Genomic DNA, 72,089 nt, shown 5'->3' with positions numbered 1-72,089 from the left:
TTAGTCTTGGATTGAAGCAGAATTTGTCCCTCTTCTCTGTGTGGTGCTGCTCTCTAAGATTAATTTTAACCACTCAGGTTGGCTTTTTTTTGTTTTTTTTCTTCCCTAAAACCAGTAGCCATAATAATCCTTCAGTTTCTGATCTGTAGGAACTTCATACTGCATGAAATGTGAGTGTGACATTATGTCTGCAGAAATAGAAATGCTTTACACAAAGGTCGCCCTTTTTTGATTAACAATTGTAAAGGGTGAGGTGCAAAAGTCTGACATGCTTCAAAATGATGTAATTTTCACACTGGGATCTCTTCTACAAAACAAGACATGAGTTTCCATGACACAAATTAAGTTACTAGTAGATAAACTAATGCATTAAGTGGAAACAGCTAATTGTGTGAGAGGACTGAAGGAAAGGTTGCAGCCAAGGGTTGTGTGATTTGTCTTGTAGCTCCTCATGTATTTAGTCAGCTACAAACACTTTAGCTGCCTGTTTGAAGCTGTTTGAGGACAAGCTTTGAGGAGAATCTCCACAGATGAGGTATGAACAAGGGGAGATGACTCAGTCAGACAGACTGCTCCTTCCCTTGAGAGCTGGTGGCAGGGGAGAAAACTGCCTTGGAAGCTCCATCTCTGCATAATGATAGAGCCCAAAGGAGCAGGTGGAACAGGCCAGCATTAGGAAAAAAGGATCATGGTCTGCTAAGGGAGAGTTCAGTGAAGCTGAACACGATGAAGAGCATGAGGTCAGAGGTGTCACCAAGGCAGGTCATCACAGACAGTTGTTAATGTGGCATCAGGGGCACCAGGGCAGATGGTACACTCAGAGCAGTTACCACAGAATTTGAAAAAATACCCAGGCTCTGGCTGCAAACAGGGATGCCAGTGCACCTTGGGAGGGACTGTGACAATGAATGCAGAATGGGGTGAAATCAATGAGCTGTTCTTTAAAAGCAGAGAGATTAACTCCCACTTTACTTTGAGGAGAGAGAAGAGAGTGAAAATGACAAAGAAAAATAAATCATATTTTTTTCAATTTTAAAGAAACACTACAGAAATACATTAAAATCTCCCCCTGAGCTGCTATTTCGTCTTCATGGTCCAGCTTCCTGCCTTGGGCTGATTTAAGCCTGCAAAGCCAAAGCAGCTCCTGGTTATGCTTGGCTTTCTCAGGGTGACTCACTGGAAACCCGGCTGCAGCTACTTCTGTTGTGTTTTTCCTTTACAGTGTGAGAGCTCCTTGCAAATTAAAAGGCTTTCTGGTGAAGATATAACCTCATTGCATCTCAGTTTCCACTGAATTAATTTTTTTTTTCTATATTATTAATATCATATAAATGATATTTCTTTCCCAAGGCTGATGATGGCTGATCTAGGAAGGTGTTTGTCAGGCCATCCATATTTTTTATTTTAGATCAGATTCTTGCTTATTAAGGAAAAGATAATGTCTCTTATTATCCATTAAAGTACTCAGATGATTTTATTTAGTCGCATCAATCAATGATTATTTCAAGTTGTCAAGACTTTTCTCCAGATGTCTCGAAATAGTTTAAAGCAGATACACTATTATTGGGTTTTCATTAGGATAGCAAGCCTGTAAAAACCAGAATTTTTAAAGGATAATTGGTGGAGGTTTAAGAAAGCATGCCAAGTGGATTTTATGATCAGGTGCTTCTTTATAGCCTTTATACTCACTGAGGGTAACAGATTCAATCTGAAGGGGGATGTGAAGGTCAAGGCAATGCTGAAGCACTCTGGAATGAAGGATTGACATAAATGTTCAGCTGTAAAATGGCACCTCCAACTCACTTTAATTCCTTTAGGCAGCATGGTTTACTAAGACCTGTGAACAGAGTATATCCATGGCCTGACATGGCTAAAAGCTGGATCCTAGGGAGGGGTTATGAAAGGTAGCTATGATTTTTATTTTGATATTTTCTACTCCTACTTTACAAACCTTTGAGGTAATCATAATTACCTGACCTAATGGAAGCTAAATAGTGTGCAGTCTCTGAGATCTGAAGTTTGCTTTGCACACCACATAGTTCATTAAAGATTGCCTGACAGGTCTCCTTGGAACTGTCTCCTCAGCTGGTGGAAAAATCGGGGTAGCTCCACAGGCTTCAAAGGATCTGTCTGTCCTTTCTCCTCTTATGTGTAAACAGCCTCTTAAACTAATGAACCGAGATCTCAGGTTCATGACACAGTTAGCAAGGGAAAGCAGATAAGATGAACTCATGCAACATTCCCATCTTGAGTCTCTGTTGTTTTATTATTTAGTAATCAGAAACAGAACTTCAGCACTTAGTATGGTCTAAGGGTAGCTATGGATGGGACAGGCAGTTGATTTCACACACAAAGAGGAACATCATATCTAGCAATCTGTATTATGTACCCTGCAGCTAAATCTGTGCATCTGAAGAGGAATCTACATTATCAGGGGGTCAGAGAGTAAAATGGGAGATGCCTGAATAAATCTAGGGGGTGCTTCAAAATTTCTGAGGTATGGAATGAGCCAGAGCCCAAAGCATTCTTACAACAGGTTCCACACTCCACAGGGCAGCTTCTCTGCTGTGAAACCCTCACTCCTTAACCATCTTCTTGTGCTATTTCTGTTTTGTTCGGGTCTCAGTGCAGCACCCATCACTTCTACCTGAGCCAACAGGCTATGACCTGACCCTTGTCCCTGCCTGGTAAAAGAGCTTCCGCCTGGGGACAGTCTGCCCCAACCCCCAGGGTCCCTGCAGGGACGGTGGCAGTGTCTGGAGTGCTGTAACACATCCACAAGGGCTTTGAAGGGCAGCACTAGAATGGTCCTGGTGTACTCAGACCATGTCTATGAAGAAAAGCTGGACAGGGATGGCTTATAAATGGTTTTGCATTTACTAAATTTGATATCCATGAAGTTTAACTGGTTAGCAAATGTACTCACATGCCAATTTACTGATAGTCTAAAACCAGAAACAAATAATTCTGCTTGTTCCATACAGCAATTAATAACCTTTTAATAGTCTTCAGTGATGGTTTTCAGGAAATAAAGTTGTACTATTAACATTCCTGTAAAACCATTAGTCCTAAATGCATGTAATTGATGGGAGTACTAACGTTTGTAAAATGAACTGAGACTGATTTATAAGTCTGATAATAAAATAGTTCAGTAAAGGGCTTTGATCTAATAGCTGTGAAAGCAGTACACACACCTTAACGATTATCCTTGCAGATATCCATCCTCCTTTCAACTTTTACTAGCTTCAGTCATGACAATTTGGAAAGGAAAAATCTCAACTAAATGCAGCTTGATAGAGACAACCATTGATCATTTACACTCTGTTCTCCTTCCAGATACGAGCATCCAGTAGACTCCTTGGGCTATTATTAGTCTTACTTTATTTGTTGCTATTGACTGAGATTAAAGAAGATAAACACCTTGCCTTCTTCCTGAACTGACCAAAGATTTCCCCTATCCTACATATACTGAAGTCTAATAAACTGGCTTCTCCAGCACAATCTTTCTTCTGATAAACAAATACTTATGCATATAATATTAGCCATGGTAAATCCCAAATTGCTTTGGTCCATTGGATTCACTCACTCTGAAAGTTTTTCTTCCCTTTTCCTCCTTCCTGATGTAAATTATAGTTGAAAAATAAAATCAAATAAATCACTATTCACTCAGTTTTTCCATAGTATTAAAACCCCTTAATTTTGCTCACTAAATGAATACTTTCAATTAACTTCTATGCACTTCTTCCCTTCCCTTCCCTTCCCTTCCCTTCCCTTCCCTTCCCTTCCCTTCCCTTCCCTTCCCTTCCCTTCCCTTCCCTTCCCTTCCCTTCCCTTCCCTTCCCTTCCCTTCCCTTCCCTTCCCTTCCCTTCCCTTCCCTTCCCTTCCCTTCCCTTCCCTTCCCTTCCCTTCCCTTCCCTTCCCTTCCCTTCCCTTCCCTTCCCTTCCCTTCCCTTCCCTTCCCACCTCTCCTTCTTCACTTGCCTTGCTTTTCTTCCCCTATATACATGTATATAATTTTAACTTTAAAAAATATGTAAATCCAAGAAAGCTCTAATTTCTGCAGAAAATTACCAATTATGAACCAAACCCCATGACTCATTTTTCTTATATGTGGACAATTTCATTTAAATTAGTAACTTTGCAGACAAGCTAAAGGTTTTGCCTGTCTGGAACATATTCAAAAACTGGAATGGAATTACTTCATCTTCATAACATAATTTTAAAGGTATGTAGTGTGGTCTCAACCCTGAGAATTCATGTAGGTAACAGGCATATATCACATTGCAGGTTGTATTGACTTCTGATTACTTTCTGCTGCTCTGAATGAAAGTATTTCTAACAAGAATCCAAATGTATTTCCCCGCTCAGTGAAATTGCCATTCATTATTCAAAACACGCGAAAACTGCCATTCATAATGCAAAAATACGCGACAATTGTCCTCAAAAACCCCTTTGGATTTGTCATCACTCTTTGAGCGATGGTACCGGGAAGAATACTCCACGGTCGAGGTGCCTGCAGCCGGGATGAGGCCGAGTGAGCTCCGTGGGCCGCTCGCACGCTGGGTGTTGGCAGCGCACCCGGCTCCGCGGTGATTCCCGGGGGGATTCCCGGGGTGATTCCCGCGGTGATTCCTGCGGTGATTCCCGGGGTGATTCCCGGGGTGATTCCCGCGGTGATTCCCGAGGTGTCCGTGCGGGGCTGCCTCCCCGGCCGCGCTCGGAGCGGCCTGTGCCGGGCCGGGCGCTGCTGCTCGCCCAGGCCGCGCCCGCCGCGGCCGCCCCGAGCGGGGCGCCCCGTCTGACCCGGCTCAGCCCCTCAGGCACGCCGGAACGCTGACAGCAGCAGGAGCCTGCGCTGGCTGAGCTCGGGGCGCCCCGTCTGACCCGGCTCAGCCCCTCAGGAACGCCGGAACGCTGACAGCAGCAGGAGCCTGCGCTGGCTGAGCTCGGGGCGCCCCGTCTGGCCCGGCTCAGCCCCTCAGGAACGCCGGAACGCTGACAGCAGCAGGAGCCTGCGCTGGCTGAGCTCGGACCGACCGCCCCCGCGGTTTGGGGCGCGGCGGAGGTGCGGGGCTGCGCTGCCCCGGGCACACGCACCCGGCTGGGCTCACACCGTGCCCACAGTGAGGTCTGTCAGCCTCTGCCAGCTTCTACAGCTCCCTTCTCTCCCGGGAGGGCCGCTGCATCAACCTAAGTGGTATAAAGATACATTCATTAAATTTGGAAGAGCTTTGAGTCTTGAATTGCATAGAATGCAATCGTGCAAAAATAGGCAAAAATGTAAATGTATGGTTACAAAGTTGAAACTAAATAAAGAGCAAACAGATACCCACCTGAAGAAAAATCAAATACATTTTCACTTAGTATCAGTGACCTTGCCATCTCCTATGTATTCTTAGTGACAGGGAAAAGCGCACCATGTAATGCCTCCCCATGAAGCATTTTAATTTTCTCTTCCTTAGTTTCATCAGTGGGGAAGGGCCACTGCTCACAAGATTTGCTTTTACATAAATCTGAGTGGTAAAATTCAATGTTTTCTGCTGGAACCATTCTATATACAACCTGTCCATTAGTCACCTAATACATTTTTTATCACTTCATAGTTCATTTTCTTCCTTTGACCTTTGAGGATTCCCAAGGAATTCTAAAACCCATTAGTATCTATGAACACTCACAGTAAATCCATAAATGATTGCTTAATGGTCATTGCTAATCAGAATTAAGCAATCTTGGCATAGCTAAAGCTTTTATATATTTGGAGGGGTTTTTTCCCCTATGTAGTACACAGATTTTTTTTTCTTTATTTATTTGCAATACTTATTTTAAGTATCAGATGATTAAATAAATATGCCTTTCTGAGAAAAAGCTGATAAAATATTGTATGCATCAAGTGCTGAAGTCATAAATGCATTTAATGAGAGGCTACATTTTTACAAATGATAGAAGGACTGTTTATGAGCATCACAGGGAGCTTACATAACTTTGATAGGGATGGATGCAGCATCTCAAAGCAAGAGATAATGGCAGTTAGAGAAAGGGATAGATGAACTTCAAAAGATTGGACTTCATATAGATAAACATCACAGTGTTCTGATGTTTATCTGCAGTTTATCTAATCTGGGTGGCCTAGGGCTGTTGGAAGCTCACAAAGTCCCTGGTACCTCTGCTTTCAGGTAGGCTAGAAATGAAGTGAGACTATGCACACTTGCAGTATTTTGGCACTTTTGCTTTTATTGCCTGCTGCAGCGCTTGAAGAGGTGAGAGCAAATTGAAAGTAGTGGACCAAACACAGCCCCACCAGATCTCCTCTGTGCTGGATGCTGTACAAACATAAAGGCACTGGCAGCTTTGTCTGCCTCAGTGAATTTACTTTCTACAAAGGTAACAAGGGAATGCAGAACTGCACAGAGTGGAGAAGGGCTGATTTTCAAAAGTTCTGTGAATTCTGCTGTACTTTGGTTTTGCAGTAAAGTGCAACATTTCTTTATTGGAATTTTATTAATTTTAAATATTAAATTCAAGCAGAAGTTATGGATGATGCAAAGCCCTGAGACACAGTGGAAGATTCCTGGTGTTTTCAACAGACACTTCATTACCCCCTCTCTGGATGACAGCAAGGTTATGTGTGTGCAATGCATATGCTGAAACACCAAACACTGAGCTGTTTCTGTGCAACCTGTTTCCAGTATGAGACTCCATGCTTGGTACTTGCTTAACCATGTGGAGTAGTGAAAAGACAATCTAATCTTGGAAATTTGTTGCTGGACTCAGAATTGCTGGTTGTCCCTTTAAAAGCCCTCGTCCCTGGTGCCAAGTGAAAAAGGGAGACTCTCAGCTGCATTTTAAAGATGTAAATTTCCAGTTCTAATGACCAAAGAAGTATGAATGCCAAAATAGGAGAAATTAATTTAAAAAACCCCAGTTTTCATTATTTTTAAAGACTGAGTTCTTATAGCCAAATGCTTGTTTCAAGGCTTGAATAATGATTTTGAATGCCACAACACTGAAAACATTGGCCTAGTTATTTGTGATTCACAGGGCAGTTACAAAGCTGTAAATAGATTTTGCTTAGTTTTGATTTTTAGATAGTTGCATTTTCATTGAGCGCCAAATAATCTCTGCCTCTGCTTAAGATAAATGTATTGGAACTCATAAATTGAGGTTATCTCTTGTTGGGTGTCTTGGAGGAAAGGCAACTGAATTCAACATAAGAATCTCTTGAGCCAGAAGCAGATGTCACACTCTAAACATCTGAGGCTCATGATTTTTTGGCCGCCACATTCTGTGCCTTTGTCACGCATTGTGTTCCAGTCTTGCTTTGAGGGGAGCAGCGAGGGAGCACCAGGGCTGCCTCATGTCGCTGTGTATTGTCATGTTCCACCATCATTTATGGTCAGGATCCTCATCCAAAGCCCTATGAGGTCCAGCAAGAGCCTTTCCCTGATCTCCATGGTGTCAGAGCAGCCCCTGCTTGCCCAGTGTGTCCCTTCTGCCAGAGGGTAGGTTCTGCTCTGCTTAGCTTTTCATGAAAAACAATTGCTTTCCTTTCCTTTCCTTTCCTTTCCTTTCCTTTCCTTTCCTTTCCTTTCCTTTCCTCTAAGGAATATAACTTTAAAACCAGAATTTCCAAATATTTTAATGTATATTTAATTTAATATTTCAAAATACACGTACTCCCAGAGGAATACCTACATTTGCTTAAACTAATCCATTGTCTATTATATATTTAAGCTGGATTGCTTTCACCTCTTACTATATCTGTTCTGGTTTTGGTTGTTGGGGTTTTTTTATGCAATGAAAAAAGGCTCTTTCTTTCAATTTTATTTCTCTAAATTTTATTTATTTTTTGGTTTCTTTTCCTAGTAGTCATGCACTGCTCTGCCATTGTGTATGGTCTGGGGACATGAGTTGGCTGTGAGCAGAAGTCAGTGATGTCCCTTGCAAAGCAGAAGTGGAGCTCGCAGGGAAAAGACCTCAGTTAAGGTCATGGTAGTCAAGGTACAAAAAGGAGAGAAGTACAGCACCTTGAAGGCTTAGGCTCTTTGCAAGAACAGCAGGGGAAAATATTTTATTAGTACTTTAGCTGACTGATTTTGTTTCAGGAGACCATAGCAGAAAAAAAACAGAATAATTGAGGAAATTACAATAATAAACCCTTTTCTGAAATGGTATTTAACTACTGACAGCTGATGAAATGAGTCCAGAAGCATGCATAAAACAAGAAAGGAAGAAAAAGAAAAACATGTTCTTGTTCATGGACATTGAGCAACTTGACCCAAACCAGTCTCCATTTGGCTTTTTTTCAGCAGGAAATTTTTTGGCAAATCATAAATTCTTTCCCAAAATATACAATGCACTAGTTTAAAAACAATCAATCATTCAATCGAAATTGAGGACGAGTTTGTAGAGGCGGCTGTCTCATTTTCAAGTAGCTCGTCAGGGACACCAGAGGGATTGCAGAGCCGCCGGGAGCCGCAGGCTGGGCTCCAGCGCTGGGGCTGGGCTCAGGCACTGTGGGCAGGAGAGCCATGGGCTGCAGCAGCGCATTTGCTGGTCAGTGCTGCCAGGCCAGTGCTGGGGGGAGCCCCTGGCCTTGCCTTGGGGCATGTGGCCTGGCTGCAGACACTCTTTTCCAGTGCAGGTACTGACATTTCCATGAGTCCATGGCTGGGCCCATGAGGTTGGGCCCAGCCTTGCAGGAACACTTTGCAGAGCACCCAGGGACACACGCATGGAATGTGTCAGTGAGGTCAGGGCCATGGCTTCCAGACACACAGGGATGGCTGGTGTGGCTGAGGGGGGCTGGAGGGGGGTCTGGGAACTGCTCATGACATCTTCAGAGGTTCTGGAAGAGTATGTGCTTATGTAACTGGTGTTCCCTAGTGCAAAGGCAGCTGCCAGTCTGTGTCGCTGCAAGCTGCCAAATTGGTCTCCATCTTTCCCACACACCCTGCTTTTTAAGAAACCTTTATATTTGTTTTTTTCTACATTGTTTTTCACATCTGATAATTGTGATAGATTAATGCTGATTGCTTTGATCTTCATATACAATGAAGTTTGTTATAAATCCATTGAGAAGGGTGTAACCAGAAAATAGAAAACTCCAAGTTATTTGGAATAGTGAGACAGCAAAAGTGAAGAAGTAATAAAGATGGTCCTTTAAAAAGTAGAAAAAAATAAAACCCTTCCTATTTAATAAAATTAAACAGTGTTTGAAGCATATCCCACAAAGATCAAAGATCAAACAGAATTCTTATGTCAATATTATTGAAAAAGGAGATCTCCCTTTTTTTTTTTTTTTCCCCTGATTTTAAGGTTTTGAACCCCAGGCTAGAAAGTTTTGGAATTACTTTGGATTTTCACCAGTCTAACAAGATCAGAATCTTGTCTTGTTTAAATAAATTATTTGAAACCATATTCCCTAACGGCCCAGCCTTCAGTAGATACTGCTGTTGAAAGGCTGGTCCCTTTGTTTGTTTGCCAGAAATATGACTATATGCATGTGCTTTGTTTTTGAAGTCTTTCTATTAGTGGACATGAGTCTGCTTGTCCTGTCAGGTCCTCAGCCAATACTGAACTTGAACTTTGTTCTTCTGTTTCAGATCTGGTGAAGCCTCTCCATTTTGTCCAGATGTATCTTGTGGCCCAGAAGGAGTATTTTCTCTGCCCACAGATGTTATCTTCCCCCAGCTCTATCAAAAGGTTTTTATAATTTTTCAAATAATCATGGGAGGAGATTCCTGGTATTTTTCCTTTGCTTGCTGTAACCATAACATTGTCTTTTGGATCTCTTCTTTCACCTTTTTGCCTCAAGTGTCCAGAGCTGTCTTCTCAAAAGTGCCCCTCATCCCCGGTGGGAAACTATGCTACAATATCTGCAGCTGTGACACTTGTGTTTCCAGACACAACAGTCCCATATGAGGCTGCCCACAAAGTTTTCACAGATAACTTCAGTTGAATGTGTTTTTCCTGGTGTTCCAGAGATCCCAGGAAAACTGTCTGGACCTTTTAATTGCACCTAATGGATATACCTGCATATAATTTGAAACACTGGCCTTTTTCAGAATAACTTTATTCATTCCCTGGTGACAGTTTCTTACTTCTATGTGCTAAGAATGTACCTCTTGTAAGGAATTTTACAATCTTGGTTCCAGGAAAAATTATGCTCACATTGCACTAACATGGAATTGCAGAGCAATAGATCAATACATTTACAGACAAGAATTATTAATAACAGAATCAGTATCTTATGGACTGATTTTTCTCTGAGCTACAATTATATCTAACTATAATCTCTGCTGCAATGATGCAAAGTCCATGGGAATGTTCCCCTACAGGCAAATAAACTGACATGGGTGAAGAATCTTTAGCAAATGTCTTGGAGATGTGAGTTTTCTGGTAGCACTGGGTGAATGGTGGCAATGCAAATGACTTCAGTAATCCTATTTTCTTCAAGACTGACTCTGCTCTCATGGTAGTCCTATTTAGGTACCATATTTTTTCCATTAAATGACTCCTTCTGTAGCAAAAGCACTAAGAAATGGTTGAAAGTTTTAGTTTTCAATTTACTGCAGTTAAGCCATGCGGTTTTCTGAGTACAATTTCATAGGACTACAGAAGACTGTAAATCCTCAGAACATTTTGCACAATTCTTTAATGTCAAAGACAGCATGTATTCTGAACTGCTGAATTTGCAGCCTAAAAGGAGGTAGGTTTTCTTCCAGACTTCCTACTAGGAATTCAGGCAGATTTTTTTCTTCTTGTCATCAAAAGCCTTCTTTTAATTTCTGTTCAGAGTGCATTCATGACAAGTTTTTGAGTTTTAATGTGAGTCTTGCCTGGTATCTAAATACTTTTCCCTGCCTGTCCTTTCATTTCAAATTACTTCTAAACAACAACCATATCTTCAGAAGTATGGCACATTATTTTTTCATTTATTCTGGTACAGCAAATTTGCATTGTTTTCTTGGAAAGTTGATACACCTTTTTCCTCACTAACCTTTATGTTCTAGATAGACTCATTATGTGCTATAGGTTGGATTGATCTTGCATGAGTAAATACATCCTGCAGACACACCCGTTCTTTTCTGGGTTGCAAATTGTTAATGCTCTTAGGGATCCATTGTCAATTATCACTACAAAAAGTTCTATTTTCATTTCTGGGTTGTTTTTTTTTCCAAATTTCTAAAAAATCTACTCAAATGCTCAAAATTTAAAATACTAGATTTTGTTACTGAAACCCTTTCAATTAATTGGATGGGAAGTCAAATACAGTAAGTTTTAAGGACTTTTCAACCCTTTTTTCAGTTAGTTCTAATAATTTTATTTTTTTTAAACCGCAGGCAAACAACACTACTTGAAGCAGTTAAATGTTGACAGATATGAGGAGTGTGGATAATATTTTTCTACAGCATTTTCTGTAAGGGAGCTCAGCAATATCTGAATGCTTCAATTGGTGCAGGACATTTAAAAACCTGCACCAAAGTAACACTTGTCTGGGTTCAGTCTCTAAGATTCCACAGAATATGGATGTTTATTAGTCAAAGTAAGTTGTAAAATACAATTTTTTATATACTTGTTGGCTGAGGAAGAGGAAAAATATTGCATGGACCTGTGAATTATATGTCAGATAAAATATATTCAGAAGTATTCCAGCCTGTTAATTTGACTTTGCAGAATTCCCATGGCATGCACGTCAGATGTAAAATGCCCACAAACATATTTTAAAATTATCCAGAGATCACAGAGACATCAACCTGTTGTGTGAATTGCAGCAAGGGAACATTTGGATTCTATATAGGCAACTCCTGTATTGTCTCTGATGCCTAGCAGACACCACATATGATTTACTACCATTTTTATTAAAATAAAAAGCACAGTTCAATAAATATCATATCAGACTAGGTATTATCCCAGACATATTTTATTTCTTGGTCTTTGCTGCCTCTTCAAATTCTGGCATAAAACAGGAGGATATAACAGACTATAAGAAAAAGTTACAGAGGGTATTCAAGTTTGTGATGAGTGAAAAGGCATCCTCAGTTATTAGTGCTACCTAGACATGCAATAATTGATAGGAATAATCTCATATCCCAGAAAGGTTTGTCACAGTGTTTCTGGTAAAAGTTTATGAGTAAATTTTTCTTCTACTCCCTTAAACTTGATTTATCCAACAGATTGTTCCTATTGAAACTGTATGGTGTTTTTTGAACTTTGAAATAATTTCTTACAGTGAAAAGGTTCCAATGCACAATGTTATTGAGCAGCCCTGAACTTCATACCAAGTGCCTAGGAGACCCTGGGAGAAGAGAGACTGAGATCAAGCAGAAGTGAGTGATGCAGAAGCCTCTTTTGCATCCTATTTTGTTCACTTTTGAGGGGTCCTCATGCCATCTCCCTCCTGCTTGCCTGTAGAGCTGCTCAGCTTTCTCTACAGGCTGTGTAGGACATGCAGGCTGCTACTTACCTAAAGGGAGGGCTTGGCCATGGCTGGATGCCATGAGGTCACCCCTCTAGAGCCACTGCATCACTCCTCCTCTGCAGCTGGGCAGGGGAGAGAGAACATGATGTAAGTCTCGTGGGTTGAGATAAGGACAACAACAGAGATAACTCTACCATTACTGCCACAGGCAAAACAGACTTGACTTGGAGAAATTAATTTATTTTATTACCAATCAAATCAGAGTAGAATGATGAGATATAAAAACTAACTCTGAGAACACCTTCTCCCATCCCCTTCCTTCTTCCTGGGCTTAACTTCACTCCTGAATTCTCTGCCTCCTCCCACCACCACTTATCACACATGGTCTCTGTTGTTGCTTCTTCCTCAGGGGGAGGACTCCTTGCGCTATTCCCACGTTCCAGCATGGGATCTCTCCCACTGGAGAGAGTCCTCTATGGACTACTCCCACATGACACCTTCCCACAGGCTGCAGTTCATCACGAGCTGATTCAGCATGGTCCCTTTCCATGGGGTGCAGTCCTTCAGGAACAGTGTGGGTCCCTCCTGGTGTCACAAGTCCTGCCAGCAAACCTGCTCCAGGGGGGGCCCCTCCTTCTGTGGAGCCATAGGCCCTGACAGAAGCCTTGTGAGCCTCCAGCATAGGCTTCCCGTGGGGTCACAGACTCCTTTGAGTGCATCCCCCTACTCATTACGCAAGTCAGTTTTATATTGGCCATAAATGAAATTAATTTCCCCAAGTTCTGACAGTTTTGCCCATGATGGTAACTGGTGAGTGATCTCTCTTTGTCCTCACCTTGACACATGAGCCTATATTTTCTCTCACTTGCTCAACTGAGGAGGGGAGTGATAGAAAAACTTTGGTGGACACTGGGCATCCAGTCAGGGTCAGGATTTAAACAGAAACACAACAATTTCTATAGTAGATCATGTCTTTAAATGTTAATCTATTTAATTTAGTATTTAGCTTTAACAACAGAGTGACCAGAAGCAGATATGCTGGAGAGCAGACCATCTATGAGATAATAGGTGAGGAATTTCTTAGCTCATATGAATAAGTAGCTTGTACTTTGCTATTGTTTTTTGATTGTAATTTAATATAACTACTAGTCTGCTGTCTCTTTGATATAGCTTTTGAGAAGAGGCTGAGTTATGTTCCTGCACCAAGTCTGGGACCTTTTCTAGTATGATGTATTAACCAAAGTACATGATCTTAAACTGATAATTTGGTACTGCTCTCTGGTAAAGTAACTTGGTCCAGTTTATCATATAAATATGTATTTGATTGCTGGTTTTGTCTTAATTTCAGCTTTGATAAAGTAAATTTTTCTGGGATTATTTAAGAACATAAAATCTCAGAAAAATGTGTCGTTAAATCGCTATTTTCTCTTTGGCTTGATGATACCTGTTGGCAATGAACTCCATTCTGTAGGAAGAAAACATATCTCTTAATATCTTCAATCTTGCTCTTTGCTTTTGCTGAAAGTCCAACATAAGTTGCTAAAGGACATGGAATATTTTTGTAACTTTGTGTTTATTACTTTGACTCTCATCTCTCCTAAAATGACTTTTCCTTTTAACAACTCTTGTCACTAATTTTTACATTTCTTTGAATATATCTGTATTTCTGTTGTTCAACACAAGAATGGGTTTTATCCTCCCCTATAGCTACCTAAAAGATAGTGCCTAGCCAGAGATAGTTATTCAGAATCTTTCAAAAGGAAGACTGAAATCCAGGGAGAATCTCACTGTATTGAAAGATGAGTGTTTGAAATAACTCAGACAATTCCCATCCTTAAGATTAATCTTTTAATTACAAAGGAAAGTGTAGCCTCCATTATGAGACTGCACACTGACATTTTGGACAGCTAAAGCTAGGTGAGATCAATCCTCCACACATAATCATACCTGCATCACTGCTATAGATTGTGTATCACCCAATATTTTCGATATCATATACCATACCCTTTTCTAAAAACCCATACAATTCACTTTCTTTTTTTTTTTTCCTTTTTTTTCCCCCTATAACCATTCCATAGAGTCATAGAATGATTTAGATTAGTTGAGATGTCTGGAGATCATCTAGCACAACCTTCTACTCAAAGCAGACTCAACTTAGGTTAAATTGCTCAGAGCCTGTCTCAGTTGAATGTTGACTATCTCCAAGGATGGATAACCTTTAGCCCCTCTAGACAGCCCTTTCCAGTGTCATTATGAAGATTTTTTCCTTATAACTATTTTATATTTCCCTTGCTGTTATTTACGTCCCCTGTGTCTCATTTATCCACTGTGCACCACTGAGAAGAGTCTGGCTCAGTTTCTCTATATCCTTTCATTAAGTAGTTGTAAACAGCAATAATATTTTCTCTTAGCCTTCCTAAGACTCAAAAATCCTGCTTCCCTCAGCCTCTTCTTGAACGTCCCTCCTTGCTCTTGCTCCTTAATCGCCTCCATAGCCCTCTGCTGGACTTCCTCCAGTTTGTTGGTGTTGCTTGCACAGAGGAGTCCAGAGTGGGACACAGCACTTGAGATGAGCTTCCACTCTTAGACCAAAGGGAATAAACACTTCCCTCAACCTGCTGGCTATGCTTTTTCTAATGCAGCCCGATATGAGCTTGGCTTTCCAGACTGCAAGAGGTTGCTGTGCATTCCTAGAGCTGAGTGATCTGAAGCCTGGGTGGGTCCTTTTCAGGGTGGGTGCAGTTACTGCAGAACTCATTGGATGTAATTCCAGTTGTGTCCTCCAGTGTGAATCACTTGACACCATCAGCATGAGATGCTAAGTGCCTCAGTCACTGGGAGTGGGATAATGTCATCCAAAAAATGTTAGGTGTTGTGCCTGAGCTCAACATCTGTGCTTGCTCTATGGAAAACGAGGACAGAGAAAAATCTGCAGAGACTGATTCTTCTCACCTATTTTAGACCCTTGTTTTATGAGGAAATTATTCTTATTGGGAGGGTCTGGCTCCTTTCCTTGGTTACAGAATATGCCTGAAGAATTGGCAAACTAAACTCCTAAATATTTCATAGATTTTCTTAGGTCAAGCAAATCCTACCCTTACTGCAGGGTTTTGCTCTCTTCCCTTGCACAGGCTAGGCAAAATGCGTTTATAAGTAATCTGATGCCCATATGTGCAATTTTTCTGCTGTAACCATTCTAAATGTTTTCTGCAAGTTTGACCTCCGGAGTAATCAGGTGTGGTGAGATAGATGAGCTTACTTAAAATTTTATTTTACCAAGCAAAACAGATAAAACTCATCTAATTGCTCTAATAGCCTCATTCATCACATGACCTTGGTGATCTGATGTTTTCCACTCTATTTCACTCTTGTAATTCTTGTAGAGGAATGGAAAACCAATGCCAAGTCTGTGCAAGAAAAGATCCACTTCTGGGAAAGATGGAACTTTCCCAGAAGGAAAGTTCTTTTCCCCAGCTGGAAAGATTTTGATTTATTCTTCTGCTTCTTCAAAAAACAATGGCCATTTGGTTGACCAGTGAAGATAGCTGCATCAATAGGAGAGCTGCTCAGGGATGCCTGATATCCAACAAGGAAATGGAAGTTGAAGTAGTGTGACTCTGGCTTTACATTCAAATATTTAAATTTAATAATCTATTTTAAAGGATTTTTCTACTTTTTTTGTATCTTTACCAAAGGTATTTATAATGCTTCAATATTTGAAAGAAGTGTTGAATATTTGTTGGCGCAAGCAAGTATAAATTTTCAATTTATGTGAGTGTCTTTCAAATTCAGAGCACTGGCTAAGTCATTTATGGCTAAAGAAGGTGAGATGTTCTATATAAGATGGGCCTGTGCTGTACTGCATCCTTCAGAAGCTTCATACCACTGTCTGAAAATGAAAATACCTCATCTCACTAATGAAACTGAACTTAGAAATGTCATAGTCTGAATACTCAAATTCCCCTTTCAGAGGGAACCAAGAAGAATGGATGGTTAAGCACCTCCTCACCTGTCATCACCCATTTTTAAACCAAAGTTTGAGTTCTCTGTGGGTGGGACAGAACCTTTCTCAGCAAAGGACCAGATGGTAGTACGGTAAAATTCATCACTAGCTTTAAAGGCTTGCTGCCATGCATCAGCACTTTGTTTCCTCAGTCCCTTCTCATGCTCAGTGGTGAGAAACACAGGGAGGCAATCAGGCTGTGTTGTCTCTAACCTACAGATGATATCCAGGTTTGAACTCTAGTGGGGCTCACCTGGGCATCATTCAAGATCCACAGCTGTTGTCAGATGTTTTCATTTGGTTAGTGACACGTCAGAGGGCATTGTACTGAGGCTCTTTGATCCATAGAATTTGCGTTTGTTCTTGATCTGAGTGATAAGTATGGTTTTGAAGCAAAAGGGCCCTTCAGAGTACAAATGTACAAGAATACATTTGGACAAGAATACAAATGTACAAGAATATAAATGGATATGCTTACTTTGCTATAATTTAATCCTGCCTTGAAATGGTTTGAATAATTTATTCAAAGACTGAATAGATTCATACAGTCTATAGGCAGAGTATCAGCCAAACCCTACTGAACAAAAAAGTTCCTCCCAACTAAAATCTTATGGATCTACAACACAATTTACCTTGTGAAGCACAAAATAATGAGACTAATTAGGTATGTAAACTGCTTGTTATTTCCACATCTTTATGTCTCCAATGTATTATTTCAAGTGTTGGCTTTAAATGTTGTATTTTGAAAAGATCGTTGACCAACTATTGCTATTGTGAACTTATGAAATGAGAAAACAAAAATGTTTGAGCCACACAGTGAAAATCACACATTCTTTGTTTGGAGTGGCAATCTCTTGGCTACTTGAGGTCAAAATGAGAGTAAATACAGGACAATTAAGGTCAGAGACTGGGGACAAGGGGGGGTCAGAGGACAAAGTCAAGCAGTCAATAGGAAATGAAGTTATTTTCTTACTGTTATTTTAATGCCAGTTAGTCAAAATACATAAAATTATTAAAAATGCATCATCATTTAGTGTTGCTGTAAAAATAGCAAGGCTCTAACTAAGGACAAGAGTTCCATAGCCTGAGTGCTGTCAAAACCAAATGAAAAGTAAGGAAATGAAGAATAAAAGAACCCAAAATTTTTGTACTGTTTAAGTGCACAATACATCTACAGAGGAGTTCATGTAGTTCAGATGTCCCATCTCAAGAGGATGTGATATTAAAAATAAAGACTCACAGGAAGCAACAATCATGATCAAATGTGTGGAAAAGCTTTAACATGAAGAACAAATAGTCCAGGACTCATCAGCTTGGAAAAGAGAACAATGAGCATAGATAGGATGTATGTCTGTGAAGCAATGACTTAAAGTAAGCAGGAGATGGCTGCTCACTGCCTCTCCACATTAAAGTAGAAACCACCAAGTAAAATAACTGAATGATAGTTTCAATTAAGAAGATGAGATTTTTTTTTTATCCTTTGCTTGGAAATCTGTGGAACACACAGTTCTGTGTAGTGCTGGATGCCAAAAGGTTTACGTAGCCTCTAACTTGAGTAGACAAACTTGTGGGAAAAGGGAAGAAATCCCACAAGGGCTGTTTAACACATAGATCCCTCTTCTGGAAAGGAGGTTGCTGAGCTGCAGACTGCTGTATGCTGGAAGGGGAGGCTGGGGAATCATCACTATGTACTTGACCTGCCATTGGACTCTTCTCTTGGCCTCTGTTACTGGCTGTTGACAGAGTTTGGCCACCAGATCTTTTGTTTGACTTCTGCCAGCTGTTCTTAAACCACCACACAGAGACTGGCAGTGCTGTTATACCTATCACTGTGGCCTCTGTAAAAGTCTTCAGCAGGAACACTCTAATTATGAGTGTGAACCTGCAGTGTTCTCAAAGTAAGCACAGTATTGTGCACAGCAGATCATTACACTGAGAGTGATATCCATGAAATTATTGAAACAGATTTATGGGCAAATCCAAGACTATCAGTTGTTTACTAAGGACTTTGAGGATCTAAAATTCTTAGTTAATATTGTTCATAATAGGTTTCTAGCCACTATAACTCCCTCCAGTTTGTAGCTGAGTTAGACCTGAGTGTCATTTGTTACACCTAAGTCACCAGAGTGTTTAGGTGATTTCTAAGTCATCAGGCCAAAGCATTTTCTTTGGTAGTCCTTAGTTGATTTCAAATTGAACAATACCATTTGTCAGTCAAGAAATACAGTACTTCTTCTTTCCTCACATCCTGCACCTCCAGTAATTCTCCTAGTGATCCTGTCAATAAAAATGTTTGGCAGAGGCAGCTGCTTTTCAAGGTGTGAATTACACCTTTGGCTTTTACATTATTTCTGCCATCTATAAAGCAAAGATGCAAGAGAAAAAAGCTCCCAGTGTTCCAGTACTGTTCCCTAACTGTGTGCATATTTCTACTTCATTTCCCAGCAACTTAAAGTCTTAATATTTGCCTTGCAGACCATAGCAGACTTCAAATTGTGGGTGAAGGAGATCTGGGAGGACTGAAAATCCAATCAACTTTAGGATTATGTCTTGGCAAACTGAGCTGGAATCAACTGCTGGGATGTAGAAAAGGCTAATATGAAGCAGTTTTAAAAGAATAAATAATTAAATAGGCAAAAATAGGTGAAGAGAGAGAAATTGGTTCAGCAGTAGTTTCACAGAGTGGGAGTAGGGGGTAGTTGCTGAAGATAAATTAAACAGGGGTCAATGAAGACAGAGACACTGTCATAATAAATTGTTCCTACTGGAGGAGTAATTGAAATGGCTCTGTTAACTTCAGTGGGGATTGGATGAGGGTCTGTAAACTGCTGGAGGAATATTTAAGTTAGCTTTTCACATTAAGTCTTCATGGAGATAAAAATGCTTTAAAAGGAAGATCCTGGAACTTCTTCCATTGTGGACAATAATGCTTTATTTGAGTTAGTTTCAGGCTAATTGAATTAACACTGCTAAAATGTAGAAATATCTGAGTTCCCCTGAACTTTTTATATTAAATATGTGAATTTCTCTATTTTTTCCTCAAGTATCAAAGCCAAAAACAAAACAGTGCATTTTATTATATGAAAAAGATGCTTCACTTACAAATGGTGAAGCGTTAATTCTAAAATTGTCACAGCAAATGAGTATTCCGTAGGTCTCAATCCTGGTGGAAAAAGGCTGCCAATATTAGTGCAGCCACTTAGGTGCACAGCCTTGTTCTTATTAGCCTTATTAGTATCTGCTGGCAAGGTCATCCCCAATAGTTTTGACCAATTTCTATAAATGTGAAAGTGTTGCCAAGTGCCTTCTCTGAGCAGGTGCTCTAGGGGCAGATGGGACAGAAAGGAAAGCACTGGCACAGAGCTGATAAGCATGACAACAGAAGCGTTAAGTTAGATGAACAGTTTCAGCAGGAGGGATGTCTTAATCATTTGTAGACATTGGGCATCAACTGATTTTTTTTTTCTCAGGCTTTAATAAGATTGTAAAGCCAGGGCCAGAGAAAGGCAGCAGGGTTACATTTTGTCCAGCTACCATGTTTGAAGCGAGTTCCATTTGCCAAATGAGTTTTGATTTTATCATTTGGATGCCTAGTTCAACTACTGGAACATCTGTTATTTCAACACCACTCCACCCAGCTGTGCATTCTAAATAAGCCTTGTCAACTTGGTGTACACAATCTGAGAAGAAAACAGGCACACTTCTGTTAAAAGGAAAAAAAAGCTGTGCTAGCAGACATTAAAAGTGCTCTATTAGCTGAGGACCAATGACCCTTAAAATCAAAGGCAAAATTCTTGTCCCTTTAAGTGAAAGCTAATAACTTACAGTAATTTCTTTTTGTTTTGATGAAACGTTTTCTACAAATGTTCTTTGTTAATGAAACAACACTGGATCATGAAAAGGATGTATACACAGAATAATGAGAAAATTTTAGTAGTGTCATTGCTAACTGGAATATAATCAATACAAATGAAAGGTCGTCTCATGAACCTCAGAGGTTGTCTGAACCTCTGTGCCCCACAAAAGTACTCTGCTGATTGTCCACTACCTCCATTCAGCTTCAGAGAAGGAGCCTGTGTATTTACACAGTCTGCCTCTAAAGGACTGCAAAATAGGTTAGATGCATGTTAAATCAAACAAAGGAAATGGCATTGTGGCAAAGCCCGGACATTTATTCTGTGAGGCATCCTTGTCTTCCCAGAAGTGTGGAACTGTGTCAGCTTAGATTCATCTGATGTGAAGGTGAAAATAGAGGGCATTTACTGTAGGCACTCTCCCAAAAAAAGGAGTGGATTGCACACTTTTACATGTCTGCAAAAGGAGGGCAGAGCAGAAAAACACACAGAACTTCTCAACTAATAAAGATGAGACATAAAAATATAGTGAACACTTCAAGAATAAGTGTTCATTTATTAATAAAATTTTAAAAATCAAAACGAATTTTTTTTTGTTGAGGTTATTTTGGAGATGGGGGGGGGACTTGGGAGTCAGAGTTCTTTTTAAATTAATTTCTTTGGGTATCCTATTCCTCTATGGATGTCCTCTTCTAATTGTCCCCCCCTATGATTTCAAACACAGGTATTGTTGCACAAATGAATGAAAGAAATAAAAAGGAGAAAAAGCTATGAATTACAGTCACCAACAACTGTCAATTTGCTGAAGAAACAAGGACTCAAGAAAACAGATTTTTTTTAACCCATGGGGCTTTCAAAACTGTATCCAAACTCCTGAGGCAGCAAACAACCTGGTATCATTTGGCATTCCAGCTGATTCTAGGAGGTGGAAATAGCGAGGTATATGAATGTGAAAAGCACACTGATTTTTTTTATCCTCAAAACACTTCCTTAGTGTTGAATTATGGTTCAGGCCAGTTTGTAAGTTATATGAGCCAGTTTGCTGATCCCTAGATATGAGACTCCAGGGAGACAAAGCCAGACTCCAAAACAATCATTCAAAAATCCAGTCAGAAGAAGGATGAATATGATACTTTTGGGGATGGTGGCCTGTGGAGGGAAGAAAAGGAATTTTAAATGGGAAATTACTCAGAAGACCATAAAAATGAGCAAAGCAAAAAGAGAAAAAATGACAACTTTTTGCATTATGGAAAAATATTTTCCACTGTGAGACTTTGCAAAATAAAAAGGTATCTGTCTTTTTAGCTCATTCTTTCCTGAATTTCAGGTGTCTCTGCCAGACTATGGCAGATCTAAATGCCTGTGCTTCCTGCTTGTCACAAAGATCCTCACTGCACTTGACAGCAGCAGTGTCACCAAAGATCCATGTTAAAGGCTTGCTTCAGTAGTTCACCGAACACATACAGATTTGGTGACAAATAAGCATATTTTGATAGTAAAACAGGAAGAGTCACTGAAGATCTCTGCAAGGCTGCATCAAATGAACATACAGATTTCCTTCATGACCTTAAAGCCTGAAGTTCATGAAGTTAGGGGTTACAAATATACAACATTTTTATGCATGTTTTGGCCAAATAACAGCTGGATGTGAATTAAAGAGATCATTCTTGAGTTTGGTCATCTCCACATGTAGTTAGTGAAATTAAGAATTGTTTCCAGCAATATGCCTGCATTGTGCATGCACATTTCTGCACTGAAAACATCTGAAAATTTCACCTATGACTGCTTTGCCAATATTTCTATTGGGGATGTGGTGAAATTGTTCCTTCAGTAAACACCCAGTGATATTGTAAAGCTAAATGAATTCTTTTGGAAAGCACACTAAAATCCTTGGAAAGAGAGCATAATGTAAGTACTTTTTTATACAGGCTGAGTCACATTTCTCTATCTTATGTGTACAGCTGAAATAGTTGTTTAATATCTGTCTTAATTAGGAAAAGCCTGCAAAATGTTCTATGTGCTGTATGGTATGAGCATCACCAATGTAACAGCACTGGTGCTTGAGGTCCCATGTGCTGAGTGCTTTCATAGGAAAAAATCCTCAAAAATGGGAACAGAACTGGAACACAGGTGACAACTTTATTATGAATGTGTACATCTGCTACCAGATACCTTGAACATGAATTATGTAGATTTTTCTCACAGGGAAGAGGGATGGGAAATATGTTTGTTTGTCTATGTGTTTGTTTGTTTATGTCAATTATTTATATTATCAAAAGGTACCAATTAGGAAAGCATCTTATGTAGGACAGAGGGCCTAAAGAGGCAGACAGATAACTTCTCCCTGTAACTCCTGAGGCATACTATAATTACAACAGCCACAGCATCACCTGAGCTTCATTTCTTTGAGCATTATCCATGGACTGGCATAGGAAATGACCTGTGCTTTAGTGGGCTCCAGTGTGTCAGAGGGATTGTCTCCTCAAAGTAAAGCTGAAAATGGGAATGAGATTTTGAGCTGTTAAGGGGAGAGGTGAGTTAGGGAATCAACTTCTGTCAAACTCTCACTGAAAATTCCATCAGTAGGAGTGTATATTTGGGGAACTAAATCCATCTCTGCCATCTTGGCTGCACATCAAGTCCTGCACTCAGTTCTGGGCACCTCACTACAAGAGAGACATTGAGGTGTGGGAGCATGTCCAGAGAAGGACAACAGAGCTGGGGAAGGGTCTGGAGCACAAGCAGCAGAGGAGTTGGAGGTTTTTAGCCCGGAGAAAAGAAGGCTCAGGATAGAGCTTCTCACTCTCCACAACTACTTGGAAGGATGTTGTAGCAAGGTGCAGGTTGGTCTCTTCTCCCAAGTAATGAGCAACAAGATCAGAGGAAATGGCCTCAAACTGTGCCAAGGGAGATTTAGACTGGATATCAGAAAAGAATTATTCACTGAAAGGAATGGGAGGCATTTGAATAGGTTGCCCAGAGAAGTGTTAAAAAGATGTTGATGTAGTACTTGGGGGCACACTTTAGCATTGAACATCAGGGGTTAGCAGTTGTACCCAATGATCTTATGGGTCTTTTCCAACATTAACAGCTCTATGATTCTATGATTCCTATAGGCCTAATTTTAAAAAATGCTGTATCAATTTCTGCATGTATGGTGGTTTGCATTTACTTAGCCTAAATGTTATCATGAGCTAAACACGGATGTAAAAACCCAACTAATTTCTTATCTACATTAAAGCACCATAAACACATTTGACATGGTGTACTTTAAAAAATAAAAAAAAAATAGAGAAAACCACCCATTTGGAAGCCAAGCTTTCTGTGCAGGACCCTGTTGGCTTCAGTGAGGCTACCTGCCAGGCCGATTCCAGATTTCAAGGAGTCTAGTGAATTGTGACAGACTGGCGTCAGTCTTGTATTCCTATCTTATGAAACATTTCCAATGGAATATTTTAATTAAGATCAGCTTTGCTGGCATCAGAAAACTCATAACCTTTCCACAATCAAATATCAGCTGGAGAAAGCAGTAAGCAGTTGACCTCAGAGACGTTTAACTTCAAACCAAGGTGGGAACCTGCTCTGGTTTGTCAGACAGTGTCTAGCTGCTGTCCTGCTCCTTAGGTTCAGCTTTGACTCCCCTGTAAGAAAACAGTAATGTAGAAAACCACCCATGTATCTTTTCCACAAATATTCAACTCACTCCCTGGATTCAGATGGATTTTCTGATATTAAACAAGTAAATCTGTATTGGAATAGGGAATTAAAATTAATCAAAAACAGCGCTGTTCAAGAAATGCAGTGTCTGCACTGATTTGTTATTATTGTTTTCCCCATGGATTTCAGTCACTGAGCACTATGTCCAGCTTGCCATGTTTACAGCATTCACTGGATCCCTGCACAGGCTGTCTGAGGAAATCAGGTTGTTTTAAAAAAAAAAAAGATGCAGAATGCGGTCATTTAATTTTTTCAGCTTATAGATTTCAGGGTACTTAAAGTTCCTTTGAAATGGAGCAGTTGTCTGGGCAGATACAGTGGCCAATCACCACTTCTCCTGTTAATTTGCATAAAATGAGTCTATTGTTCATGAGGGATTAGCATCCAGAGACTGCTGGCTGCTCAGGCTGCTCTTTGACGGATTACTTGGACCTGTCATGACTCCTTAGGATCCCTGCTAAGAGGCAGAGTAAATTACCCTCTGCTGAGCTCTGTGCTGTGGTTTATTTCAATGGAGTTCAGCCATTACCGCACCACAATTGGAGAAAGGTTTTGTGCAGCTTGGGCAGTGGGGCTCCCAGGGCTCCTCAAGGCTGCTGGCTTGGCTCTGCTTGGAGAGAGATCTGCAGGCACATCCATAGGGGCTGGCCATGCTCCTATGGCCTGATGGCTTTGGTAGCCCTGAGGGAAGTCAGTGCCCTTAGCTGTCCTTTCCTTTGGGTCTGGTCACAGCCACAAGGGATCCTATGAAGGATAAGGATCAGCTGAGCGTCTCCAGCATACTAGGAGACCACAGGGTGGTGGAGCTATCAAGAGCAGTAGGTGGATTCATTTTGACTCCTCTCCTGGTGCAATAACAGGAGCTATCAAATGAAGCTAGCATGTGATGGGTCCGGGACAAAGGGTGCCAGCCAGGTCAGTGCTCAGAGTGTGAGAGAGCTGGGGAAGTCCTTGCCACCAGAGACTAAGAATGTAGTTCTCCTGAGTTCAAGGAGAAGCTGGATTTATTCTTTAAGAAAAAAATTTTGAAAATACAGAGACAGTGACACCTCCTCAGAAAGGTCCCCAGTTATCAGATGCTGATGACTGTGAGAATGTTTGAGCACGTAAAACCAGATCGTTGTGCTGTTCCTATGCTCTTCCTCTGAAATCTGTAACATCTCCATCTGTGACTGATGGAGACAAAGCACTGGGCTGGACTTGGCATCCCCCCAGAAGGATTATTCCCCCATTTGTCACAGATGTGCAGCTTGCTCCCACCCACTTTCAAGCCACATGCTAGCCTACTATTCACAGGCCTCTCAGTTAACTCAGGTATTTGTACATGTTTTCCACATTACAAATTAAGAGAGAGATTTACCAAGGTACATGGCTCACTTCATAATACCAGTGTTGCAGAGTTTCTGCCATTCAAGAAGTATTGGCTAATGCTTTTTGGAGAATCTTCTGTACCAACAGATCTACTTCTCAAAGTTGAACTATAAAAGGAATTTAATACTAAGTCTACCAGTTTTCAAACTAGTCAAAATACACTGTTGGTACTGGCTTTGGGCTTCTTATACAGAGAACATATATGCAGCTTAATTATTCTGAAATGTTATAAGTTATGCCAGCGAACAAAGCTACATTAATCTGGAGTTACTGCTAAAAGGATAAAGCACTTGGAGGAGTAAAAAAATGTTACAGGAATGTTGCTATTATCTTAGAACCAAACCTTATGAATCTAGGACATGTAAAGTTAAATTTAGACAAAGTAATCTTATACTTAAAAAATTAATCTAGGCAAATAAAGACAAGCGAACACATACTTAAGAAAACTGAATGTTCATAACAATCTTACTAAAACAAACCTTTAGCCCCAATTTGAAGAGAAAAAGTGTGATTAAAGAAAAGTGAGTGTGTCTATAAAAATTAATTTAATCTAATTAGTGGCTATGTGCATTCTGACTGCAGGGAAGGCCAAGGTACTAGAAAGTTATATAACATTTTAGCTAGAGGTAGGATGATACTTGCTGCCATCTTAACTCAGGGATTGAGGTGCCAGTGGCACACCCTGAGAGTCCCAGGATCCTGAAGACAATAACACAGGCACATGGTGTTCTAGATCTCTTGCAATGTAGCCTGAGGTTTAAAGGCAGTCTGGGTACTGGCCACAGGCTGCAGTAGTTACCTAACTCTGCATGGACTGATTCACCCACTGGGACACAGCTGATCCCAGGGGACACAGCAGGAGGCTGCTGAGCAGAGCTGCTGCACAAGCATAGGCAGGAAGAATTCCAGCAATAACACAAGTGCTGTCAATGAGGTATATGGTTTTTATAAAATTATTTTTTACTAGAAATTTGCTTAGGTAGTGAATAGGATTTTTACTAGTTATCAAGTACTAAAATATTCTCTTTTGTACTTGTTCACAGCCTATCTCTGTGGAAAGCTGATCTCAAAGCTGTGACATTCTGAGGCTGTGAATTTGAAACTGTTAATGTGTCATGGTAAGAAACATCTTTAGAAAAGAAATTTTAAAACTGAAGGCTTTCAAAACAGACAGTAGCCTAAGTGGTAGATATATAACAATGTGCTATATTTTTAGGATCGTGATAATATTATGCAGGCATAATTAGTGAGACCTTAATCTGAGTTTCCAGTACCTGAAGTAAGAATTCTGAGCCAAGGATAACACTGAAATTTTTGATGAAAATTTTCCTTAAATGGGAATGTTTTGATCCAGCTCATCTGCTGATACTGCCTCTTAGCCTCCAAATACCAAGCTGTGCTTGCAGAGGCATCAGATAGATGAAGAGGATGAGCAAGGCCTTGTGCCAACTGTTTAACCTGCCCTTCCTGCCTCACTCCTCGCACTGCTGGTTGTCCATCCATCTGCAAACAATGTTTCTTAAGCAAAGGATTTCTGAGTCTGTATTTCAGCTGCCGGGTCCTTTTGAGGCGGGAACTTCTCCTTCACAAATGAATAAATGCTGCTCCCTGCTGGAAACTCTCAGTCCACTGCAGTCTGCTGACATTTTCCTTCTGAAAAGAAGCTGTTGGAAAATTTGCAAAGAATTATTAAACCCAGTCCTTCAGGGGGCAAGCTGTCCAAGGATTAATGTTAGTGCAGTGCTGCTGCATCTCTTCCTGTCCCTGCTGGGCTGCTCCTCTGCAGCGCTGGAGTCAGAGCCACAAGCACTGGGGCACCCTGGCTACCAAGGACCGGGCATCACAAGGCAGGAATGAGAGAAGCCACACAGAGACCACCTGGCAGCTGCTCCTGTACCTCGGGTGAAATCCAACGTGCCTGCACACCTACAAAGGGAGATCTGTTGGCGTAGACTTGGTGCACAGGGAGCCACTTCACCTGTGAAGGGAGGAGCTCTGCACTGCCTGACTTGTACCAGGCACAGAAGTGCAGAGAAGCAGGCCAAGAGGAGCTGTTTCTTCTGTGACTGATAGACCTTTACAGCAATTATGACCCTGGTCCTTAAACTATTCAAAGCACACCCATCCATGTTTGTGGATGCCATGTGGTAGATCTCACTGAGAGGAGATCAGGCCATAGGAAAATAACAGATCTGATTTGCAAGAGGTGAGCTAGTTTGACAAGCTGTCATGCAAACCCATTTTATGCAGGTTAATTTAAGTAGAAAATATACTCAAATGCTGTACTGGATTAGGCCAAATTCTGAACATCTCTTCCAACCCTCTTGACTAAGCTTCACATAAGGTGCTGGGGGCAGCAGTGTCTTGTTCCTCATGGGAAGGGCCAGTGTACAAAGACACTTCCACAACGAGCAGAGACATCCTTATTAACCTGAATCTAAGAGCTCCCAGGTCTGGGAGATGTTACAGCCCATCACTCACTGTACTCTCAGCTCACCTCTCCACTGCTGCTTCTCTGCACAGGGGCTGTGGTGCCAGTTTGTTGGGATGTGTTTGTACATCCAAACTGAAGAACTGAAACAACTGGGAGAGCTCTTCTTGAGCAGATTATATGAACTAAGGTGTTAATTTAGCAGGGTGTATAGTGTAGCTGCAGTCAAGAAAAGAAGGAGTCAATATCAGCTACTGGTAAAGAAATCTGCAAAGGCAATAGTGTTTCAAGGAGTAAGAAGCACATCAGAGTACAACACCACACTTGAGCACAAGGTGATACCAGACCAACTTCAGTCTTTTACATCTTTCAGCTTCCTTTTCACACCCACTTTGATCTAACATCCATATATTTTCAGCCTTCACCACTAGCAATCATTGCCTCAATATTTGCCTCTACCTCTTCCTCAGTTGTGGTTTCTGAATTATTGAGACATCTTTCCTTGCACCATAAATGTACAAAGATTCCTTTATAAATACTGTATTTACTAAGGCCTTAAGCCAGCACTTGGTGACGTTGGTGGGATTTAGTCCACTGATTTCAGAGGACTTTGGAACACACTTTCTCTGTGAATTAAAATACTAGTTTCATTTCTTAACCCTTTTCTTAAGAGGTGGAATATTAGCTTGAAAGCCAATATCTTCCCAGCTGTGAGCTTTGTCTTGTCAGTTCCCACAACAAAACCTGGAGAAGACATACCCCATTGAAGGGAAGGCAGCCAAGGCAATATGGAAGAAAGCTAAGGTTTTGTTTTTCCAGTTTTGTGGGAAGCAAATGGTAATTGTTGTTAGTTTCATGCCAGAGTTCAGCTCCTGAGCTGGGTCTCAGTCCCTGGTTCCTCTGAGGTCAGTTTGGAAATGATGAATCAGAGGCGAGATCCAGTGATGCATTAAGAGCTTTCCCAGCAAAAACAGATTTAGAGGAACAAGCAAAACCAAATCTGCTCAGTTAATGTTCTTTCCTGAAGCCCAAGAAAAGCCCAGGAGAAAAAACAAAGGGCTGTAGGTGCATCATTGAGCTACTGTACTCTGAAACTAAAAAATACTGGGACTGAGCATGTGGCACTCCTTTTGTCTTTCACTTAATTCTTTTGGTTCTCTCTGAAACTTAGCTCTTAAACCCTTCTGTGGGCATTCGTGTCTTCTCTGCCCTCTTCACTTGGCTGCCATTCCTCATGGGTGCTGTTTGTATTTGTCTCTCTTGTTCATGCTGCTTCTATAATTTCTGTTCTCTCAACCATTGCCCAACCAGTCCTGCTCTACCTAAGCCCTGCTATAGTATTCATCTTCTCATTCCCTGTGTAACTCCTGGTAACTTTTCCACGTGGGACCAGAAATTCTCCAGAAAATGGTACGAACCATATCCACAAATGGATTATATTAGGGAGGCTTTACCTGCAACTTTAACATTAATTTTCCATTAGAGGGAGCAATGTCTGTGAAACAGATGATTTTCTGCATCTGGAAAGCAATTTCTTATGTATCTAATGTCTCTGTCTGGTTTTATTTGGGGTTTTGTCTTTAATGTAACACCCCTCAGTCCAATATTTGAGCATTTTAATCTTTTTCCTTCTTAAGGTGCAACAGCATCTTTTTATTGGTAAAAGGTAATGTGATTACTGATTGACTCAAACAGAATATAGACAAGAAGGGGTTGTCTGCTTTTTCTTCTTTTTTTCACCTGTAATTTAATGAATATTTTTACAGTAGATTAATTGCAGATTTAATCAATTTTGAAAAATACAGCATCAAGTAAAATGTTCAAACCTCATTGTTAAATTAAATTATTCAAAAAATCCTCAAGGAGAAATATCTGTTTGGCTGATAGCTTTTAATATGACATCAATGCCACTCAGTCTGAGCTGTTTCCTGTTTGCAGCAACTAAAACACATCAAAATGAAAAATAATGCAAAGGAAGCACAAGAACAGAGCTGCAGAGAAATCTTTTTTTTTTTTTTTTAAGAACAGCTGGATGGTGTGGAAATGGTGATGTTCCAGAACTAATGCTCATAGTAGGTAGAAGAGAAAGCTCACAAGCTTCAGTCAGTACTAAATGCTCAAGAAGTGAGATATTAGAGATGGTGGTATAGGACAGGGCCTTCTGAATGCTACAATAAATCACTTTTATTGAGGTAAGCTTGTTGCTCCTGTGTTTTAGTAAGATTTGAGACAAAAGGAAAGCAGGTCTGTGCTGACAGCCATATTAATGCTTTTGGTATGTTTTGAGTTCCACCACTGAACATCTGGACTCCTACATTCAACATCAGGAATTATTTCTAAATTATATATTAACACTATTTTTCAGTTCCAAATTAAAAGTTAAGCCTTGCTGTAGAGGTGGGACATGGTGCCCATCAGAGAGGACAAGATGATACTGATCACTTTTCTGACCCTTCTTTTATCCTGTGAAATTCAGAAGCTCCTGCCAGGCTCAGAAGGGTGTGAGCTGTACATCTCACTGCTGCTTTTGTAAATGCTTTGGCTTCTAGATCCAGGGAGCTGCTCTGGAGTAAAGAAGGGGTCCCAATAGTTGTCTGCAGCTACCTAATGGAGTGACCAGAGGGCAGACAGACAAAGGGACAGAAGTAGCTCTCACAAGTTGAAACACAGTATATTGTGGTTATATATGTAAGGAAAAACATTCCTCATATGTGGTCCAGTGGTCAAACACTGGAAGCAGTTGGAAATGTAAATCTTCAGAACTCAGCTGGACATGATCCTGAGCAGCCTAATCTAACTTTGAAGTCAGCAATTCTTTCAGGAAGATCTTAGCCAAAATAACCTCAAGAGATTCCTGCTGACACAAATTCTGTAAATTTGTGATTATGTCATATATCCTACATAACCCAGGCATCCACCCTGAACACCTCTACCTGATCTATCAATCACAAGTAATAGTAAGGAGGAAAGAGATCAGATTAAATATAAGATGAAGGGAGCAACACAGACACAACTTGGGTTCTGAAATATTTTTCATTGACTTCTCAGAAGAAATTGGGAATTGACTTCAGGATAATACATTCTACAGCAGTGCAAATATTTAGTGACCATGTAATAATGAATTATGGCAAAGGATGACTTCAAATATTAGGCTGTTTTCTCTCACAGTAGTATTAGTGTAGGGACAGAAGAAAGATGTTGTGCTTCTTTAGTGAAATATATCTCAGAGGAGAATATATCCAAAGTAAAACCGGAAGATAAGAACCATAAACTCTTGTGTGAAATCCATTCATATGATTCAAGCACAGGATACTGCCTGAGTGTGTTGATGAAAGTAGTTGATGAAATTAGTTATTTTGGTTTGAATCATAGGAAGGACCAGAAAACCCCCTTTAACAGAAGGTTTGTGAGACAACTGAGAATATCACAAAAAAGGGTCTGGACCTAACATCAGCAAAAGTATTGAAGAGATTCATTCTACATTTTTGAGGAGATCAGTGGAAAATCTAAGATGTTTCCTTTATTATTAAAGTAAGAAGAAATTTGCAGAAGCTGAAGAACAGCCTTCAGAAATGGGTGAGCACATATGTGCATCACATAAATATGAACTGCATTCTGTGCCTTAATATAAGCTGTGCAGAAAACTAAAAAGTTTGGAAAATTACACTGCTCACATGGGATATTCATTTTTTGCTCGTTACTACTTTTTTTTTTCTTTTTGTCCCTCACACTGTTTTCTTAATAATAATTAGGCGATTTCCTTTTGTAGCACTTCAAGAACACTATTTTGCTGCATTCTTAATGTTCAAAGTGAAGGGCAAGACTGCAGTTCATTATGTCCCTGACTTCTTCCTAACTTCATACAAAGGCAAGAGTAATGAATATAGATTTCGTTCAATTTTCATGTCTATTAACAATTTTTTGGTATGGTTTTTTTGGTCAGTTCTGTTGCAGTGATAATGCTGGGATTGGATTATCATTAACTAGGAACAGTAAAAAATCCAAACTCCTACAATCTAGTATGAGTTAGGCTAGTTAAATTGATTAAAATTAATAGGAGACACTCTGACATCTAACTCCCTACTTACCCCATCACCTCCTTCCATCACACAGGTATTTTCTTTAAGTAAGGATTTGCATTTTTGTTTTTCTGTTAGCAGTGTTTATCTTATGGCTCTCTGTGGTTGTCTGTCTACTTGCATCTCACAAACAGTATGGCAGGGTTCGAAGGGCTTTGTCATGAAATTGGCCAGTATGGCATTGCAAATAAGTAAAACTAATTCCCTGGACAAATAGATGTTGTATAGCATTAGATGCACTTGAGTGCAAATAAAGAATTGGATTATGTTTCTCCCTCCTGCCTGTGAAAAACAGTTCCCCTAAGTCTTTTATCTAATATCATATGGCTTAAGTGCTGAGGCTCCTGGTAATTGCCTTGCAGGACTGTTCCTCATCTAAGAGACATCTGCAACCCGTGACTCACTAGCAGTCTACTGAGAATTCCTTTACACTAATTTCCATTCCCAGCTCCTAATTTATCTCTCTGAGTACTCTAAGCAGTATCTTTCAACTTTTCATTTCTCCAAGGAAATTCATCAAAGATACTCAAGCACAAGGGTAGGAATCAGCCTACTGCTCAGAGTAAGGTGTCTGAGAGGCCACTTTTGGCATCTCTTCATGAGCCTTTGCTGAGAAATCACTGTTACTTGGGCTGTGCTGTGGGTGTCAGCTTAGGGGTAGATGTACTTGCAATATAGGAGAAAGGGGCTACAGCAGGACAAGTCACATAAAAAGTTGTGAGATGTTCAGCATAAGCCTCTGCCTCTCTGCACTTGCTTGGAGGAATGTAGCATAGGTTTGAATTCTAGGTTTGAGACTAGGTCATCTCTTTGTCAAGTAAGAGATTAATCCAAGGCGCTTCTGTTCATCCTTTCTGCATTTCACACTAGGCACAGTGAGAAAACATCCAGTTTGTGTTTGGCATTTGCAAGCTAATGCTTGTGCAGAAGAATTAAGAGGGTTGGAAGGAGTTCTCTGCTGCCTGTGGCTCTCATTTCTATTGCATTGCTTCAAGAGGTGCAATAATAACTGAAGTGAACTGAGAAAAAAAGTAAGTATTGTTATTTATTAGTTATGCTTAATAAAATGAAAGGCATCTGTCAGTTCAAGTTCTGCATTCCCCGAGAAGTTAAGAAATAACTAATATGAAACTGCAGCAGAGGCTGTACAGAAGTCGTGTTTCTGTTGACAAAGATGTCTGTATTAAAAGCACATTTTTCTGAGCTGACATTAGGCTAATTCCCTCCTGTCCATTCCTAATAGATTGAATGCTAGGAGTCAAAGGCCATTTGACCTTGTAAAAATTGGATCACCCATTTGAAGAAAACAAAATCTAGCAATGCGGGCTCTTTCTGATATAAGTAAATAAGGTTCTGATATAAGTAAATAGGTTTCTGATATAAGTAAATTAGTAGACTAGCTGTTCCTACTAAACTGATGTTGCTTGGTGCTGCTTTACAGAAATACTGAGGCAGCCTTTTCTGTAACAATCATTTAACCTAAAAGAGTGCAAGACAGAGCACTCAACAGCAACCTCTGCTTCTGCCTGTTCTCAGGGGTTTGAACAGAAGCAATTTGTTTTATGAGACATGGCATCTCTCCTGCCCTGCTCATGCAAAGAATTGGCCTTTTGTACAGCCCTGTGTGCGTGCTGGGTGCCAGCAGATTGCCTTTCTTGGCACACGGGCGTTTCAGAGGGAATGTACACGGCTCTGTTTCGCCTGACAGACATTTTATTCATGTAGGGCCGATTTGCCTCATTAGCCATCAGTCCAAGAAAGTGTGATACATCAGAGTCCTGGCTCCAAGTTAACCCAGGGAAACTGTTATCCTTATCCAGAGGCAGCTTCTTGGGGAATGTCCTCTCTGCCCCTCTTCCTCTGCACAACAAGGGGATGCGTGTTGTACTTCTCACTGCAGAGGGACGGCCTCACTCCACTCCTTGTGCCCAGTAGCTCATCTGGCAGGACCTAAGTTGCACAGGCTGCTCTTTCCACAGCCTTGCTCTGTGAGGCAGGGTTATAAAGGGAAGGAAAACAGTATGTGTTGAGGATGGAAGCAAAGTGGTTATGGTACATGACCTACGTGAGATGACCCCATGGCTCTGATACAGGCCAGTAAGGCCTGCTAAGGCTTCAAAGAAGAGTAATTACAATCAATTACTGCATCTCAGGTCACAAGAGACTGTAATTGCCTCTCTGATCTCCTGTATTATACAGTGCACAGGCCATCTATTAAGATTATAATAATTATTATAGTTGTTAATGCTATTATTTTAGAAAAAAACCATCTATCTTAATTTCAAAACATCCAGGGATGCAAAAGCCTTGATAAAGTATTCACTTGGTACTTACTCCAGCTTGCTTAATTACCAGTGCCAGTCCAGGTGTAAATTCATCAGCTAAATTTGGTAACCCTCTACTATCAATTTCTGGTCTGCAGGAAGTATTGATAGACCTGGACAAGAATATCCTGTATGTTTGTGTATGTCTACCTGTGGTTAAACAATGCAGAGGAAAGGTCTTCACTCTGTCATGACAAAGGGCTTGAGTTGATAGAGCTCTGCTGATAAGGTTTTGCTTTCCTGGTGCTGCTTGAAAATGCCAGGTCATGACCCTCCTTTTGTCCTTTGCTTGGTTAGGGCCAGGGTATCATTTTCTGTTGAATTGCAGTTAACAGTATACCCTGGTTTCCTAGTTCTGCACAGATAATACAGAGATCCTCTTTGCATCTTCGTACATGTGTGTATACAATTACAGTGGAAAAGAACTTACAGGCAAAAGGCATTAATTAATGTGCCTATAAATTTCCTAGGAGGGACTAATGTAAGAAACCTGGTCTTTAAAGTGCCTTTGTTTTAGACCTTGTTTAATCTCTACTTTCTTCCTGGCTGCACTGATATAATTTTCATGAGTAATTACTATAGGAAAATAGACTTTCTCTCTGTACAAGTTTTATTAACAAATCAAATATTCTATCAGAATGGGGAATGCACATAAAAAACTATGTTCTTATATATTACAATTACATTCATAACCAAGAATAGTTACTAAAATATTTTGAAAACCCAGAATTGTTAGAATTGTGACTATAACCAAAGCACAAAACCATAAAAAATAATTTTAAAAAAGGTTTGTTCTAGTGATAGATAGTGACTTTTCAGAAGGCTTCTTCCACAAAGGGAAATGAGGGTCCTTCACTTACTCTATATGTTCAAATATACATTTCTGTTAGCAACTTTCCTTCCATACATTTTGATCCTATTAACCAGTCTAGCCAATCTAATTTTTCTGGGATGGAGGGTGGGGAGCAGATAAATGCTGTATTTATATATCCTTACATTCAATGTACACTAGCAACTGGAGATGGAGACCTCTTAAGTTCTCCAGCTGAGAGAACAGCACAGCGACAGCTCACACCTTGTTAGACACCAGACAATACAAAGAAGCAGAATCAGCAGCCACATCTTTGGAAAAGCTTCAGTTAACAATGAGACATGAATCTGCTGGAAGCAGCACTTGCTCCATGCTGGTGTTCAAGGGCTGCTTAGCACAGCCCAACCCTCCCTCAGGGCTTTGCTGGAGGGGCAGGAAACACAAAGTGCTCCCACTGCAGTGGAGATGCTCTCCTACAAGTTGGGTCTCCAAATCAGTAAGATCAACTGCACTTGTAACCTCAAATTTCATTAGTGCTATATCTGTTCTTACAGCTATGGAAAAAAAACTTCTTCCTTTTGGTGAATTTTACAGACTGTGGGCCACAGCTGTTGGCAAAGCTCTCATGGATTCATGGCCAGAGAAGAAACCTCATCACGTGCTGTAGTTATTACAAGCTGTTTGCATTTTCAGCTCATGCTAACAATCCAGTTAAAGGAATTTTTTATTATTATTTACTGTTTTTTTAAAAATCGTAAGTCAAGAAAATACATATTAATATGAAAGTGTCTGAACATCTCCTCTGGCAAAAAGTAAGAAAGTAAAAAAATTGGAAAGGAGAGGGATATTTTAACATGTAGTAACCTCCTGCACTGTAAAAAATAAATAAGACAGTGGATGGCATCATTTATGACCTAAACTAGGGGCAAAATAATGAAATGCCTTTGCTGATAGTAAGGAGAACTGATATATACCTCAGATATCTGACTCTGTTAATTTAAAAGTTGCTACCTTCAGCTGAAAAAAATGTTAAAATGCCCAGTGTCCACACTTTATTTCTTGTGCTCATAAATCAAACCCACACAAAAATGAGGCACTCAAAATGCACCAGATAGCTGGAGAACTGAGATGGGGATGCTTAATAGTGTTGTGATGAGAAGTAAAATTGTCAAAGATTGCAGTTCAATAGTTTTATATGAACTGCAGACAGGCAGAAATCCACAAAATAAAAAAATTTCATTTTCACATTCTTCTGCAAAAGGCTCCAGCATCTAATTTCATATATTTTGATTTCAAACTGACATAAGCTAAGCTAAATGTTCTTTTTTTTTGTTGGGAAGAGGCAAAAACCTGAAACTCCTACTAAAGTAAAGCATCTTGTAGTGTGGATTGGGTTAAGGATGAATACCTTTCTTCTTTAGGAGACATCTGTCTTGAAGTAGTGTTTTCCTTTTCATCTGTCTAGAGGCAGAGATCTCTAAACCCAGCCAGAAGGTGCTACAAGTTGTAATTGTTGGAAGGTCTGAACTCCTCCATATGTGGTGGCTTTAATGTTCGGTGCTCTGGTTTTATCACAGCCAACTGCTCAGCCTGGAGAACAGAAGGCTCAGGGAGATATTACCAAAGTGTAGAAAAACCTGAGGTGGGGCCAGGGGAAAAAAGACAAAGAGACTTCTTGGTGCTGTGCACTGACAGGGCAAGAGGCAATGAATTCTGAAATACAGAAAATTCTGATAATTATCATACTTCTTTTTTCACTGTGCAGGTGGTCAATCACTGCAAAATGCTTTCCAGAGAGGCTGTGGAGTTTCCTTCAATGGAGATACTCAAAAGTGAATTGGATAAGCCATGGGCAATCTTCTCTCACTGACTTTGCTTGAGCAGGGGCAAGACCAGATGAGCTCAGAGGGGTCCACCAGCCTCTACCACAATTCTGTGAAATGGCTTCTTCTCTACCAGCACTTTTTATGAAATTATGAAAGCAGCCTTGCACACTGAGTGTCATGCAGTGATCAGCTCAAAGGAAACAAATAGTCATTGGGACACATTTCTGAGCAAAATAACTATTTTTTAACTTCTAAGCAATATCTGTTTTGTCAAATTATTTATCTGTCAGCTTCAGAGATAAGATCAGACTATGCCTGTACTTCCCATATGTTTCTTTTGCTCAGATCATTCAGCACCAAAGTTTCCTGAATATCCAAATCTGACTTTTAGATTATAATTTGAAACAGTTGGGATAAAAACATATGAATCTCAAACTTTTCTGCAGGGCATATAGACCATTTTCCTTCTGCCAGCACTATAAAGATAAATTAGCTTCACTGCAGAAGAACAGAAGACATTCTGAAGGTTTTCTAGAGATTAGTTTAATTAGCTAATAAACAAATGGAATACACTTATTTCATTGAGATAGCAGGAATGCATTATCTCAAACAATAAACCCAGCTTTTGCATGCAGCTCACGACAGCAAAGAGACAGTGAGTAATACAAGAGAGATAAATTTAACAGGAGAGGAGGTGCTGAACAAGGAGAGGGGTGAGGATCCAAGCAGAGCTGGCAGAGCAGTGAGGACAATTGCTGTGATGATTAAGGACATAAGGACACAGAGGCAATTGCACTCCACTCGAGCCACCTTTGTCCAGTCCTGGATGAAGCATGCAGGAGACACCTCCACCCCAGGACCCACGCAGCTGAGTGATGTGCTGGGAGGCACAGCCAGTGCTCAGGCCCTGTGCCCTCCTGCAGCAGCTCTGTGCTCTCTGGGACAGCCTGCACCGTTCAGCCAGGGTCTGGCTGTCCCTGCACACACAGCTGGCCCCGAGGAACAGGCGCCCAGGAGCATCTCAGTTTCTCCCCAAGGTGCTCATGAGTCTCTAACTAGTTCTGAAACTGGTTCTGAAACAAGATGAGAAAGGGAAATGTATTGTAAAGTAAATAAATGGGTCATATAAAATGGAAGTAAGTGATAAAAATTATGCTAATAATAATCAAATAGTCTGGGCCTACCATTGGTCTATAAGGGGGCTGATGCACAAGGCAGAGAGGGACTGCAAGGCTGGGAGAGGTGGGAGGGGAGTGAAAGTATAAAAATGAGAAGAACAAGATCTCCTTTTGGTACATCACAAGATGGCTGGATTTGCTCAGCAGTTCATGAAGACACTACCTAAGGTTTTCAGGTGATTTGTGCCCTTAGGGAAACTTGAAGAATATAGAGTGTTCTGGAATTAAATGCAAAATCAACTTTTATTCTAAAAGACAACAGAATGATGTGAGAGAGAATTTAAGGTCTGTCCAAAGCAACTAAATTTTAAAAAGTAAATGGAAACATAACTGGTCTTATACAGTGTAGTGTAAAAAACTCCTGGCATCTGACTCTCTCTTCCATTAAAACAGACAAGAGACAGGAATCTTTGAAAACACTGGATGGAACTACAGGACATATTTTATGAAAATTAGTCATTGCTTTCAAAATCAGGACTTTTTATTACTGCTGATAAATTCGCTTACTAGCATAAAGAATGACTAATCTGTAAGGGCTTGCCTTTCGATTTCGGTTCTTTTTCTTTGATTCCCAGTCTTGATTAGCCTCCTGTATTACAACAGCATCAATCAAGCTGCCTACAATCAATTCAATATGAATTGTGAAATCTATTTTCACAATAATTATTGACTGTAGCTATTAACTTTATGAAAACCATATTCCTACCTGCTTGCTGACAAGACCTTCACCTCCCTTCCATTTTCTTTTTTTAGTTCTACATACTTTCCCTGACAAAAAAAACCAAACCAAAACCAACAACAACAACAACAACAACAAAAACTTTTCTTATTTTTTCCCCTTCTGTTCACTGAGGTAAAATAGTAAGAGGCACAGGTAACTGTATGGTAAACTACCTTATTTCAAAAAGGAACTAAACCAAACATTGCCCTATTTAAATGACAGTAAACATCATTGATCCTGTGTGGACATAGAAATTAACTTAGGATTTCCACAAGAGCTCAAGGTAAAGAAAGATGGTATTTTTGTGACAAACTCAACTCCTGCAGTGTTTGGATACAGACCTTGCAATGCATTGGTTCATCCTGTGTATGAGTGACTGTAGATATTTATGTAAGTTTATTGTTATGTATCCTGGAATTTTTAATGGAAAGTGAGATAGTTTCAGTGAAGGATTCTTTAATAGGGTACAAATTTTCCACATCTGTCCTCCATGGCCTGCCTTCTAGCCTTCACCTTGAAAAAAAGCCACTAAAACCAGCTCTGTTTACAGTAGTTAAGACAGTGATTTTAAACCATAGACTTGAGCTATTACTGCTGTGCTGTGGAGCATCCCCAGGAGCTGTTTATCTCTCCCTTTCACAACTACTTTTCTTTCATCTTGCTCTGTGCAGGAGTAGTAACTTATTACTGGCCTCAAATTTTATCTCAGGCTACCTCAGCCACCCAGCTGAAATGCAGGCTTAATCCCATCTAAATTGAAAGGGAGATATAAAAGAATTGCCTTTTATTCCTATGCACTGGACACAGAACCAGATAATAAGTAGGACAGTCAAAGAGGAGGAACTAGTTCTTTGTTGGGCCACAGAGCACACACACAGCATGCCCACAGACAGATGAGATTTGGGCTCTCAGATGACAATGTATCAATGAGATCTCCATGCATATTTAAATGATGATTTAGGACTCTCTATGAGAACACGTATTCCATTTCCAAGGCTCACACTTGCACTCTTGGAGCTGCAGCAGTGCCATGTGTCACCTGGCCACTGCCCACTGCCACCAAGCAGGAATGGCTCTGTTTGCACACTTGGCTGCATGGGGCTGACCAAGAACTGCAGAGCTGGCATCAAAGTGAAAAGCAAGAACAGCACAAGCAGAAATAATGTATGACCTTAAAGCACCCCAGACCTGAACACAAATTGGAGTTATCTGGATAGAGGAAGATTGACAGCTCTTTGAATCCAAGCACTAAATAAATACATGCATTTGTGGCGCTCCTAGAAATGCTCTGGTTCCAGAAATCAATGCAAAGATTTGTTCAGTGCAGCATGCAGCATTCTTCTCCCCTTCTCAGACAGCCTAATTTTACCTAGAAACTTGCTGCCTGCATTATATTTCCTCTTCATTTTTTCTGCAGATGATAAAGCATTGTCCAAAACTGACTTAATAACAGCAATAAGAGAGATGGATTGTCACTTTAGGTTACTCAGACAGTAGTTAAAGTTAATAAAGGTTCAGACTGCTTCTTTGTGCTACAAGTGCTGCACAAGGGATTAGCCTGCTGGAGAGCACAATTGGAGGTGCTGGTTCCCCAATCACTCCTCAGACACCAGGATAGTGGCTAGAGCATTCATTTTCTCATGAAGACATCTGACATTTGCTTCTCTCCATACTTCTCTATCCCTGCTGGAAAGCTGCATGCTTAACCTCAGCACAGTTAATTTTCTTCTCTCACACACCAGGACAAGAAATACCATTAAGTGTGTGAATGATGTATGAGGTGCAGGGTCCCTGCAACCCTCCCTTTTTGTTCAGGGGTTTGACCATGAGCTGTTCCTGCTCTCTTTTCCTCTCACAGTCCATCATGGATCTAAAGCTTTGACCCTCACTCTCTGAATGCACTTCTCCTACGAGCAACTGCTTCCCAACAGGGCTTGCAGAATTAGGCATAAGGCATCAGCATATGAAAAATGATGCTTTTTCTGTAGACTGTGCAGAGCTGGAGGTCAAGCACACTATTAATAATTCTCTGACTTTTTAAAAGCTGTATTTCCTCCATTTGTTGGCAACATGATTTGAAAGGCCTGTACAAGGCATTTAAAACAGCAGCTGAACAGAGGCATTTCAGCATTGTCTAATATTGATTTTTGCTTCTAACTCACCTCTTTGCTAAGACTGGTTTCAATATCCTGTGAAGTTTAAGTGAAGACATTTCCCATCTCAATAGCCATGCATTGTAATTTGATCTCATAGACAAGCCTGGAGTATTTTCCTTAACAACACAGCTTGGCTCAAAGAGCAGAACTAACACAAAATCTCCACCTTGGACCACTGCTGCCCACACTGAAGAAAGGCTGAGTGGGGAACGAATGGAGGTGGGCAGGAGTGGGGATTGTAGTCACCAGGCTGTTCAGTGAGCTCAGTTGTACAAAAAAACCCCTCACAATACAGGGCTGTTAGAACAGGGTATTTCTGCCTCCAGGGAAGTGGTCCCAAGGAATAAGAAACTTCAGCTAAATTCAAAGCACTTTTTACCATGTCCCACATAGGAGAAGTTTAAAGGGAAAAGACATTTAGGAAAATTTAGCAAATTCTTAATCAAAATTAAGGAAACAAAACACCATATGTGAAATGTGAAAACGTGAAAGAAAAATAACAATTGTAAACATGGATTTGGCTAACCATAACAGTGACCTAAATTTTAAGAAATTTCCCCACTGAGGAAATTAGAACATATAAATAATAATTTTCATTTATTTTTGGGGGGGTAAGCAAGTGAGATCCTCATAGAAGAGAAAAAAAGGTCATGAGGAAGTGCTCTATATTTATACCAGAAGGAAGAAAAAAGACAAAGAAAGAACAGGTTTTCTGCTTGGTGGGGAGTGAGACAGGACACAATTGAAAATGACATTGAGAAGGCTGAAGTGCTTCAACCTTTTTTTGCCTCATTAAAAAAATCTAAAAGTATTCAGACTATCCACAGACTTCAGATCTTAAGAACTTAGGCTGGTAGAGAGCAGGAGAGGCTGCATAGATACATAATGTATCTGCAAATCATGCGAGCCTTATAAAATTCACACCAGAGTGCTCAGAAAATTCAGCAGCCATTTCACAGCCATGAGTAATCATCTTTGAGGACTGATGGAGGGTGAAAGTTCCAGAAGACTGGAAAATGACCTCTCAAGAGTTCTTCCAGCCATGGTTACCATTCCTGTAAGGAGGGAAAAACAAAGTTAAGGCCGTGATCTATTGATTCCTTCTTTAGGAAGCCACAGTGGCAAACAACTACTTGGTATTGCCCCTATAGGAAGAGCACGAAGTTTTGAGAACACAGGGTCAGTCTGGATCAAATCAAAGGTCCATCTGTCACAAAATAGGCTCAGATAGTAGCCTGCAGCAGTAACAGCTTTATGTAAAACAAAGGGAAGGGCAAGCATAGACCAGCACATTCTCTCAGCTCTTAGCAATCAGAAGCTTAGGGACTTACAGAGCTAGACTTGGCATCCTTCTGTTAATAGCCCTCCATGACCTTTAATAGCCCTCAACAATTACTAATGAAGAAATCTCTAAAGTGCTGTCTTTATTATATGAAATCAGAATACATAGGAACTGAACAGTCACATACTTTCTACTGCTCTGCCTTTCAGTGAGTACATTTTTGTTCCCAGCCTAGATATATTGTTAGCACATATACATTCATTTCATGAACAGCGAATCCTTGAGAAAAGCTATACCAAAATGTCAGGATAGCTACTTGATATTATTTACATTCAAGCACAGTTACTCTGGCTAGTTTGTCAGAAGCTACTTCATGTTAGAGTTCAACCAAATTTATTTTAAGCTATAAAGAGATAAGAATCCCATGTAGATGGATACACTGCAGTTAGAGAATAGTGATTAAAGAACTTTATTTACATTTCTAGCTGATCAACATCTTTTAGATCCTTCTAATGGGAAGAATTGATTTTTTTCCTCTGCAAAAGGGACTTAATCAATTTTGCTTCTGGAAATGTTTTATTCAACAATAGCTAAATTTCCCTGCATACACATCTGTCAAAACAGAAATGATCATTGGAAAAGAGGAGCTTTTTATGCTGATGTAAAGATGTCTGTTTTATTCTTTCAACAGAAGCCTATTGATTTTTTATGCCTTTTATGCCAAATACAAATCTCTTAAATGTGCATAACCTTACCCAAATACCTCTAAATATTAGCAAATTTAGTTTGAGTTTTCGAGATTTTTTTAAAGATTATTTTGTACTTTAAATTAAATGTAAATGTCATCCTCTGGGGAAAAAAAATTGTGATCCTTTTCAGATTAATTTATTCTAGTGGTTCTGTACTAATTTAGCCTTTTCTGCAGTGCTGGACTGGGAATTAAAGAAGCCTTGGTTCTCCAGCTCTCCAGGTGGCTCTCTTTGGTATCTGTGTGCAGGAGACTTTTTGAGAACATTATGTTTCATGCTGCTCAGCATCTCATTTCTCAATGCAGATGGAAGAACTTTCAGTGGTCTATGGGTTACACACTGGATGCAGGTGAACAAAAACCACACTTGTTAGGTTGTAATGCCCTCATTCAAAACAATGGTCAAATGCCCATGAGGTGTAGCTCAGTTAATGGCAATAGCTCAGTATCTTTTATCATATGTAACAGTGGGCCAATCTACACATAAATAAGCAGAGAACTCTTTACAAGTTTTTAATGCAGCAAGTCTGCAGAAATATTTTAACAATCATTTTTTTATTGAAAATCTAAATAAAACGTGCATTATTTGTCTCAGTTTCTACCTTGGGCACTGCATTTACATTTACACAAACAAGTATCAAGCAGGTTCATTTCAAATAAGAGATTCTTGTCTTGTTTGGTTTTATGCAGATTAATAATATCCACAATTTAATTTAAACTGGTAAGGAAATCAAAGAAGTCTCACCTTCTCGCAGCCTATAGGACTCTTGACCTTGCCAGGACTCATAAACACAGGGGAAAAAACCCTGTGAATATAGTACATGACACTGAATCCTTCAAAATTTAAAATGGTAAGAAGAAATCTGTAAAAAGAATAAAAATGAATTTGTGTTTTCTTTCAGTTAGAGAGCCTCCCAGTTCTTTAAGCTAATGGGTTGTCATATCTACAAATACATCTACTCTCTTAACCTCTTGCTAATCATCAGTTGCACACCATAGTCTGCATTTGGGATCAGTGCAGTCACTGCAGCCAATTTGGCCTTCTGGGCCAAACTTCTGGGACACCTTTGTAACTCCTGTAGCAGTAACAGCCTGAAACCTGGATGGCAAATTGGAGCCCTGCTGTACTCTGTTCTGTGGTGACAGGTAACAGGAGTAGACAGTCCCTGCTCCAGCCTGGATCCACACCCACCACAGTGCTCCCACTCACATGGTGATTCACAGACAGTGGCAGGGAAGGGTCTGATTGTGTCACACCAGAATGAAAAGTGACCTGACGAGGCATAACCTGTGTGGCATACCTTTGAATTGTGTTTGGAAGGGAGTACAGGTTGTCAAGGTGCTTAACTGACGTACACTGGGGATCTGAGAGAAGCAAAAAAAGCCAGGAGAAAACTGTGCCTCCTTGGAGGTCCTGCTTAGCTGCTGGTGGCAGTCGCTGCTGGCCCCGCATCAGCACCCTCTGATTGCTGCCCACTCTGGAGGGAGAGGTGAAGCTGACACTGAGGGGGCAGTGCCCAGCCCACAAACCTCCAGGAACACAGCTCCTGCATCTCCCTGCATCGCCCATCACCCCCAGGGCCCTCTGGGAGCTGCATGCCCATCCATCATCAACCACCATGGCTGGTGCTGGGCCCAGCACTCTCTGCCCTCCTGCCCTGGCCACGGCCAAGCTGGGCCAAGGTGAGGATGTGATACTGAAGTGGTCATGCATGTGGTGATGGTGAGCAGGGGCTCAACACCCACCTCCTGACACAGCACCTCACCAGCTGCCTGCTCACACAGCCATGGCTGCTCCCACCCACTTTTTCTCTTATTTGTTCTGGTTGTGTGGAGTTGGGTGGAACATGAGTGCAGCAGGGTTTGAAGCTGCATTGCTTGGCACTTCTGTCTGGGAAGGAAAAGCAGCAGGGACGTGATGGAGGGGTGAGCTGGGGATGGGCTTGGTGTGCTGGCACAGCTCAATCTAACACTGCCTCTTCCAGGTGGCCCTGCTGCCTACATGGGCTCCATGCCACTGAGGACTGGGGACTGCACCCATGGCACGGAGTGAGAAGAGCCAATCACTGGAATCACCAAAGAGCAAAGAAGCCCACAATGACAGTGCTCAAATTCATAGACATTTATTTTTGCCTCTGTACAGAACACAGCTGCGATTGTAATAAGGCATCAAATGCACTACTGAACAGCTCATGATGGACTGTGATGTTTCACTCCATTGTGAATCAGTCTTACAAAATTAAACCAGTTGCTTTCTTAGTCAGTAAACTCTATACTCATTGCAGACAAATTTTGAAAAGAATTACAAAGACTAAAAAATTGTAAACACATAAAAACCCAGCAACAACCCAGTGTAGCTTCCTAGGAGAGTCTTGGGCCACGGGGGCCGGCTTCAGGCTGGCAGGAGCAGGCGAGGCTGGTGGGAGACACGCTGAGCATCCACAGCGTGTGGGCTGGGATAGTGCAGTGACAGCCTCTGTCCTGGTGAGCATCCCCAGCAGATGCCATGCAGCTCCGAATGTCCAGCCTCAGCCACGGCGTCTGACCGAGAAAAGGGAACTGAGAACACGGGTGAGCAGGAGGGAGCTGTCTGAGCAGCAGGGAGCCGGACACTGGCAGCCTCCCTTCCCACAGCTCAGGGAAGCACGGACACCGCCAGTGGGAAGGTAGAGACCAGGGCTGGGCCCAGCCAGCAGACATGTCATGAGGTAGAAATTGGGAAAGTGTCATATTGGCAGCTGGGGCTGGTCAGAAATAAACTGACTAAGGGCACAAATCCTGTTCTGTTTCCAGGGTACTCGGAAATCCATATTCAGAATCAGATGTTTAGAGGGCACCTAAAACCCACTCAGTATATGCCAAAATTTAGTTTCCCAAAAAAGGAGAAAGCTCTCCAATGAATCAAGTGACAACTTTAGCCCAGGCAGTGAAAAAAACACCAGGAATTCTTCTACTATTTGTACCTTTAGAACATTTAAATTTTGAGCAGGGGAAGTCAAATCACGAGGGTGCATGAGGGGGCAATAAACGTCCCTTGGCCTCGCCCTTTGGTACCATCTCATGTGAGGTGAATGCTGTGAAGGCCTGGCCAGTGGGTTCATACATTCATTTCCACCATCAGCCACCAGACAGCAAGAGCTTTGGTTTCTGTCTGTGTTTGGTTTCACAGCACGAGAACCTGAGAGTCCAGAGGTTTTATATTGCACCGCTAACTCACAGCATGCTGCAATTTCTAAAGTGATCAGAGAAATGTCCTGAGCATTTTTATCCGATAAATTCCTGCGCTCTGAAGGCCTTCCTTCACCTCCTTCATAGCACACACTTACACCAAAATAAAGAAACTCTGTTAGTCCTGTTGTTTAAATTTTATTACTCCTCACACTTCTGCAGTGTACATTTAGATTATTAGGTTGAATAATATTTCCTTAAGATGCTCAGGGAAAATTTCAGGGTTCATTAAAGTATTGCAGGTTCATGATCTGTGACAGGCATTTTACAAAGTGTCAGAAAACTTATCACTTGACAATAACATACTGACAGTTCCTTTTTCTAGTGCTAATAATCAGCATTAAGGCATGTCATGGTTCCTGCAAGAAATCTGTGATCCTTACAGCTTAAGCTGACATCTTCCTGCAATAATGGAATGTATTCCAATTTAATGCATATGTATAATAAAAAATAAAAATAATAGCTCTCAAAACCACCAGCCTCAGTTTTAGAGCTTCTGTCACGTAGGTAAGAACATGGGGTCCAGGCAGGTGAAAGGGTTTTCATCCCCCGAGATGTCTGTCCCCAGCCTTATACCACCTTGCTGACCCCAGCTCAGCAACATTTGCCCCCTTGCTTGGCATGGCTTTGCCTGGGAAGGCCAGGCCCTTCCCATCCTCAGGGGCAGGATGAGAGGAAGTGATGTTCCCACTTCCCCACCTTGAGAAGTGTCAAGCTGTGCAGCCTGTGTTCACATACCTCACCCACCAGCCAAGGCCAGCAAAAGAGGAACCTTCCTGCTCTGCATCCAGATTCTCAGGGTAGTTCCTTCCTCTCTAGTACTGATCACAACAGGCTGAGGTAGCTTCCAGATATAAGACATTTTATTCTAGAGATTCAATTAGGAATCTCTGATGACACAGCCAGAAGGATGTAAGCTCTTCAAAGATGACTGTGGAGATGCAGGTCACTGCTGAGTTACTGCCTGAGAACACACTGTGTATCATGACATAAACTGAGAATCATTTACTGGGCAGCAGCACCCTTTAATAAGGCAGCTCATTTAATTATGCAGTAACACTGACCTCAAGCTGCAGTTGGAGCAGAGAACATGTGAAGCAGGATCTCTTTTGCAGGGCCAGTGTTACAGCCTGGGTACCACACAATGGAATTTGCTGACCAAAGGTGTGAACCTGGAGCAGGGCAGCTCCTTGGGACCTTGGTCACCTGCAGCCAGCAAGCACAAGGGACTGAACTAATGGAGTCAGACTTGGGTGCTGCACTTGTCTCCTGACGAAAACCAGAGAAGCAGAACAAAGAACCAAGTGGCAAAATAGTGTTCAGTCTCTCTGTGAGGAACCCATGTTTCTGCCATCCACTTGTTATTCTGGACTTTGTGCTGCCACATATTACTGGGTAAAGGGGGCATAAAGGAAATCTCCTCCCACCTTCCCAAAAGAACTCTTCTCCTGTGTGTCACAGTGGGAAAAATGGTGTTATTTTAAAAAATGGTGTTATTTTAAAAAATGAATTATTTTAAAAATAATTCATATTCCTGATATTTTGGAGTTAACTCACAACTGAGAAGGCTGTCATAATGAAGCACATTTCTTGTAAGACTGCAGTCAGAGACTGCACAGACAGAGGTCTTCACCCATGTTTGGCTTTGCCAGGGACACATACACATATAGCAGACATATACATATTAACAAGACATATATATATATGTATGTATGTATGTATGTATGTTTGTATATGTATTAACCATTGCTCAGTAAGAACTGGTTTTCCCAGCACTGCAAGAACACATCAAAGTTATCAATGCTCTCCAGAAAATGGCTGGTAATAAAAGCAAATAGCATCAGTTGTACAGGCTTTTGGCTACAGTGCCACACAACTGAGATTAATAGCAACACGGACCCTTGATCATCCCCTATGCTGAGTTTCTTGTCAGCCAGTAAACTGCCTGATACTTAACCTCTGTATTTCCTGATGATTTATTCTTTACAAATAAATTGGGGTTTATTGAACAAGTCTCAAGAGAGCTCCTTCCTGACCTCTCCTTGCTGGTTATGAGAAGGTTGAGAGCCTAGTGACATAAAGCTGAAGTTTCAAAAAGGACTAATAAGATGCAGACAGCCTCAGTATAAGCAAAGCCCTGTAGCTGAGCTTGAATTTCTTCTGGCATGTGTACCGAAAAAGTGTCCAGTCTCAGCATCCCCATGCTTTTTCAGTCTTTGGGTCTTTTGAGACTCCAAACAAGAGGTCTGTTAATTCATGTTATGGCTGTTTTCATAGAAAGACATCTGTCCAACAGGAACTAAACTTCTTTTATATGGGTCACTATAGCTATCAGAAGTTAATGACTATCAATCATTGCTAATCTGAACTGAAATGGAGCTGCTGACCTCAAGCTGAAAGAGCCTTTTGTCTCCTACCAGCACCAAGAGCCATATGGTTTCCTGCCCTCTGCCTCTTATTTCATATTTTAAATAATCATCGCTAATTGTACAATTGTTTGAAAATATGGGAGGTTTGTGGCCAGCCATGACCAAGTGGTGATCTTTCTTCCCATAGCTGTTACTTAATTGAAGAGAAGCGATCTGCTTAAAATTAAAGAATAAAAAAGCATCTCTTAATGAAATATTAGCCCTACCATTTAATTATTGGTCCTGCTTCTTAATATTCTGTCAAGTAGAATGTTAATAACCTTGCAGGCTTCAAAAATTAACAGTTTGAAAGTGTCAAGGTCATTCTTGTTCTATATGGGAGTAATAAGAAAATTATATAGGCAAGACACCAATGGAATGTTTTATATTATGATAAACGAGTATCTGAGGAACCTACTTATCACAAGTCTCTTTTTATTCAGTGGTTTTCATTATTTTATATGATTTGCATTTCATCTGGCACAGTTCCCCTTTACAACAAGTACTCAAATATGGCAAACATTTGATTATAGAGCTTAAGATAACACCATTCTTGTCAGACAAATAAACTGCATCACCAGCTATCTTTAGCTGCATCTGCTTTCTTTAATGAAACATATTTTCCTGTAGAAATGCTGCTTTAAAAATCATGACCACACTAATTATCTATGGCAAGCACATCTTCCTCAACTAACGACAGCTCGAGCATATTATCATTTGCTCCAGACTTCATTCTAAAATTGAAAGATCCATACAGCTTTGCAGACTCCTTGGAGGATGCAAACCTGCTCCTCCGGTACAGCTCCCCTTTCCACATGGACATCATCAGCAGGCTGGAGAGCACCACGCCCCCCAGGGTTAAGAGACACAGCCCAGCGATAACACAGCGGTCCAAGTGAGCACCGATCCTTGCGCTCTCGTTCTCCAGCCTCTCCATCTCTCGGGCAGCCACAGTGTTGGGATCCACAGTCACATCTCTGGGTACCACGTAGGAAATTATCACCAGCAAAATGCCACTAACCAGGAACAAAATGGCACTAATGAATCCATAGTCAACGGATTTCCCAGCTGCTGCCTCCGAGGCAGCATCGTCCTCCTCAGAGACCAAGGAAGGAGAATCGTGTGCCCATTCAGGTGGCAGCTCCCTGCAGGAATGCTGCTGCAGAGGGGCATCCTGGCCACCTGTAGGAGTGGGGGGACTTCTTGCATGCTCCAGATTTACATTTTCATCCACATAAGTGAAGGATGTCTCGAGTTCCTGGGCACAGCAGCAGGCTTTCTTCTTCCCTCCATCCTCTTCCCTGGGCAAGCTCTCGGCTGGGTGGCAGGGCTGGGACGTGCTGGAGGGGGCAGGGTGCTCCTGGGGCGAGGTGCCCAGGGAGGAGGGCTGGGATGCCAGGGGGGGCTCAGCCACAGGGCCCCTCTGCAAGGGCTTGCAGTGCCGTTCACAGTGCAGGGCTGCCACGGCAGCAGCTGCTCTGGGGTCCACCTCACCCCCCTCACACTGCTGCTGCTCGTAGGGATGGGGGGGCAGGCTCCAGCCAGTAGTGGTGCCCAGGGGCACCTCTCTGCTCTCCTCGGCCAGGTAGAGAAGCTCCATGCAAGCCATCGACCTTGTCCCCACGAGCCTCACCTCCTGGGCTACGGCATCCTCCAGCAAATGCTGCCCCTGACCTGCAGAAGCGGCTTCACAGTACTGGTGCTGCTGTATCCCAGAAATTTTCTTCACCACTTTTTCACCAACGTTTTGTTAGGGACATGGCTTGTGTCAGCTGTTAAATGATTAAACAAATCCTCTCTGACTTTCATTTCTTTTCGGTCTGCAAATGAAATAGCACAGGGGGAAAAAACAACAACAACAAAACCAAACCCGACAACCTCACGATGATACATTAATAAACCAAAGGGAAGATAACGCAAATGTAATACATCAGCCCTCCTCTCAACTGTTTGAGGGGAGACAGCAAACACGATTGTTTTAACCACGCATTTAAAACTGCAATCCTCTGGCAGATCCAAAATCTATTAGGGAATCTAATCAACCTTTGACACCACTATCCAATTAAGGCAGTAAGTATGCACAGAGCACGGGATAACCAGAAAAACTGTGTAAAATGTCAGAGAAAAGATATGTCCGTTCTTTTAGAAGCATATAACTCCCATCCCCCCCTTCCAAATAAAGAATTTTACACTCAGATTCACAGACTAATTAGAAAGAAACACGCAAATCCCATGTAGCTCAATAATCCAGGATCTGTATTCTCCGGTGGAAATCTGATAATCCTATGGGAAAAGCAGTGCTTTCCTATATAAGATCTACCATTCATCTAAGAGCTTTTGGAATGAAATTATGCCTCAAAGACTGATGACTCAAAGACGGATATTACTTCTCATCTGCAATTAATTCGTTATTACCCCTTTCGCCTGGGCCCCATCCCCCTCGAGGCCGCCCGGTGTCACGGGGCGAAGCCTGCAGCCCGACAAATGTGTTGCATGCGTAGGAAACACATGTGCGTCTATAGCACATACGTGATCGCTCACAGCCGCTGCTCACTCACGCTCTTCTCGGGACCTCAGCGAGAACCGGCCGCGCTGGGATAAGCGACTCCCGCCGGCGCCGGGAGTAGCTGGATCCACCCGCCACCGAGTGACCCGAGCGATACCGAGGTGAGCGGCGCGCAGACACGCACGGGCACACACGCATCCCCGGCGGGCAGGAGCGCGCCGCCTCCTCCCGCTGCTGCTCCTCCTCCCGCTGCTCCTCCTCCTGCCCGCGGGGCTCTCACCTGCCCGGCGCGGCGCCGGCCCCCGCACGCACACACGGACACACGGACACACGGACACACTCACCTTCCTCCTGCCCGCCTCCGCCACCGGCCGCGCCCCCGCCCGCACTGCTCCCAGCGACCCCAGGCGGCCCGGCCCGGCCCGGCCCAGCCCGGCCCGGCCCAGCCCAGCCCAGCCGGGCAGTGCCGGGGCGGGCGGGCTCCGCTCGGCACGCCGGGAGCTGTAGTCCGCGGGCGGCGGCGCTGCTGCGGCAGCGCCCGGAGCCGCGCCCGCCCCGCGGCCCCGGGGCTCGGCCGCTGCCCGCGGGTCGCGGCGCCCGGGCTGCAGTCACCGCACAGCCTCGCCGGGGGCCGGAGCCTGGCACGGGGCCGCAGAGCAGCGTCCGTGCAGCCGTATGCGTGCGTTAGCTCAGTCATGAGCCGGAGTTGTTTTCCATAGTCTTGGGAGCTCACGACTTACTCCAGGGAAAGATAAAATCAGATTTTCAAGTGATCCCAAAACTGCTGGAGTTGAGACGTCAAGGGACGTACCCTCTGCTCAAGACTTACTGGAAAATCTCAGGAGCTCGCCCGTGTTGGCAGATTGTCCACGCACTTCCTCTGGCCAGCATAAATGACTATTTAAAAAAAGACTGTTGCCAAAAAATACATAATAAATGAATGACCATTTCATTTTCAGTATGAACCTTCACTGAGTTCTCTTGCCAGTGTTTTTCCTTTGGCAGTGTTAGTGATAAACTAGAATAGGAAAATAAAGTATGGAGTAGTCTGAACTGAAGGTTTATCAGAGCTGAATACTGTGCTGTTGTGGAAAAACCAAGCTCTGGGGAGACAAAGAGCAAGCATGGGCAGAGGCACCTTTGTCATGGAGCTGAAATGAGGGTGCACACAGAAACAAGAAGTGAGCAGCACCTGCCTGCATGGCTGTTGGGCAGGAAAGCAGAAGCTCAAGATGAAAAGTGAGCTGGGGAGGAACCAGGAGACAAACACAGACCATCTGAAGGAGTTGGCCTGACATCAGAGAACAAGGTCATTCTCTGTTAGGACTCTTTGCCAGTTCTGAAGCAATGCATTAAGCAGTCAAACCAGTTTTGAAGACATACCCTGCTGAGACCCAAAATACCCAGTACAGAAGGTTCAAATCTTAGTGGGAGTAACTCCCATGAATGTCAAAATTACTTGCCAGGACATGGTAACAGTAGGGCACTCGCAGTGCCCATCACACAGATTGCTCGGTGCTCTGGGGTTCTTTGGATATAATTTCAAAGCAGCTCCAGGCATTGTTTCCATTAGCAAAGTGCAGTTTCAATGCATTAAATAGTATATTATTCACCCTTTGAAGAAAAATTGTAAGGGGAAAATTATGGATTTGGGAAAATGGTGCAGGCTGTCCTTGGAGCTTTTTAATAACAGTGCCCTCTTTGAGATAAAAATAAAGGAATAAATAAAACCTAATCAAAGAAACAAAAAAGCCTGAACAAAAAATTGTTCAAATAGTTTCAAGTAAAAGTGAAGACAGAAACAAACTCTCTTTAAGTATTGCACATTTTCATTCGGGAATTAGCAGGATAGGAACATACAGATGTTGGGCACTGACACTGCAAGCTGCACCTGCTGCATCTGATAGACAAATCTTAATTAAATGACTCACAGGAAAAAATATGGTGCTCAGCCCTGGCAATGCAGCCTGGAAGAATGAGAACACCTTTCCTGGGCCCCGGCAGAGCCTCCCAAGTCCTTGGGTGGGTATTGTCTTTCTGACAGCTGATACAAAGGCAGGAAATTGTCTGCACACAACAAATGGTGTCATTCCTTCAAAACCCAGGAGCTACAGCATGTACTCTTGAGCACTTACTAGAGCCTTAGTTACTTGTTATTTAACCACACAAACATCTTGCTGTGCTACCGCCCACTCTCCTCCCTGTTTTGTGCCAGCGTGTGTTGGGCAAGTGTATTAATTTGTTGCTGAAAATTGTAGTCCCACAAACTATGGAGCAAACAGAGGGAACCACAACTCTGTCAAGCCAAGTGCTGTCTATTCTAATGTGCCTTCCCATGTGGTACTATGTCTCCTTTTCCTAGTAGAGTTCACTCACTTTTAGAGCAAAATCACTGTCTAGTCACAATTCATATTACTGACATTTCATTTTCTTAACTTTACATGCAAGGAGTTAACAGCATTTTCTTGTAACAAATGTGATTGTTGCCAATGCTGTGAGGTGTGGAGGTGGTGAAATGAATGCATAGCAACGTGTACTCTGCAAACACAAGTACAGCTGGTGAAAAGATTAATCAAGTAAGGGCGGGAGTAAGAATATTTGTCACAGGAAGAAAGTGGCTATGTAGAGCTAAAAACCAGAGTGATGGACACACAATGGGACAGGAATAAAAGACTGGAGTAGACTGTCAGAGTGGATGAGCCTTGTTCTCTCTGCTCTAGCCTACCACATAATACAGCCCTTTCAGACACTGAGCAGGGCTATGGTAGCAACACAGTGATAATATGGAATCTGACAGTTGGCTGATAAAGGTGTCTCCGTTGAGATACGTGCAATTAAATTTAAACCATGCCCTGGAGCATCTTGTAAGCTCTCTTCAAGTTGGCCCAACTGTAAATGAGCATGTAAACTAGGTGTGCATGGTTTTTTCCCATTCTCAGTAACCTATGGCCACCATAAAACTGTAAGGAGGCTTGTGAGAAACTAAAGGTTGTTTCACACTTTCTGTTTGAAGCCTCACTGAGGGCCAGACCTGAGGGCTTTAGAGGAACCAGACAAAACTGGAACAAGTTTTCTGAATGGTACATTCCATCATGGTGTGATAGAGGATATTTTACTTGCTGTCACCAATTCAGGGAGTTTTCCAGTGTTATATGGGATCCTCAGTGAAGCATTCCTCCAAACATTTTTATTCTTTTTTCCCTCTCTGTCTTTTAACATGTACACAGAGTTCTTCAATGATCTCATTTTCACAGAATCTTCAATTTATTGCCTTGCACAGCCACAGGACCTTGTGTTGCCAGTGATCCTTGTGCAAGTGTTGCAAGAGTGCAGAGCTTTTAAAATAAAGGGGCACTCCAGCCAGTGTGGCTCAGAGAATAATACATTCAGAGAAGTCTAGAGAGAGTATTGCATAAACTTCCCATTTCCACTTGAATAGATCATAATGTTGAGTAAAGTGAATTGGCTAGGGAGTCAATAACATGGGGCTGCAGAAAAATTTAATGCATATTAGAGAAATCCATGGACCTGTGTACTGGTCTGTGAAAAATAACAAAGGTAATAGATGGGAATGAAGATCAAAATAAAAAAAAAAACAATTCACCATTTCTGTGTGTTTAAAACACTTTACTGTCACAGATCAATAAATGTCACAGATTAGGTAAAGCAAAAGTAGACAGGAAAGCAGTTTAATTCTGCTTTGGTTGATTCACTAATGCACATCCATTGTACATTAATAAAAGACACAATAAGTAAATAATTTTACAGAGATACAAGAAACCATAGATGTGTGATATGATGTTCCAGAATTGCCACAAGTAGATTAAATCCTTGATAAAGCTCTATGCTTCTCATGTCTGAATGTGTGAAATCGTGGTTTGGGTAAATAGAGCCCCTGAGGATGAACAAAAAAACTCAGTCTTGGTCTTAGAGCAAAGGATCATCTGGAGGAGTAAAGGGCCTGTTGACCACTTGGAAAACACAGTAGTTGTAGCCCCACTCAGGAACTAGTGCAGGACAGTAGGAATTATTGAGCTGTCAGGCTGAAGTCTGCTCCCTGGCACAGCACCTGTGGAGCCTTTACTGGCCATTAAGGGCCAGGTCTGGATGTCCCAGGGCTGCTGTTTCCCACCTGCTATGTGACTCAAGACAACCTGACCAACCTCACTACCACAGGTTTTATTGTTGATCCTGACCAGCCTCCCTGCTTTCCCCCTTCAGGAGCTCATACTCAGCCGTTTTCCCTTCTGAATCCCCCAGCACCTGAGCACCCCTGTGTCAACAGACCTATCCTTGGCTGTGCCTTGATTGTTCTGGAGTCCTGCTGACTCTCACAGCTCTGTCTCAGCAGTCTGGGCTCAGGGTCCCCAGTGGGACATGGCCAAGCTGGCCCTGCTGTGCCCAGAGCAGACTGACTGCTGAGTGCCTGGATGCCACTGAGAGTGCCTAAGCCTTGGACACTGGGGTGCAGGAGGCACCTTCTGCCTCCCTGTGTGCCCCCAGAACGCTGAGCACTGAGCTGTGTGATCTGAAGGAGCCTTGACAGAGCCCCAACAGCTCCTTCTTGCTGTGACCTTGGGATTGCCACATGTTTCTTCTGCCCACTGAGGGGGAAGTACCAGCACTGTGCTGTCACCATGTTGTGAGAGCCAAAGTTACCATTCATTTCCCACTGTGGTCATACCTGAGACATAAAGGACACGTTTCTCCCTTGGTCAGCCCACAAATTGAAAACTACAGCCCTGAACCCTCTGTGGCTGCTGAGTGCCAGGTGTCATGCACATGACTGACTGCTGTCATTGCCTTTTCAGGTGTTTTCCTGGATGGTTATTCTCTTCACTTTCCTGCACACTTGCATGGAAAGACAGAATCACTTAGAGTAATCACACATTAGATCTGGGAAATTTAGTCCAGCTGTTATTCTGTACAGAAAGACCTAAAAATACTAATTATAGAATGAAGGAATGTAAAGGGAAAGTGAAATAATACCCTGGAGGGAAGCCCAGGTGAAAATCAGAGGCCGCTTAGGAGAGAAATAAATCACCAAGGAGATTTTAAGCAAGGGATTTAAAGGATAGAGAATAGTGCAGAAATAAAAGGGGACTGCAGCATAATATGAGGAAACAATAGCTTGACCCATAAAGGTGTGTGGGGGGGGGCAGTTATCTGAATCTGGAAACAAAAATTACTCTTAGCTGTTGCAGTACACATAAAACTATGGGTGAAAGAAGAAAGTGAAGGCTGCAGTTTCTGACAAGGCAAGGACACACAGTCTTCAGTAATATATATATTGCTGGTGACAGAATGAGGTTTTATAGAAATTATCAGGAATAGTACACAGAGATTCTATATTATCAGCATCGTTAAAGAGTTTCTTCAACAGAAACATCAAAGATGTGTTCGCATTAGAGAGGTAATGCTGATAATTTATGGAATTTACCTCTATCAAAAAGACTAAAGGTAAAAAAATAGTAAAACCTTCTTCTCTTGGTAGTGCTTTATGTCCACATACCATAAAGTACATTGAAAAACTGAAATCAGTATTCCCATTTTAAAGGCAAAGAAGCTGAAACATGGGAAACTTGTGTAATTTGTTACAATCCAGGCAACACAGAACCAAAATCAAGGCACCAAAATTAAGATGAAAGAATTGGGCCTTGAGCTTTGTTCCTCATTTCACCTGTTTTAGCCAACAGCAAAGGGCAAGCAGTGACTGCAGAGGGAACCCAGTTCTTTTCTTCATACCTAAGGGGAGAACCACTGGTATGAGGGAAGAGAGATGTAGAACTATTTTAAGCTCATAAATCATAGCATTAGAGATATGCCAGGAAGGTGTATCAGTGGGGTTTTGCAGATTGCTGGTGGTGATATTTGTATCTAAATTAGCAGCCATAGCAGCCCATATTTGAGAGAGTTCAAGGAAGAGCTCTCCTCCTTCTCTTTTTCTCTTCCACAGTCCCTTAAGCTGACTATCATGCTGAATTTATGTGTGGAGGAGAGCCTTCCCCATGTGTCTAGTCCTGGTCCCATCACAATCACTGTAGCATTTTTGCAATCAGCTTTAAACAGGCCAGGATTTCTTACTGTCCTTCCTCATCTAATAATGTTGAGGTTCCTTCTAGAACAGTGTCAGCAAGGAGTTGTAAAAAACCCTGGTGGAATTTAACACACTAAAAGCTGGAGTAGATAAACCAAATGGGAAAGGTAAGACTAATCACAGTAATGCAGGCCCTGACAGGTCTGCCAGACTCTTCCAAAGGCAACATTTCTTCTACAATACTGAAAAACGGTGAATGAATGCTACAAAATAATCTACAAGAAGCAATCCTTCTACAGGGCCACATGAATGAGCTAGACCATCTATGTATTTTCCTCTCTGACATCCAGTGATTTGATCCTGTTTACTTTCCAAGGGAGTGTGATCAGACTGAAACTGGAAGGAAAAATATTTGATCTTTTTAAACAGTCAAACCTTTAAAGTCCAGCCTGTCCCCTGAATTTTGAGAATGCAACTAGAGGTTTTTAAACAAGACCTCTATTGATGTCCGGGGCCGGCATTGCAGACCAAACACCTACAGAGCAATAAACATTTAATTCATCAGATATGGTGAAGGCTTTTAACATTCTTTTTCTTGTCACGTAGGCACTGTTCAGATTCCTAAGGAGGTTCTACTTGCTGTCCTCCTTTGATTGCCTTGGAAGAAGGAGGAACATTCTTCTTAAGGCTGAGCTTAAGAGAGGTATCTGGAATCAATAGTGATAAATAAACCCTGACCTCATGGTTTTGGTTTTATTTTAGTTAGGAGGCATGGAAGGAAATATGATGTCATGCTCTATATTAAACCAGCTCTCTGAAAGCTTTTAATTGCAGTGGGTTTTGAAGCCATATATTCAAATGGTGACAGCACACTGTGTTGGCTCCTTCACAAACAGAAGTCTTAGAGAGTCACATGCTGCTAAAGAAAATGTTTTACACTTTTCTGTTCTTGACACATCAGAGTCATTTTTATCTGGTTACTATGTTATGCATGCAACAGAACTGCAATGATAGTAAAATCTGTGATGTGCAGGCAGGACTGCAGGCACAGTATGAAAAAAAGGCAGGCACTTACTTGAGCAGTTGAAGAGCTCCTAATACATTATTTATGGGAAATCAATATTTTTTGTAATAAATACATACACACATCTATCTATCATCCATTCATGAAAACAAAGATGTCTCTATCCCACAGTTGGTGAAAAGAAGAAAGCAAAATGATAAGAGACCTTAGTTCACGTTGGCTAATTACCAAGTGTTCCTCTGGCAGTGTCTGGGGAGCCAGCACAGACGGGCTGGGTTTTGCAGGAAGGTTGGCTCTTGAAAAGATGAATATCATTTTTAATTTGTGGCAAAGACCTGGTTCCTGAGCAAACAGGCCTCCATTACAGAGCCCTGAAAGCTCTCTTCATTGCAATGGGGTTTACTTCAGTGTGAGACAGGGACAGGTAGCTGAGTGTTTGGTGAGAAATGCCTTGGTGTGAAACCTCCTTGAATGGAATCAGAACAGGAGTGTTGGTGTGGAGGAGCCTAGAAATGGACTGTAGCAATCCAGGCACCCCTAAGGGTTGTGGCAGTGCCTGATCAGGCTGAGCAGGCAGCTTGTGAGTGCAAAGAGATCCCTGCAGATAGAGAGCTTCTCCTGGACAGTGGGCATCTGGTGGTGGATGAGCAAGGAAGGAGGATTTGTTCTTACTGTGTGCTAAATGTATTACTGTGTTGTCTTTCCGTGAATATTTAATTGTACATTTTCTCAGAGTCCTCATGATTGGGTAGGTCAGACCTAATGAGGGCATGTGGTTTTTTGGCACTTCTTGGGTGGGGATTAAGCTTGGTTTAATCATTTGCTCCAAGAGATGTCAAATACATCAAGGCTACTGGTTTCTGTTCTTATTAACCACCTGGCTGAGAATTATATGTACACATTATAGTGAGGTAATAGGAGTTCTTTGGTTGATCTTACTTCTGAGGCATCCGTGCATGTATACACACAAAGGTACTCACAAATAGCTATGAGGAGTTTTTCATGGAGAGTGGGAGATTTGGAAATGAATTTCCACTCCTTTTACTCCAAGTGACACATTCTCCCCCACACAATATTATACATAAAATGAAGCATGGAGAGCTATTTTCCCAAACAGACGGAAATGATGTTTTTTGAGGTGGGTAGCTGCATTTCAAAGCCAGAAATCTGCATGGAAGAGATTTGTACAGTGCCATCTGGACAAGTTTTTAATTAATGTGGAAAATGAAAAATTAACAGGGGGACTAACAGTTTCTTCGTGTTCAAAGACATAATCCTGCAGGGAAAAAAACACCCATGGTTATACTTCCAAAGGATTAATAAAGAGCTTCTAACATGGGTATATAAATATGAAATCAGACTAAGAAAAAATATTTTAAACATTTATTATTAGTTTTATTAATTTATTAATTTTATTAATTTAGAAAAATTCTATTTCCTTTAAGAAAAGATAACAAGAAAGGATAATAACAAGTAGATAAAGATACAATTCTGTGTATTCTGAATGAGGGATTTTTTCTACCTAATAAAATAATAATGATAACATTAGAGGAGGAAAGAGGGAAAGGAGCATCACTCTGTTTTGGGGCACATAATAGGAGTTTAGCTATCTGTTCATTTACATTGAATCACCCTTTTTGCTGCCTAAGCATCAGACAGTAATAAAACATGGCAAAACTGGAGACTGAGTTTTCTGCCTGTATTCTGAAGTTTTGAAATACAAAGTGTATGAATACTATTTAAATCACATTACTTTTCAATCTTTGAGAAATATTGTCACTTTTTAACAGCTGATCTATTTCTTCATCTGATTTTCTGGTGATCCTTTTAAACCAATAGTGTTAAAATCACTATTTTTGGATGATAGGAGAAATCAAAGGGTACCTGTGACCATGAAAGATTTTATTCAGTTTGTCTCAGAACAGCTATAACCTTCTATATCCATATATATCCACATATTCTTCTTGTCTGCTGAGACTTGTTTAATGAGTTCCAATCTAAGAGGGTGTTTTTATATCGTACATTAAAATTCAGCGGTTTTTTGCCTTGCTACAATTCTGCCTTGTCCTTTTCCTTCCTCATCATTTCCTGTAACAATTTTATTAATGTTCTAATGATTTTGAGATCTTGGAATAATATCGCAACTCACAGTTAAACTGAAATGATACTTTTTTTCCTTTTTTTATGTTGGAGAAAAAACAAGCAGCCAGAAGCTCTGCAAGTGTGAAACCCAAAGGCAGAGGGAACATATGTCTCCCATAGGAGCAGGAGTTAACTGATTCAATGTGAGTAAAGGATGGTAAGATTTCAGCGTGAGGCAACATCTTGACTTAAAGTGAATCACTCTCCAAACTGACCAGAAGTTGGAGCAGAAGGAGAAAAGATTATGACTCTGATATTTAGGTTATCATGAAGACACTTCTTTACTCTGCACTAACGCTATTCTTTAAATCACTTAATAAACACAAACATCTATGGTAAAGTCTAAATTTAGGAAATGTACTTAAAGCACCAAGACAATGAGTGTTCAGGAGAAAAATCTAAATTTATTTCTAATATTATACAAGTTTGAAAATTACATTGTGTTTATTTAGCATGTTAAAACCCATGAAATGTAGTGTATGGATTAGTGCAAGAGATTCTGTCGCCTCCAAAAGTTCCTACCTACTTGGGCATCTTCATTCTGTGCAGACAGCTAAGACTGTCTTCTGTTTCCTGCTGAAATTTTCTGACTGTATTTTTAACTGAAGGTTTTCCCCTGACTTGCTCTACTACTCAACCTCAAAAATTATCTGGATCCAGTGGAGTCAGGTTTGGCAGTCATCTGACTAAATGTGGAGCTGGGACACAGACTTCTACTTTGAATCAGCTGTCTTGACGATGGTTGTAGCTGGGAAGACCAGCCCAGCCTGTGTAGGCACTTACTTCAGAATTGGGTTATTGGTGCACCTAACTGACTGTGTTTGCTCTGTCACACACTGTCATTCTCACTGTAGACAGATGTGTTTAGATCAATCCCACCATAATTGGGTAGTTATAATTAATTTTTATGGTAAAAATCTTGTTTTAAAAATGCTGCCTGCCTCCTTGTCAGTAAGGATCCCCAAACCCCATGCCTGATCTGGAGTGAGGTGGCTTCAGTTTCTCTCATAGCTTGTCTTCTCTTCCTCATGGCTCACTGATTTTCTGTGTTGCTCTCCTCTCTGCTTCTTCCATGCTTCCCTCATATGTTGAATATGACTTTACAACAAAGAAAAGAGAATGTTTTCACCTCTATGAGCCACCACTACACAACTGATGTTTTGCTGAACTTAATCTATTTTGAGCCAATATCTGAAGGATTGCTTTGAAGAAGAGACCAGGTCTTCTTGTGAAACCCCACTTGGAGTACTGCATGCAGTTCTGGTGTCCCCAGCATAAGAAGGACATGGAACTCTTGGAGCAAGTCCGGAGGAGGGCCATGAAGCTGATTAGAACACCGGAGCACCTCCCCTATGAAGATATGCTGAGAAAGTTGTGTCTGTTCAGCCTGGAGAAGAAAAGGTTGTGTGGGGACCTCACAGCACCTTCCAGTATCTGAAACTTACAGGGTTGCTGTGGAATGACTCTGTTTGGAACTGGAGTGACAGGACAAGGAGTACTGGGTACAAATTGAAAGAGGGGAAATTTAGGCTAGTTTTAGGAAGAAATGTTTTACTTTGAGGGTGGTCAGACACCCCTCTGGGAACAGGTTGCCCAGAGATGTGGGTGCCCCAGTCCTGTCACTGTTGAAAGCCAGGCTGGAAAAAGCCTTGAGCAGCCTGGTCTAGTGGGAGGTGTCCCTGTCTATGGCAGGGAGTGCTGGGGCTAGATGATCTTCAAGGCCATTTGCTACCCTTTAACATTCTATGATTCATTCTGTGATTCTGGGATTCAATGAAATGGGTATGTGGCAGTTCCACTAGAATCTAGAATAATGCATAAGAAATAGCAGTTTCACTGTTTTGCAATAGTGAATGTATTTTGTTGACCAATGACTTGTGTCCTACTCACTGCCTGTTATTCCACTGTTGAGTTTGTAAATCCTCAGGGCAAGTGTAGGGTTTGTGTTCATCATCACCTCATCATCCACATCCCCCTCTAAAAGATGGGTGGATGGCTGAAAGAGAGAAATTACCTGACTACTTTGCTCTCTGTCTATATATATTTATTCATATTTGATCCTTATTCTGCAGAGCACAGATGCAGCTAATTAAGGAGGTGATCAATACCCTCACCAAGTCACATGTGACTATAAATTTGCATTATTTGCTATACAAACAAAAATGAGTGAATGGATTTTGTAGGTGCAGAGATGCCATTTTGAAGATGTGAGCATTAAATAATGGAGGTTGCCAATTAGACAAGGTGTTAAAACATATGTATAGTTGCCAGCATATGTATAGTCTCACTCTGCTTATGTGTTTATGGTGCCTTTTGGATATGAGCCTAGAAATTACATTTTCTTTCTTTCAACGTATATTCTTATGCTAAATTGCATTTCTGTTTAACAATATTTTTTCTGCTTACAACTTCAGCTTTTTATTTTTTAAATAACAAAAATAAAATAAAAAAACAAAACCATAAAATTATCACTTTGAATTATGTATATATATTGATGGGTCAGCACCACATAAAACTTACTTACTACCCAGGCTATGCTGAAGGCTCAATCTGAAATTTTCTATATGTATGTACAAATGGTGATTTAATCTAGATATTTGAAAACATGCAAGGATCTTAGAGATTATTTTGGGCAGAAATATGTAAGAAAATATTTAAATTATTTTTGGAAAGTATGAATTGTGAAAGTAGTTTGTTGTAGATGATGATACATCATAAATATTGGTGAACATTTAAACATGCATTCACTTTCATGCAAGTGTTGCAAGATGATTTATGCATTTCTGGAAATGCAGACACTCCATTTTCTTTGAGTCTGGAGGTAATGCCAAATGCCTGCACATTCCAGTTCATGCTGTTTGTGTCTTTGGCTGCAGCAAAACAGCAGCTTGATTTAACTTCTGTCTGCAGGGTCCATTCTAACCCCAATTACTGGAGAAAATAGCCTTACTTACAGATGTTGAATTTAACTTTGCAAATAATTCTTCACAACTAGAAAGCAGAGGTATGCAAGTAGTTACATTGTTCTCTTCTGCCACTCTATGCTGTGTAATACTCATCATGTATTTAGGTAGATGGTTAAGTATGATTCTTTCAAGCTTCTTACATAAAAAGTTATTTTATATAGATTTTATGGTGTTCAGTAATAAATCATTTATTTAATGAAAGGTGTCCGGTGCTTTAATATTGTTGAGAAGACTATATTTTATAAGGGAGGGAAATTGTAACCATTCTCCAGTTAGAGTTCCACTGAGAACTCTAACCAGGTTTTTACCCTTCACAGAGAGGCATGCTGAAAATAAAGTGGATCAATACTGAACAGTGAAGAAAGAGAACAGCCATACAAAGATACAGGGTTAAAATAGCTTCACAGTGATGTTCAAACATCTCTGAAGATGATGTTAGAGGAAAGGACAGAATGAATCAGTCAGGTATCTAAATACAGACTTCTGGTGTTGGTTTAGCTACCAAATAGCAGTCATGACAGCAAAACTCAAAATGTTTAGAACAACAGCTAGGTGTAAACCCCTAAAGTACCTAAAATGGCACTAGACATCTATCTGGCAACTGAATCCCACCCAGAGAGCCTACCTTGATATGATAAACAGTACCGATGCTAGTTTAGAAAACAGATTTAAGTAGATAAAAAAATCACATTTAACCTGGAGATCTCGTTTGATCAAGGTAAAAAACAAGTTCTTGAAATCATGTGTCAGAATGATCATCATTGTCTGAAGAGCTGGAGGAAGTTTGGAGGCTGCAAAACCAAAAAGTGAATTTAACCAGTCATGCAGGACATGCCTGAGGCCTTGATAGCATCTCTTTTCATTGTGACTGAGTGCCTCAACAGGCTCATATTCTGCTAACAGAGCAAAGAGCTCTTTTTCCTTGAAGAATTCTAAATTATTATCTTATAAGACAGGGAGAAAGCAAAACATGCTCAGAAATTATTGGGCAGTTTGGTGGACTAATGCAGAGAAAGATCAAAGCATGCCTAAGAAAGAGGAACTAATCTAGCAGGAAGTTTGAACAGGTATGAAAAGTTCTGCTGTTGGTGGGTTTTTTTTTATGAATCTTTTTAATTGTGCTTTTAAATTCTTGTCAATGGTATTTAGAGAACTCACAGGATATCCTACAGCATGGATTTTTTTAATGGGAATAAGTAAACACCACCTAATTTGATGGAGCAAGGTGATTTTTCAATAAATGTGAAAAAGCAATATAATTCATCTCACAAAATGTCATGCTGGCCTCTTATGCTAAGGCAAGAAAAAATTTCCTACAGAATATCCTTCTTAACTGTTACCATCTTCTAATAGAAGATAAATCCCAAGTGAAAAAACCCCCACATTTTTACCCAAAAAATGTACAACCCTCTAGGACAGGATGTCGAGGTCAGCCAGAAGCCAGATGTGAAGGTCTCCTTACATTATCAGTGTTGTAAAAGACTGGAAAAAATCCCTCTTGGAGAAGATGCATTGGATAGCCAAGAGCACCTTTACTTGATGCAGAGAAATGTCCTTCCCTGGATCTGCATGGCTTAGAGAAGCCCCGTGTCCTTCTAGGAAAAAAGAGAAGCCAGTGGATCTGTGGCAGGGGTGATCCAAAATCTGTGGCTTTGAAAACCCCACTGGGGCTTAACTGATGGCACAGAAGTTCACCCAGGGCAAAGTTTAGATTTTGTTGACTGGAGATACCCTAGCTGGGCAGATATGCAATGATGGGAGAAGGGGAGAATGGGAAAAAGGGGAGAAGGAAGTAGCAATCCACGTGATTGCTGAGGGGATCAATATGATGTAGATGGGAATGGTCTTTTCACCCTTATTGAGACCCTCATGCTTTCCTCATTTTTGTCTGCATTTGACTTTAGGCCTGTGTCTGATATCAGTAGCACATTTCGCAAAAGATCATCCTGCTCTGCTTTTCTACTCTTCTAAAAAGGAAGAATAAAATGTGAATGTGTATTATAAGGTTATTTGGTTGTTCCAATGCCACTACCAATTTAGATGCAGTACATTGGCTTTTGTAATTTTTATGCAATGCTATTGATGTATGAATTTCTGGTTGTAATTTACTTAGTATAATGAAGGCAAATCAGGATAAAAAAGCCCAAACAAATGACTAACAGAAAATTTAGATTCCAATTCTAATGTCTATATTAATATACATTCAAATTATTTCACTGAAGCCATTGAGATATATGCCTATGTTTGTTAAATAACCAATGATTGAATGATATTTTGATTTTCATGTCCTTGTCCTCATCCTCATTAAGCCTTTATAATGCCATTTGTGCTTATAATATGTAAGAGAATGTTATTCCACTGAAGAAGGTATTTCATTACTACCATTTAGTACTGCAATGGGTGGAATTTTTCCAGTCCAGAAAATTTCATTTTGACATTTTTTCAGGTAGCAAATTAATCAGATAGAAGATAGAATGGAATTTTAAAAACCTAAAATCAAACATCTGCTAATGTTGTTATTGCCAGCTTCTAATTCAGCATTGACAAGGGTATGTCTTTCACAGTGGAAGATTTAATTTTTCAGTTACTGCGTGCTCTGAATGAGCTCAGAATGAAAAGCTGACAAGCTAACATGCATTGTTGACATCCATTCTGAGCAATTGGAATGTTAAAATAGGGGTACTTCTACACTTCAAATCCCCAAATCCACCCCATTGCCTGAACATTGCTCCACTGATAAGCTTGCTGATGCAAAGTGCAAATGTGATCTTCCTCTCAGTCACAGGGTGACTTGCATCTGAAGTTTTTTAAGGATGTTGTCTGTGCTGTGAAGCAATTCCAAGGCATCACAGGAAAATAAGAGGTTGCTTTGACAAAGTGAAAAGATTATTTGGTCTACCTGCTCATTTTTCAAGTTCTCAAACTTATTTGAGAAATAATAGCTTCCTCTAAAGCTTGCAGTGTTTTTTTTCCCCCAGGGATTCTCAAAATGGTCTCTGTTCCCAAGACCTCTGTACAGTGACATCACAGACTTGCTTCTAATGGTTTTAGGATCCTGAGCACACACAGGCTCAAGTTCTGTCTCTAAGCCTTTCCTGCCTGCCTGCAAGTACCTCCTCATTTTCAGAGGAGGTCAATCAGTAAGCACTGGTGTTTTTGTAGGGTTTCAGCTGCCTTCATCTGGTCTCCACTGTCCCTGTTGTGCCTGAGCTTCTGCCAGGAGCGCCCCGTGCTGTGTGCTGGGGAAGGCGTGCAGCACATGCAGCTCTACAGAGGAGCTGTGCTGCTGAGCAGGGACAATCCGAAGTGGAAAGGAAAGCCACAATGTTGTTCAAGTTTATAAGGAACACAAAAGAATAGAACAGCAGGAGATCTAGGGCATTCTAGATGACAGTGGCATTTTGAACACACGCTACAATTATTTCTGCCTTTTTGAGCTTACTCATGCAAGCCTCAGAAGGGACATGGTTAAGAAATTCACTTACACTGGAGTGAGGTGATGCTATGACCATGTCACTCTTCAGCTCCTGCACAGTGCCCCATGTAATCTTCACACAACTGTTCTGCAGGGGCAGGGCTGCAGCAGCAGCAGATCTGGGACTCAGTGCCAGCTCTGGAGTAAGCAGCTGGTAAGGCAGCATCACCATGTCATTTATGGAAAGGTTTTTCTCTACAGACATTTGAGAGATACACACAACATGTTGAACAGTACCACCACATTTAGGCCTGAAGTTAATGGGTGCTATCACTGCTCAGCATCCCTGAAAAGCAGCAGGTTCAGGAAGATACAGATGGGCTTTGGTACTAGCTAGTTTAAAAAAGCTAGCCCTGTTTGAAATATTTAAGTGTTCAGGCAATATGTACAGGCAATGAAAATATTGGGAAATGCAACAAATAAAGAAAATGCTGAAAATACTACATTTATTAGTTAATATATTCAGTAAAAATAATAATCAGTTAGCATATTAATTAGCTACAATTTTACATTTCTTACTCACTACTATGTATTTTTTGTGTTTATTCTAGACAATACTAAATACCAGTCTTTGCACTGCCAAAGCAGTGGGCAGGCAGACCTTGGCAGGACTGTGCTTGGAATGGCAGCAGGAAAGTGGAGCTGCACAGTCCAAGAAGCCTCTGTGAGGAGAGCAGGATCCTGCACAGCACCATCCCAGGACTGTGTCTGCAGGGAGGGACTTTCCCAGCCTTCATGTCTGGGAATCAGTCATTCCCAGCATCACCTCCGTAAATCACTGCTCCTCCTGCGGGCCGTGCCAGCCCCAGCGTGCCGCCGTGGCACAGAGCCTGTCCCAGGGCTGGAGGAGCTCTCTTACCCCCAGTCCAGCTCAAGGAACTCTGCCATTTCAAATTGTTTGAAGCAGATGACAACCAGATGAAAGCCAAGGGTGGGAGGCTTTTAACATTGCATGCGAAAATTGTGCCGTGACTTTTGTGAGCCAGTGCCTGGCCAAAGCCCCGAGTGGCATTGCCTGAGGCTGGCAAAGGGCTGCAGAGACCTCCACAGTGGCCAGGGGCCAGCACCAACTGCAGTAGAGAGGGACTCTCCTCTTGCCTCCAAGCAGAACTGAAATACTACTTTTCCTCAGAGGATGACATGGCTTCATGAGTCAATGTCCAGGGTAAAATGGTAATAAAGGACTATTTGGAAAAGTTCTGTAAGAAGCATTGCCTGCTTCATGTGTTTAATCCATGAAGAAAGTATCTGTGATTTATTTAAGATTCTAGTCTCTTTTTAATTATGTTTCAATTAGTTTGCTTCATGAGTACTTATAAATAGATTTTCCCTGAAAAATGTAATGACTTAACGTGACTAATAGGCAATTCGCTGAAAAAAAATTAATGGTGCCTTAAAAGAATAAACTGGTAATGAAATTCTTTTATTAAAATCAGATATAAGACATGATTTATAGGTATTGCCACTGATGCCAAAAGAATATGCTTTTCCTCTCTCCTGAAAAACCTTCAGACTTGTGACATGGTGTCCAAATGCAAGCTTTACAGTTATTGCAAAAAGGAATCCATGGTAGCTACAGCTATTTTTTATATTTCCAGATAAAAATCTTTTTTTTTTTTTAAAAAGGAGACTATACAGAATCATAGAATCATAGTGAATTGACTTTTAAAAGTCATCTAATTCTAATCCCCCTGCAATGAAATCAAGATCTTAGTATAATCAGCTGAAATTATACAAATATATGCATATGTTTCCTTCAAGCAAAATCTACAGCTAAGTTAAAGGTTTTTTGGGGATGAGAAACATTTTTATAATAGAAAATTGTGAAATAACACTTGTCTTTTTGTAAAATAAAAAAGGAAGACAAATTTGTCACAGCTAAAATGTATTTTCTGTAGCTGGGGTATGTTGTTTATTCATTTCTAAGTGATAACCTTCATGGTTGTCACTTAGATGGTTTTAGATTCTTCAGAGAACCCACCTGGTACTTGAACTCTCTCTTAAGGTAAATTTTTAACACTTTTTCTCATCAAGGCTCATACATTCTGGAAACCAGAGGTAGACATAAAAGGCCAAGTCAAAACCCAAAACAACATCCAGCAGTTGCTAAAAGTTGACTAAATTTCCTCAGTTACACAGATGTTGTGTGACTGAATTAACTGAACACCACTGAAGTTAAAAACATAGTTTAGCTGAAAAGTTTATTGACAAGATCTCTCTGTTCTGCAGAAAATCTTGGAAGTGCTGGAATTGGTTGAATTGCATGAGGTGCCTTAAACAGAGCACATCTTAGCAGCAGCTTTTACTTTCAAAAGTAATCAAGCAGGGGATACCAAGAGGCTTGTATTGGCCTTCAAATTATCTACTTGTCTTATTCAAACTTATTTCACATGCTGATTTTCTGGCATGGGCACGTTTAGACCCATCTGCTGGAGTGCCTTTGTGATTCTTCACATCATAAACTGATGCAGATGAGCAAAGCACCAATCCCATTTCAATATATGTTCTGGGATAAATGTACAAAACATGCATATACAATCCTGTTAGGAACAATGAGCTGCAAATTTTGTCTATGTGCTTCCTGAAAAGGGCCACAGCACTTGGCCTTCTACCATTAGCAAACACTTTTTTCCTTAGCTGCCTTTCCTGCACTTTTCTGGTTTGGGATTTTCACAGAAAAGCAGCAGTTCTCTGATGCACACAGTTATTTGGGAACTTATCCCTCTGCACAACCACTCTCTGTGACAACTAGAAATAACTGAATTTTCAATGCAGTTTTCAATACAGTCTTTCTTTGTCACTCTGCATGATGACTTAGAATAGCAAAGTTTTGACATTTTTTGTCAAAAACAGAAAATGCCAAAACATGACTATCACATGTTTAGGATGACTCATGCCTAAATCCATGACTTCCAGTCCCAGCTAGAGCAGAAACTCCCTCCTTCTTTATTCTCTCTCTCCTGTCCTCCTAGAAAAAAGGCAAATAGTACTGATTTCCTCTCTTCCTCTCCATCTACCCAATATAAATGACAGTTTCACAAATGGATCACATCTGCACCTGATCAATATTTCCCCAACACAAAAATAGGACTTTGAAAATTATGAATAAACTAGCATAATGACAAAGTAATAAACAAGTAAAACCAATTATCCTGAAATGCTGCATAGAAAAAATAAGGAGATGGAAATATAATTCAAATGGCAAGAAGAAATGTCTATCTGCTAATTAGTTCAGAGATTATTTCATCAAACTCCAGACCTGTATGGGAAAACCCATTCTGAAGCAGCTCCTAAGATGGACATTCAGGCAAAAAGGCTCTTTAGATAACCTCTTCAAGGCAAACTACTTTCTATCTGATTCTAAAGGCAAAGATTGGCGTCAGAGCCTGTTGATATGCACTCAGGATGACAGGTAAAAATGTGTGGGGAAAAACCCTGTGACAGAAAGGATGGCAGTGGATGGATCAGGGAAAGAAGTTAATGTATTTGCCTGAGCAGAAACTCTGCTTGGGTGATATAGTCCTCTTTTGTATCCTCAGTTCATTTTGCTTGTCATATGGCTTGCTGCAGTGAGTAGCTTCCGAGAGGAAGCCACCCCCCCCAGGGACTGTGGTGTAGGACTGTGGTATGGGGTGCCCCAGGATCAACAGGTGAATAAACTAGCATAATAGTTGCAGTAATGTGGCTCAGAAATTAGTGAGAATAAGCAGAATCCAACTCGTAAGGCATCTACAATCCCACTTTTGCTAACTAAAACAGTATAAAAGGGATAGAAAATGTGATCAGGCTCCAGATACGTTTTCTGTGAGGGCCAGAGGGAATGATTCTGATAAGAGGGGAAAATATAAAGGATGTTTTTCTGAGGTATTTATTATATTGAAACATAGACAGAGAAAACCTAGCCCTGAAGAAGTGGAGGGATTTTTAAAAATTTATTTCAGCACATTTCACCATCTGAGTAAACTCACTAAACTTCCCAAAATACCCTTTCAGACCCATGTAATTGGCAGTGGGGTGGCTTCAGATGTACCTATTGAAAGACAGTGAGTTCATCTTCAAGTTCAACATCTTCATTAGGAATCATTTGTCTACATGAGAAAAGAAAAGGGACACGGTATTTCACCTCATTTGCCTCTAAGAGAGATGGTCTGAGCCATGCACTGTAGTTCAGGCCCTGACATTATTCACTGTCCATGCCTGTTCCAGTTGTTGGAGTCCCAATTACTGTCATGTTAGTGGAAAAAGAGATGAAGGCAACACAGAATATAGGATTCAATCACCTTTGTGCTTGTGATGTGTGAATACAGTTCATTGCTTGCAGAAGTCATGCGGTGTTGTTCCTGCTTGCCCATGGCGGCCACATTTACTTTAAAACACCTGATCTTTCCAAGGCACGATGAGTTCATTAACTGAAGATATATTAATGTGTTAATAGGTATTAATGACCACAGAAGAAGCTGTTACTGTCTCAGGTTTTGGCCTGGGATGTGCCCCATGGGATTCTGACTTCTTTAGCTGAAACGAGCCGTTTTGGGTGCTCAGGGTGGTTGGTATGCCTAAGCAAGGAGATGAAGGCCCACAATGAGAGGTTAATAAACCCAGCATGGAGCATGAGGCCACTGCTCTTCTCCTCCTCTTCCCATCACCACCTCCATGGAGTGTCAGAACCCAGGAAATTCCTCTGGCTGCCCTGGAGGGCTCGAGCTCCTGCTCAGGGGGCTCAGAGATCTTGGCACAGAGCCCAAGACCCCGGTGCCTTTGATTTAGCCCTTGGAAAAAAAGACCAATTACCAACCTTATATGAAGAATTACAAGCCACAAAAGTTTAAGTAGAATGATAGTGAATTTATCACAGGGTGAAAAAATAGATTTTGGGGTTTTTAAAATGGGGGTTCAGGGGGCAAGATGGAGAAATCTGGGCGTGTCCAGCCTTTCTTCTTCTTCTTGGCCTCCATCTTCTGCTGTGATGTTGGCACTTTTAGATTGGTTTAGAGTAGAAGCTCACTATCTAACATAGGTGATAGGTATTGGAAAGTAATTGTAAATATTGTACATGCAGTTTTTAGTATAAAAAGATAACACCGCCCTGGGGCAGGCCGAGTCCCTAGGACTGTCTTGCTGTGTGGACCTCGGCAGGTCAGGAGAAAGAATTTTATAGATAAGATACAATGAACAACCTTGAGACCAAGAAATTAAGAGTTCTGACTCCTTCTTTGACCGCTGGGCTGAGAAAAGAGACTTTCTAATGTATCTCGGGGTCACTCTGACCAGCTAGAGATTCCAAGAAAGGAGTACAACCTTTATGTAGTGTGTGGAACTTGTAGTTGAAGTGGCAACAGCCTCCAAAGCTGGACAATTAGAAAACTTGCATTTGACAAGG

At 41.2% G+C, this 72,089-nt stretch overlaps 1 protein-coding gene across 4 annotated transcripts; it reads right to left on the bottom strand.

The window, feature by feature from the left end:
* Positions 1-34,793: 34,793 nt before the first annotated feature.
* TMEM74 (transmembrane protein 74) lies at positions 34,794-51,479 on the bottom strand. 4 transcript variants are annotated; one of them, XR_004982048.2, is made up of 3 exons: positions 51,089-51,377; positions 43,669-43,786; positions 34,794-41,948 (listed from the first exon to the last, which is right to left on the bottom strand). XR_004982048.2 is itself a non-coding variant. In XM_054514292.1 (2 exons), the coding sequence occupies exon 2, from the start codon at positions 50,166-50,168 to the stop codon at positions 49,218-49,220; it is 951 nt and encodes a 316-aa protein (XP_054370267.1). In that variant the 5' UTR covers positions 50,169-50,331; positions 51,410-51,479; the 3' UTR covers positions 45,031-49,217. The 4 variants fall into 4 exon arrangements, 3 of the variants coding, with proteins under 3 accessions (XP_054370267.1, XP_036258993.1, XP_036259002.1); XM_054514292.1 differs by lacking the exons at positions 34,794-41,948; positions 43,669-43,786; positions 51,089-51,377 and adding exons at positions 45,031-50,331; positions 51,410-51,479; XM_036403100.2 differs by lacking the exons at positions 34,794-41,948; positions 43,669-43,786 and adding an exon at positions 45,031-50,379 and having other exon boundaries at positions 51,089-51,268.
* Between the last annotated feature and the right edge of the window lie 20,610 nt (positions 51,480-72,089).

This window comes from Molothrus ater, chromosome 1 (assembly GCF_012460135.2).
Source record: "Molothrus ater isolate BHLD 08-10-18 breed brown headed cowbird chromosome 1, BPBGC_Mater_1.1, whole genome shotgun sequence".
NCBI classification, from domain to species: domain Eukaryota; kingdom Metazoa; phylum Chordata; class Aves; order Passeriformes; family Icteridae; genus Molothrus; species Molothrus ater.
The sequence above is the reverse complement of the archived record's forward strand: the minus strand, read 5'-3'. Positions and strand labels throughout refer to the sequence as shown.

Bases quoted from the DNA above. Each gene is read 5' to 3' on its own strand.
- TMEM74 (XM_054514292.1), bottom strand. From the start codon at position 50,168: ATGGCTTGCATGGAGCTTCTCTACCTGGCCGAGGAGAGCAGAGAGGTG.